General features: G+C 41.3%; 2 protein-coding genes across 2 annotated transcripts; both read right to left on the reverse strand.

The window, feature by feature from the left end:
• Nucleotides 1–16,123: 16,123 nt before the first annotated feature.
• Nucleotides 16,124–38,792, reverse strand: LOC139366651 (carboxypeptidase B1 (tissue)). The gene is made up of 11 exons (XM_071104326.1): nt 38,722–38,792; nt 35,200–35,275; nt 34,765–34,889; nt 28,948–29,050; nt 28,580–28,681; nt 25,159–25,263; nt 23,696–23,806; nt 23,151–23,241; nt 20,637–20,839; nt 16,676–16,760; nt 16,124–16,404 (listed from the first exon to the last, which is right to left on the reverse strand). Exons 1-11 carry the CDS (start codon nt 38,787–38,789, stop codon nt 16,217–16,219), a joined length of 1,257 nt encoding a protein of 418 aa, XP_070960427.1. The 5' UTR covers nt 38,790–38,792; the 3' UTR covers nt 16,124–16,216.
• An 11,158-nt stretch (nt 38,793–49,950) lies between these two features.
• LOC139366634 (type-1 angiotensin II receptor-like) lies at nt 49,951–53,982 on the reverse strand. Its single transcript, XM_071104311.1, has 4 exons — nt 53,396–53,982; nt 52,986–53,201; nt 50,575–50,687; nt 49,951–50,194 (listed from the first exon to the last, which is right to left on the reverse strand). The coding sequence occupies exons 1-4, from the start codon at nt 53,942–53,944 to the stop codon at nt 49,951–49,953; spliced, it is 1,122 nt and encodes a 373-aa protein (XP_070960412.1). The 5' UTR covers nt 53,945–53,982.
• Nucleotides 53,983–72,089: the final 18,107 nt, after the last annotated feature.

The following is a 72,089-nucleotide window of genomic DNA, read 5'->3' on the forward strand; positions in this document are numbered from 1 at the left end:
AGCTGCTCTGTCATAATACAATAGAGACAGTAGATCTAGCTGGTCTGTCATAATGTAACAGAGACATAGAGACAGTAGATCTAGCTGGTCAGTCATAATATAATAGAGACAGTAGATCTATATGGTCTGTCATAATACAATAGAGACTGTAGATCTAGCTGCTCTGTCATAATATTATAGGCTGAGTAGATCTAGCTGGTCTGTCATAATATTATAGAGACTGTAGATCTAGCTGCTCTGTCATAATGTAATAAAGACAGTAGATCTAGCTGGTCTGTCATAATATAGTAGAGACAGTAGATCTAGCTTGTCTGTCATATTTTAATAGAGACTGTAGATCCAGCTGTCCTGTCATAATATAATAGAGACAGCAGATCTAGCTGGTCTGTCATAATATAATAGAGACAGCAGATCTAGCTGGTCTGTCATAATTTAATAGAGACAGTAGATCTAGCTGGTCTGTCATAATATAATAGAGACACTATATCTAGCTGGTCTGTCATAATATAAAAGAGACAGTAGATCTAGCTGGTCTGTCATAATATAATAGAGACAGTAGATCTAGCTGGTCAGTCATATTATAATAGAGACAGTAGATCTAGCTGATCTGTCATAATATAATAGAGACACTATATCTAGCTGCTCTGTCATAATATAATAGAGACAGTAGATCTAGCCGGTCTGTCATATTATAATAGAGACAGTAGATATTGCTGGCCTGTCATAATATAATAGAGACAGTAGATCTAGCTGCTATGTCATAACATAATAGAGACAGTAGATCTAGCTGCTCTGTCATAATATAATAGAGACAGTAGATCTAGCTGATCTGTCATAATATAATAGAGACAGTAGATCTATCTGGTCTGTCATAATATAATAGAGACAGCAGATCTAGCTGGTCTGTCATAATATAATAGAGACAGTAGATCTAGCTTGTCTGTCATATTATAATAGAGACTGTAGATCCAGCTGTTCTGTCATAATATAATAGAGACAGCAGATCTAGCTGGTCTGTCAAAATATAATAGAGACAGCAGATCTAGCTGGTCTGTCATAATTTAATAGAGACAGTAGATCTAGCTGGTCTGTCATAATATAATAGAGACAGTAGATCTAGCTGGTCTGTCATAATATAATAGAGACACTATATCTAGCTGGTCTGTCATAAAATAATAGAGACAGTAGATCTAGCTGGTCTGTCATATTATAATAGAGACAGTAGATCTAGCTGGTCTGTCATAATATAACAGAGACACTATATCTAGCTGGTCTGTCATAATATAATAGAGACAGTAGATCTAGCTGATCTGTCATAATATAATAGAGACAGCAGATCTAGCTGGTCTGTCATAATTTAATAGAGACACTATATCTAGCTGGTCTGTCATAATATAATAGAGACACAATATCTAGCTGGTCTGTCATATTATAATAGAGACACTATATCTAGCTGGTCTGTCATAATATAATAGAGACAGTAGATCTAGCTGCTCTGTCATAATATAATAGAGACAGTAGATCTAGCTGCTCTGTCATAATATAACAGAGACACTATATCTAGCTGGTCTTTCATAATATAATAGAGAAGATCTAGCTTGTCTGTCATATTATAATAGAGACTGTAGATCCAGCTGTTCTGTCATAATATAATAGAGACAGCAGATCTAGCTGGTCTCTCATAATATAATAGAGACAGCAGATCTAGCTGGTCTGTCATAATTTAATAGAGACACTATATCTAGCTGGTCTGTCATAATATAATAGAGACACAATATCTAGCTGGTCTGTCATATTATAATAGAGACACTATATCTAGCTGGTCTGTCATAATATAATAGAGACAGTAGATCTAGCTGCTCTGTCATAATATAATAGAGACAGTAGATCTAGCTGCTCTGTCATAATATAACAGAGACACTATATCTAGCTGGTCTTTCATAATATAATAGAGAAGATCTAGCTTGTCTGTCATATTATAATAGAGACTGTAGATCCAGCTGTTCTGTCATAATATAATAGAGACAGCAGATCTAGCTGGTCTCTCATAATATAATAGAGACAGCAGATCTAGCTGGTCTGTCATAATTTAATAGAGACACTATATCTAGCTGGTCTGTCATAATATAATAGAGACACAATATCTAGCTGGTCTGTCATATTATAATAGAGACAGTGGATCTAGCTGGTCTGTCATAATATAATAGAGACACTATATCTAGCTGGTCTGTCATAATATAATAGAGACAGTAGATCTAGCTGCTCTGTCATAATATAATAGAGACAGTAGATCTAGCTGCTCTGTCATAATATAATAGAGACAGTAGATCTAGCTTGTTTGTCATAATATAATAGAGACAGTAGATCTAGCTGGTCTTTCATAATATAATAGGGAGAGTAGATCTAGCTGGTCTGTCATAATATACTAGAGACAATAGATCTAGCTGGTCTATCATAATATAATAGAGACAGTAGATCTAGCTGGTCTGTCATAATATAATAGAGACAGTAGATCTAGCTGGTCTGTCATAATATAATAGAGACAGTAGATCTAGCCGGTCTGTCATATTATATTAGAGACAGTAGATCTTGCTGGTCTGTCATAATAGAAAAGAGACAGCAGATCTAGCTGGTCTGTCAGAATATAATAGAGACAGTAGATCTAGCTGGTATGTCATAATATAATAGAGACAGTAGATCTAGCTGGCCAGTCATAATATAAAAGAGACAGTAGATCTAGCTGGTATGTCATAATGTAATAGTGACAGTATATCTAGCTGGTCTGTCATAATATAATTGAAACAGTAGATCTATCTGGTCTGTCATAATACAATATAGACTGTAGATCTAGCTGGTCTTTCATAATATTATAGGGTGAGTAGATCTAGCTGGTCAGTCATAATGTAATAGAGACAGTAGATCTAGCTTGTCTGTCATAATATAATAGAGACATAGAGACAGTAGATCTAGCTGGTCAGTCATAATATAATAGAGACAGTAGATCTATATGGTCTGTCATAATACAATAGAGACTGTAGATCTAGCTGGTCTGTCATAATATAATAGAGACAGCAGATCTAGCTGATCTGTCATAATTTAATAGAGACAGTAGATCTAGCTGGTCTCTCATAATATAATAGAGACACTATATCTAGCTGGTCTGTCATAATATAATAGAGACACTATATCTAGCTGGTCTGTCATAATATAATAGAGACAGTAGATCTAGCTGGTCTGTCATAATATAATAGAGACACTATATCTGGCTGGGCTGTCATAATATAATAGAGACAGTAGATCTAGCCGGTCTGTCATATTATATTAGAGACAGTAGATCTTGCTGGTCTGTCATAATAGAAAAGAGACAGCAGATCTAGCTGGTCTGTCAGAATATAATAGAGACAGTAGATCTAGCTGGTATGTCATAATATAATAGAGACAGTAGATCTAGCTGGCCAGTCATAATATAAAAGAGACAGTAGATCTAGCTGGTATGTCATAATGTAATAGTGACAGTATATCTAGCTGGTCTGTCATAATATAATTGAAACAGTAGATCTATCTGGTTTGTCATAATACAATATAGACTGTAGATCTAGCTGGTCTTTCATAATATTATAGGGTGAGTAGATCTAGCTGGTCAGTCATAATGTAATAGAGACAGTAGATCTAGCTGGTCTGTCATAATATAATAGAGACATAGAGACAGTAGATCTAGCTGGTCAGTCATAATATAATAGAGACAGTAGATCTATATGGTCTGTCATAATACAATAGAGACTGTAGATCTAGCTGGTCTGTCATAATATAATAGAGACAGCAGATCTAGCTGATCTGTCATAATTTAATAGAGACAGTAGATCTAGCTGGTCTCTCATAATATAATAGAGACACTATATCTAGCTGGTCTGTCATAATATAATAGAGACACTATATCTAGCTGGTCTGTCATAATATAATAGAGACAGTAGATCTAGCTGGTCTGTCATAATATAATAGAGACACTATATCTGGCTGGGCTGTCATAATATAATAGAGACAGTAGATCTAGCTGCTCTGTCATAATATAATAGAGACAGTAGATCTAGCTGCTCTGTCATAATATAATAGAGATAGTAGATCTAGCTGCTCTGTCATAATATAATAGAGACAGTAGATCTAGCTGATCTGTCATAATATAATAGAGACAGTGGATCTATCTGGTCTGTCATAATACAATAGATACAGTAGATCTAGCTGGTCTTTCATAATATAATAGAGACAGTAGATCTAGCTGGTTTGTCATAATATAATAGAGACAGTAGATCTAGCTTGTCTTTCATAATATAATAGGAAGAGTAGATCTAGCTGGTCTGTCATAATATACTAGAGACAATAGATCTAGCTGGTCTGTCATAATATAATAGAGACAGTAGATCTAGCTGGTCTTTCATAATGTAATAGAGACAGTAGATCTAGCTGGTTTGTCATAATATAATAGAGACAGTAGATCTAGCTGGGCTTTCATAATATAATAGGGAGAGTAGATCTAGCTGGTCTGTCATAATATACTAGAGAATATAGATCTAGCTTGTCTGTCATAATATAATAGAGACAGTAGATCTAGCTGGTCTTTCATAATATAATAGAGACAGTAGATCTAGCTGGTCTGTCATAATATAATAGAGCCAGTAGATCTAGCTGGTCTGTCATAACATAATAGAGACAGTAGATCTAGCCGGTCTGTCATATTATAATAGAGACAGTAGATCTTGCTGGTCTATCATAATATAATAGAGACAGCAGATCTAGCTGGTCTGTCAGAATATAATAGAGACATTAGATCTAGCTGGTCAGTCATAATATAATAGAGCCAGTAGATCTAGCTGGTATGTCATAATATAATAGACACAGTAGATCTAGCTGGTCAGTCATAATATAATAGAGACAGTAGATCTAGCTGGTATGTCATAATGTAATAGAGACAGTAGATCTAGCTGGTCTGTCATAATATAATAGATACATAGAGACAGTAGATCTAGCTGGTCAGTCATAATATAATAGAGACAGTAGATCTATCTGGTCTGTCATAATACATTAGAGACTGTAGATCTAGCTTGTCTTTCATAATATTATAGGGTGAGTACATCTAGCTGGTTAGTCATAATATAATAAAGACAGTAGATATACCTGGTCTGTCATATTACAATAGAGACAGTAGATCTAGCTGGTCTGTCTTAATATAATAGAGAGTGTAGATCTAGCTGGTATGTCATAATGTAATAGAGACAGTAGATCTAGCTGGTCTGTCATAATATAATAGAGACATAGAGACAGTAGATCTAGCTGGTCAGTCATAATATAATAGAGACAGTAGATCTATCTGGTCTGTCATAATACAATAGAGACTGTAGATCTACCTTGTCTTTCATAATATTATAGGGTGAGTAGATCTAGCTGGTCTGTCATAATATAATAGAGAAAGTAGATCTAGCTGCTCCTTCATAATATAATAGAGAATGTAGATCTAGCTGCTATGTCATATTATAATAGAGACAGTAGATCTTGGTCGTCTGTCATGAAAATAATAGAGACAGTCGGTATAGCTGGTCTGTCATGAAATAATAGAGACAGTAGATCTAGCTGGTTTGTCATAATATAATAGAGATAGTAGATCTAGCTGGTCTTTCATAATATAATAGGGAGAGTAGATCTAGCTGGTCTGTCATAATATAATAGAGACAATAGATCTAGCTGGTCTGTCATAATATAATAGAGACAGTAGATCTAGCTGGTCTGTCATAATATAATTGAGACAGTAGATCTAGCTGGTCTGTCATAATATAATAGAAACAGTAGATCTAGCTGGTCTGTCATAGTATAATAGAGACAGTAGATGTAGCTGGTCTGTCATAATATAATAGAGACAGCAGATTTAGCTGGTCTGTCAGAATATAATAGAGACAGTAGATCTAGCTGGTCTGTCATAATATAATAGAGACAGTAGATGTAGCTGGTCTGTCATAATATAATAGAGACAGCAGATTTAGCTGGTCTGTCAGAATATAATAGAGACAGTAGATCTAGCTGGTCAGTCATAATATAATATAGACAGTAGATCTAGCTGTTCAGTCATAGGCATGTATAGACAGTATAGACAGTAGTTATATAGGATAGTGTGTATAGACAGTAGTTATATAGGATGCTATGTATAGACAATAGTTATAAAGGATGGTCAGAAAAGACAGTAGATATACAGGATGGTGTGAATAGACAGTATGGACAGTAGTTTTATAGGAGGGCGTGTATAGACAGTAGTTATATAGGATAGTGTGTATGGCCAGTAGTTACAATAGGATGGTGTGTATAGACAGTATAGACAGTAGTTATATAAGATGGTGTGTATAGACAGTATAGGCAGTAGTTATATAAGATAGTGTCTATAGACCGTAGTTATATTGGATAGTGTGTATAGACAGTAGTTATATAGGATGGTGTGTATAGACAGTAGTTATATTGGATAGTGTGTATAGACAGTAGTTATATAGGATGGTGTGTATAGACAGTAGTTATATTGGATAGTGTGTATAGACAGTAGTTATATAGGATGCTATGTATAGGCAATAGTTATATAGGATGGTCAGAAAAGACAGTAGATATACAGGATGGTGTGAATAGACAGTATGGACAGTAGTTTTATAGGACGGCGTGTATAGACAGTAGTTATATCAGATGGTGTGTATAGACAGCAGTTATATCAGATGGTGTGTATAGACAGTACAAACAGTAGTTATGTAGGATGGTGTGTATAGACAATAGTTTTATAGGATGGTGTGTATAGACAGTACAGACAGTAGTTATATAGGATGGGGTGTATAGACAGTATGGACAGTAGTTATATAGGATACTGTCTGTAGACAGTAGTTACATATGATAGTGTGTATGGACAGTAGTCGTATAGGATGGTGTGTATAGACAGTATAGACAGTAGTTATATAGGATAGTGTCTATAGACATTATAGAGAGTAGTTACATAGGATGGTGTGTATAGACAGTAGTTATATAGGATAGTGTGTCTAGACAGTATAGACAGTAGTCATATAGGATAGTGTGTATAGACAGTATAGACAGGAGTTATATAGGATGGTGTGTATAGACAGTAGTTATATAGGATGGTGTGTATAGACAGTAGTTATATAGGATAGTGTGTATAGACAGTATAGACAGTAGTTATATAGGATAGTGTCTATAGGCATTATACACAGTAGTTACATAGGATGGTGTGTATAGACAGTAGTTATATAGGATGTTGTGTATAGACAGTTTCGACTGTAGTTATATTAGGATGGTGTGTATAGACAGTAGTTATGTAGGATGGTGTGTATAGACAGTAGTTATATAGGATGGTGTGTATGGACAGTATAGACAGTAGTTATATAGGATGGTGTGTATGGACAGTAGTTATATAGGATGGTGTGTATGGACAGTAGTTATATAGGATGGTGTGTATGGACAGTAGTTATATAGGATGGTGTGTATAGACAGTAGTTATATAGGATGGTGTGTATGGACAGTATAGACAGTAATTATATGTGATAGTGTTTATAGACTGTATAGACAGTAGTTATATAGGATAGTGTGTATGGACAGTATAGACAGTAGTTATATACGATGGTGTGTGTAGACATTATAGACCGTAGTAATATAGGATAGTGTGTATAGACAGTATAGACAGTAGTTATACAGCATGGTGTGTATAGACAGTATATACAGTAGTTATATAGGATGGTGTTTCGACAGTAGTTATTGTCACGTGTGTGACATGGGTGATATCGGTGTTTTTGACTTATTCTAGGGTGTTTGTACTGTCTATGGGTTTTTGTAGATTTACGGGGTTCATTTCATCTAGGTGTTTATGTTGGTCTATTATTGCCTAGATTGGTTCTCAATTAGAGGCAGGTGTTTATCGTTGTCTATGATTGGGAACCATATTTCGTGGGTTATTGTCTATGTTATGTTGCACTTTAGCACATTGTTTTTATAGCGGTCACGATCGTCTTATTCATTTTGTTGGGCGAAGGACCCTGGACACAGCCAGGGGAATATCATCGTCCCAAAGCAGAGCTGGAGGCAGCGAAAGCAGAGAGGCGTCGGTATGAGGAGGCAGCACGGCGGCGCGACTGGAAGCCCGACTGGCAGCCCCCATTCCATTCCAGCTCCTCCCAGCTCCTCCTATTGGCCGTGCTAGAGTGGGCATCGAGCCAGGTGCCATGAAGCCGGCTCTACGCATCTGGTCTCCATTGCGTCTCCTCGGGCCGGCATACATGGCACCAGCCTTACGCATCGTGTCCCCGGTTCGCCTGCACAGCCCAATGCGGGCTATTCTACCTCGCCGCACTGGCCTGGCTACGGGGAGCATTCAACCAGTTAAGGTTGGGCAGGCTCAGTGCTCCAGATCTCCAGTGCGCCTTCTCGTTCCGGTCTATCCGGTGCCATCTCCATGCACCAGCCCTCCGGTGGCAGCCCCCCGCACCGGGCTTCCTGTGCGTCGCCAGAGCCCAGTTCTCCCTGTTCCTCCTCCCTGCACTCGCCCTGAGGTGCGTGTCCTCGGCCCAGTACCACCAGTGCCGGCACCATGCACCAGGCCTACAGTGCGCCTCGTCTGTCCTGAGCTGCTAGAGCCGCCAGTCTGTCCTGAGCCGTCAGAGCCGCCAGTCCGTCCTGAGCCGTTAGAGCCGCCAGTCCGTCCTGAGCCGTCAGAGCCGCCAGCTTGTTCTGAGCCGTCAGTCAGCCAGGAGCTGCCAGAGCCATCAGTCAGCCAAGACCTGCCAGAGCCGTCAGTCAGCCAGGACCTGCCAGAGCTGTCAGTCAGCCAGGACCTGCCAGAGCCGTCAGCCAGCCAGGAGCTGCCAAAGTCATCTTTATTCTCGCTCAAAAAACTTCCAGTGCGTATTTTTCAAATTGTCATGTTTCGTTTCTAAATGTCTGCGCAAGAGTGAATGTTTCCCGTGAGAGAGTAACGGTTAATGTGATTGGATGTTAACTATTTGACTCGGAGACCTGTATTTGACATTGTGTTGTTATTTCGCTGAACACTAGATGGTTTTATTTTATTATTGTCAGAGGGACTCTACCAGTGGCCTGCAGTTTAGAGGCTTTTTGGCCTTGTACTGCTAAATTCTCTAAAAGGACGTTGGAGGCGGCTTATGGTAGAAAAAAATAAATTAAATTATCTTGCAACAGCTCTGGTGGACATTCCTGTAGTCAGCATGCCAATTGCAAGCTCCATTAAAACGTGAGACATCTGTGGATTTGTGTTGTGTGCCAAAACTGCACATTTTAGAGTGGCCTTTCATTGTTCCCAGCACAAGATGCACCTATGTAATGATGTGTCACTGACAAAAAAACAAAAAACAGGTAGGGTTCTAGGAGGGATTCAGACAGACATGGGGGTGTCCAGTGAGTTGACTAGCAACAGGCATGGGGGTGTCCAGTGAGTTGACTAGCAACAGGCATGGGGGTGTCCAGTGAGTTGACTAGCAACAGACATGGGGGTGTCCAGTGAGGTGACTAGCAACAGGCATGGGGGTGTCCAGTGAGTTGACGAGCAACAAATCAAATCAAATCAAATCAAATGTATTTATATAGCCCTTCGTACATCAGCTGATATCTCAAAGTGCTGTACAGAAACCCAGCCTAAAACGCCAAACATCAAGCAATGCAGGTGTAGCAGCACAGGGTGCAACAGGCATGGGGGTGTCCAGTGAGTTGACTAGCAACAACAATTTGAACCAAAAAGACACCCACCATGAGTGTCCACTATATGTGTCCAAGAACAGACAAACAAACAAAACCCCACACAAATGTAAAGACAGGAAGCAAACCAAAATGGAGGAGCAAAACGAGATGAGTTCAACTATCCAGACACCTAAAGGAGTTGACCCTCCACATCTAGAGACAACTAAAGGAGTTGACCCTCCACATCTATCAAGACAACTAAAAGAGTTGACCCTCCACATCTAGAGGCAACTAAAGGTGATGACCCTCCACATCTAGAGACAACTAAAGGAGTTGTCCTCCATATCTAGAGACAACTAAAATAGTTGTCCTCCACATCTATCAAGACAACTAAAGGAGTTGACCCCCCACATCTAGAGACAACTAAAGGTGATGACCCTTCACATCTATCAAGACAGCTAAAGGAGTTGACCCTCCACATCTATCAAGACAACTAAAGGAGTTGTCCTCCACATCTAGAGACAACTAAAGGTGATGACCCTTCACATCTATCAAGACAACTACAGGAGTTGTCCTCCACAACTATCAAGACAACTAAAGGAGTTGTCCTCCACATCTAGAGACAACTAAAGGTGATGACCCCCACATCTAGAGACAACTAAAGGTGATGACCCTTCACATCTATCAAGACAGCTAAAGGAGTTGACAATCCACATCTATCAAGACAACTAAAGGAGTTGACCCTCCACATCTAGAGACAACTAAAGGTGATGACCCTCCACATCTAGAGACAACTAAAGGAGTTGTCCTCCATATCTAGAGACAACTAAAATAGTTGTCCTCCACATCTATCAAGACAACTAAAGGAGTTGACCCTCCACATCTAGAGACAACTAAAGGAGTTGTCCTCCACATCTAGAGACAACTAAAGGTGATGCACCTTCACATGTATCAAGACAACTAAAGGAGTTGACCCTCCACATCTATCAATACAACTAAAGGAGTTTCCTCCACATCTAGAGACAACTAAAGGAGTTATCCTCCACATCTAGAGAAAACTAAAGGAGTTGTCCTCCACATCTAGAGACAACTAAAATAGTTGTCCTCCACATCTAGAGACAACTAAAGGAGATGTCCTCCACGTCTAGAGACAACTAAAATAGTTGTCCTCCACATCTAGAGACAACTAAAGGAGTTGTCCTCCACATCTAGAGACAACTAAAGGAGTTGTCCTCCACATCTAGAGACAACTAAAGGTGATGACCCTTCACATCTATCAAGACAACTACAGGAGTTGTCCTCCACATCTATCAAGACAACTAATTGAGTTGACCCTCCACATCTATCAAGACAACTATAGGAGTTGTCCTCCACATCTAGAGACAACTCAAGGTGATGACCCTTCACATGTATCAAGACAACTAAAGGAGTTGACCCTCCACATCTATCAAGACAGCTAAAGGAGTTGACCCTCCACATCTATAAAGACAACTAAAGGAGTTGTCCTCCACATCTAGAGACAACTAAAGGTGATGACCCTCCACATCTAGAGACAACTAAAGGAGTTGTCCTCCACATCTAGAGACAACTAAAATAGTTGTCCTCCACATCTAGAGTCAGCTAAAGGAGTTGTCCTCCACATCTAGAGACAACTAAAGATGATGAACTTCTACATCTAGAGACAACTAAAGGAATTGTCCTCCACATTTAGAGACAACTAAAATAGTTGTACTCCACATCTAGAGACAACTAAAGGAGTTGTCCTCCACATCTAGAGACAACTAACGGAGTTGTCCTCCACATCTAGGGACAACTAAAGGTGATGACCCTTCACATCTATCAAGACAACTAAAGGAGTTGTCCTCCACATCTAGAGACAACTAAAATAGTTGTCCTCCACATCTAGAGACAACTAAAGGAGTTGTCCTCCACATCTAGAGACAACTAAAGGAGTTGTCCTCCACATCTAGAGACAACTAAAGGTGATGACCCTTCACATCTATCAAGACAACTACAGGAGTTGTCCTCCACATCTATCAAGACAACTAATTGAGTTGACCCTCCACATCTCTCAAGACAACTATAGGAGTTGTTCTCCACATCTAGAGACAACTCAAGGTGATGACCCTTCACATGTATCAAGACAACTAAAGGAGTTGACCCTCCACATCTATCAAGACAGCTAAAGGAGTTGACCCTCCACATCTATCAAGACAACTAAAGGAGTTGTCCTCCACATCTACTAGACAACTAAAGGTGATGACCCTCCACATCTAGAGACAACTAAAGGAGTTGTCCTCCACATCTAGAGACAACTAAAATAGTTGTCCTCTACATCTAGAGTCAACTAAAGGAGTTGTCCTCCACATCTAGAGACAACTAAAGGAGTTGTCCTCCACATCTAGAGTCAGCTAAAGGAGTTGTCCTCAAAATCTAGAGACAACTAAAGGTGATGAACTTCTACATCTAGAGACAACTAAAGGAGTTGTCCTCCACATTTAGAGACAACTAAAATAGTTGTCCTCCACATCTAGAGACAACTAAAGTAGTTGTCCTCCACATCTAGAGACAACTAAAGGAGTTGACCCTCCACATCTAGAGACAACTAAAGGCATTGACCCTCCACATCTAGAGACAACTAAAGGCGTTGACCCTCCACATCTGTCACTGGGCCAGTCACTCTTAAATACACTACATGACCAAAAGTATCTGGACACCTGCTTGTCGAACATTTCATTCCCGAAATCATGGGCATTAAAATGGAGTTGGACCCCCCCTTTGCTGCTATAACAGCCTCCACTCTTCTGGGTAGGCTTTAATATGCAGATGGTCCCCCCTTTGCCGCTATATCAGCCTCCACTCTTCTGGGAAGACATTAATATGGAGTGGGTCCCCCCCCTTTGCTGCTATAACAGCCTCCACTCTTCTGGGAAGACTTTCCACTAGATGTTGGAACATTGCTGTCGGGACTTGATTTTATTCAGCCACAAGAGCATTAGTGAGGTCGGGCACTGATGTTGGGTGATTAGGCCGACGCTGGCCTTTCAGCGTTCCAATTCGTCACAAAGGTGCTCGATGGGGTTGAGGTCAGGGCTCTGTGCAAGCCAGTCAAGTTCTTCCACACCGATCTCAACAAACCATTTACCTATGGACTTCACTTTGTTCATGGGAGCATTGTCATGTCGAAACAGGAAAGGACCTTACCCAAACTGTTGCCACAAAGGATGCACAGAATTGTCTACAACGTAATTGTATGCTGTAGTGTTAAGATTTCCCTTCACTGCAAATACGGGGCCTAGCCCGAACCATGAAAAACAGCCACAGACCATTCTTTCTTATCCACCAAACATTACAGTTGGCACAATGCATTGGGGCAGGTAGCAGTCTCCTGGCATCGGCCAAACACAGATTTGTCCTTCGGAATGCCAGATGGTGAAGCGTGATTCATCACTCCAAAGAATGTGTTTCCACTGTTCCAGAGTCCAATGGCGGAGTCCAAAGTCCAAGAACTTTACACCACTCCAGCCGACGCTTGGCATTGCACATGGTGATCTCAGGCTTGTGTGCAGCTGCTCGGCCATGGAAACCCATTTCATGAAGCTCCCAATGAACCGTTACTTCCAGAGGCAGTTTGGAACTCGGTAGTGAGTGTTGCAACTAAGGTCAGGTGATTTTTACGCGCTACGCACTTCAGCCCTCGGCGGTCCCGTTCTGTGTACTTGTTTGGCTTACCACTTTGCAGCTGAGCCGTTGTTGCTCTCTACATGATGGGTGTGTCTTGTCCTATAATTTTAGTTTTTTATCCCAGCCCCCTGTCCCCGCAGCAGGCCGTCATTGTAAATAAGAATTTGTTCTTAACTGACTTGCCTAGTTAAATAAAACAATACAAACATGGATATGTGATTGGTTCTCATGCAATAGATGGACAGACAGTAGATCTGTGATCGGTTCTCATGCAATAGATAGACAGACAGTAGATCTGTGATTGGTTCTCATGCAATAGATAGACAGACAGTAGATCTGTGTTTGGTTCTCATGCAATAGATAGACAGACAGTAGATCTGTGTTTGGAACCCATGCAATAGACAGACAGTAGATCTGTGATTGGTTCCCATGCAATAGACAGACAGTATATCTGTGATTGGTTCCCATGCAATAGACAGACAGTAGATCTGTGATTGGTTCTCATGCAATAGATAGACAGACTGTAGATCTGTGATTGGTTCCCATGCAATAGACAGACAGTAGATCTGTGATTGGTTCTCATGCAATAGATAGACAGACAGTAGATCTGTGATTGGTTCCCTTGCAATAGACAGACAGTAGATCTGTGATTGGTTCCCATGCAATAGACAGACAGTAGATCTGTGATTGGTTCTCATGCAATAGATAGACAGACAGTATACCTGTGATTGGTTCCCATGCAATAGACAGACAGTAGATCTGTGATTGGTTCTCATGCAATAGATAGGCAGACAGTAGTTCTGTGATTGGTTCCTAATGCAATAGACAGACAGTAGATCTGTGATTGGTTCCCATTCAATAGACAGACAGTAGATCCGTGATTGGTTCCCATGCAATAGACAGACAGTAGATCTGTGATTGGTTCCCATGCAATAGACAGACAGTAGATCTGTGATCGTTTCCCATGCAATAGACAGACAGTAGATCTGTGATTGGTTCTCATGCAATAGATAGACAGACAGTAGATCTGTGATTGGTTCCCATGCAATAGACAGACAGTAGATCTGTGATTGGTTCTCATGCAATAGATAAGACAGACCGTAGATCTGTGATTGGTTCCCATGCAATAGACAGACAGTAGATCTGTGATTGGTTCCCATGCAATAGACAGAAAGTAGATCTGTGATTGGTTCTCATGCAATAGATAGACAGACAGTAGATCTGTGATTGGTTCCCATGCAATAGACAGACAGTATATCTGTGATTGGTTCCCATGCAATAGACAGACAGTAGATCTGTGATTGGTTCTCATGCAATAGATAGACAGACTGTAGATCTGTGATTGGTTCCCATGCAATAGACAGACAGTAGATCTGTGATTGGTTCCCATGTAATAGACAGACAGTAGATCTGTGATTGGTTCTCATGCAATAGATAGGCAGACAGTAGTTCTGTGATTGGTTCCTAATGCAATAGACAGACAGTAGATCTGTGATTGGTTCCCATGCATTAGACAGACAGTAGATCCGTGATTGGTTCCCATGCAATAGACAGACAGTAGATCTGTGATTGGTTCCCATGCAATAGACAGACAGTAGATCTGTGATTGGTTCCCATGCAATAGACAGACAGTAGATCTGTGATTGGTTCTCATGCAATAGATAGACAGACCGTAGATCTGTGATTGGTTCCCATGCAATAGACAGACAGTAGATCTGTGATTGGTTCCCATGCAATAGACAGACAGTAGATCTGTGATTGGTTCTCATGCAATAGATAGACAGACAGTAGATCTGTGATTGGTTCCCATGCAATAGACAGACAGTAGATCTGTGATTGGTTCCCATGCAATAGACAGACAGTAGATCTGTGATTGGTTCCCATGCAATAGACAGACAGTAGATCTGTGATTGGTTCTCATGCAATAGATAGACAGACAGTAGATCTGTGATTGGTTCCCATGCAATAGACAGACAGTAGATCTGTGATTGGTTCCCATGCAATAGACAGACAGCAGATCTGTGATTGGTTCCCATGCAATAGACAGACAGTAGATCTGTGATTGGTTCCCATGCAATAGACAGACAGTAGATCTGTGATTGGTTCCCATGCAATAGACAGACAGTAGATCTGTGATTGGTTCCCATGCAATAGACAGACAGTAGATCTGTGATTGGTTCCCATGCAATAGATAGACAGCAGATCTGTGGCCCAGTTATTTTCTACAGTCAGACATGAGGTGCTGCCATGGAGATAGTACTTTACTCTGTGGCTGTCACGTCCTGTGTTACTGCTGCCGGACCCAAATCCTTAGGGGTGGATAGATGCCCCCTCCTCATTGGCTGAAAGCCAGGACCCTATAGGGGGCCTCTGAGAATCTGGGAATAAACCCACAATGAATCCTCAGACCTCTCTTTCTCTCTCTATTTCTCATTCCCTCTCTCACTGACTCTCTTTCTCTCTCTCCCTCTGTTTCTCTCACCATTCTCATTTGAATCAAATAGACAGAAAATGCTACTTTGAGATGAGTGCTTATCCCAAAAGATATTCCTTTCAATATGATTATGGATAATTTGAGTGTCATTTTTAGAATAGATATAGATTAAGTAGAGCCGAAGATACTAGCTGCTTCTATACTCAGTCCAGTAGTTCACTCTGTCTGGACCATAACTCATCAAATAATTGACAAAAGAAAGCATTATAATCAGAGAGGAGTTGTGAGATTAAACATATTGCTGGTTTTATTGTTTGTTGTCAAGGAGAACACATAACTGGTGGCCCTGCTGGGCAGTGGAGGGGTTCTGCTTGGTTCCCTCTAGTACAGGTTCTTCTGCACGTGGCTGGTGATGTACTTGACGGCCAGCATGGTCTCCTCACAGGTGGGCTTGATCTGAGATTCGGGCAACAGGAAGCCGTAACGCCCGGTGTCACGTAGCTCAAAAGTGTAGGAGTACTTCACCCCCAGGTCGTAGGCCCAGTCGTCAGAGCCACCGGCAGCAGGGTCTGGAGAGGAGGAGATATCAGGTGAAACATATTATGGGTGATATCCTGGAGGATTGCGCTATAGCTAGGACAGCACACTACACACTACACACTACACAGCTAAATATACATCAAATCAGAGTATGACAGGAGGCCTAATCACTCAGTCACTGTGGGTTCATATCCTGGATAGTCAAATGTAGAGCTATACTGTAGCTACCACAGCTCTCAATAACAGGCTATATAAAGCATAAGGCCACAGGCCTGGTGTAGCCATGATCTGTATACTCACAAATGGTAGCAGCTCCTGGGCCGCTGGTGTACTGGGTTCCATGCAGACTACGGAGAGCCTTGGAAGCTCCCTCAGCAACAGTCATCTACAGCAGGAGAGAGAGACAGAGAGAGAGAGAGAGAGAGAGAGAGAGAGAGAGAGAGAGAGAGAGAGAGAGAGAGAGAGAGAGAGAGAGAGAGAGAGAGAGAAAGAGAGAGATTAGAGGTTGGATGGACAGACAAATGAGATGGACGGACAATAGGAATGAAGACATTGATGGACAGGGATCACTGCCTTAGATTTAAAACATTATAAATTGGCAAGGTATTTGATGTAACCCACAACGGTACAATACAGGGGTCAAACGTGTTCCATCTTTAGACAATGGAAGAACTGGAAGAACCTTAGTACTATGAGTGGCTGGGTTAGAGAGGAGAGGAGGGTGAGAGGAGAGGAGGCTGAGGGGAGAGGAGGGTGAGGGGAGAGGAGAGGAGGGTGAGAGGAGAGTGAGAGGAGAGGAGAGTAGAGTAGAGGAGAGGAGAGGAGAGGAGAGTTAGAGGAGAGGAAAGAACGGTGAGAGGAGGGTGAGAGGAGAGGAGGGTGAGAGGAGAGGAGAGGAGGGTGAGAGGAGAGGAGGGTGAGCGGAGAGGAGAGTGAGAGGAGAGGAGAGGAGGGTGAGAGGAGATGAGGGTGAGAGGAGATGAGGGTGAGAGGAGAGGAGTGTGAGAAGAGAGGAGGGTGAGAGGAGAGGAGGGTGAGAGGAGAGGAGGGTGAGAGGAGATGAGGGTGAGAGGAGAGGAGCGTGAGAGGAGAGGAGCGTGAGAGGAGAGGAGCGTGAGAGGAGAGGAGGGTGAGAGGAGAGGAGGGTGAGAGGAGAGGATGGTGAGAGGAGAGGAGGATAAGAGGAGAGGAGCGTGAGAGGAGAGGAGCGTGAGAGGAGAGGAGGGTGAGAGGAGAGTGAGAGGAGAGGAGGGTGAGAGGAGAGGATGGTGAGAGGAGGGTGAGAGGAGAGGAGAGGAGGGTGAGAGGAGAGGAGGGTGAGAGGAGGGTGAGAGGAGAGGAGGGTGAGAGGAGAGGAGGGTGAGAGGAGAGGAGGGTGAGAATTAAGGAGGGTGAGAGGAGAGTGAGAGGAGAGAAGGGTGAGAGGAGAGAAGGGTGAGAGGAGAGGAGGGTGAGAGGAGAGGAGGGTGAGAGAAGAGGTGGGTGAGAGGAGAGGAGGGTGAGAGGAGAGGAGGGTGAGAGGAGAGCAGGGTGAGAGGAGAGAAGGTTGAGAGGAGAGAAGGGTGAGAGGAGAGGAGGTGAGAGGAGAGGAGGGTGAGAGGAGGGTGAGAGGAGAGGAGGGTGTGACGCTGAGTCAGAGAAATACACCAGGTATTAACAGCAGGAGTGTGAGAGTTGGGGAAGGACTGTGACAAAGATCTCTATAAACCACTGTGAGAGCAACACAACAGAAGAGGGCCTGGAGGCAACCTTTGTTAAGATGAGCAGAGATGATAGATCTGAAGGACGGACTGAGAAAAGATACTAAAAATGTCCTGATATTATAGTGGTGAAGGGAGACGAGCATTAGATATCTGTCTGGATGGGGTGGTTATAGGGGGGTAATAGATATCTGTCTGGATGGGGTGGTTATAGGAGGGTATTAGATATCTGTCTGGATGGGGTGGTTATAGGACGGTATTAGATATCTGTCTGGATGGGGTGGTTATAGGAGGGGTATTAGATATCTGTCTGGATGGGGTGGTTATAGGAGGGGTATTAGATATCTGTCTGGATGGGGTGGTTATAGGAGGGTATTAGATGTCTGTCTGGATGGGGTGGTTATAGGAGGGTATTAGATATCTGTCTGGATGGGGTGGTTATAGGAGGGGTATTAGATATCTGGATGGGGTGGTTATAGGAGGGTATTAGATCTCTGGATGGGGTGGTTATTGGAGGGGTATTAGATATCTGTCTGGATGGGGTTTTTATAGGAGGGTATTAGATGTCTAGATGGGGTGGTTATAGGAGGGTATTTGATATCTGCCTGGATGGGGTGGTTATAGGAGGGGTATTAGATGTATGGATGGGGTGGTTATTGGAGGGGTATTAGATGTCTGGATGGGGTGGTTATAGGAGGGGTATTAGATATGTCTGGATGGGGTGGTTATAGGAGGGTATTAGATATCTGTCTGGATGGGGTGGTTATAGGAGGTTATTAAATATCTGTCTGGAGGGGGTGGTTATAGGAGGGGTAATAGATATCTGTCTGGATGGGGTGGTTATAGGAGGGTATTAGATATCTGTCTGGATGGGGTGGTTATAGGAGGGTATTTGATATCTGCCTGGATGGGGTGGTTATATGAGGGTATTAGATGTCTGGATGGGGTGGTTATTGGAGGGGTATTAGATGTCTGGATGGGGTGGTTATAGGAGGGGTATTAGATATGTCTGGATGGGGTGGTTATAGGAGGGTATTAGATATCTGTCTGGATGGGGTGGTTATAGGAGGTTATTAAATATCTGTCTGGATGGGGTGGTTATAGGAGGGGTAATAGATATCTGTCTGGATGGGGTGGTTATAGGAGGGTATTAGATATCTGTCTGGATGGGGTGGTTATAGGAGGGTATTAGATATCTGTCTAGATGGGGTGGTTATATGAGGGTATTAGATGTCTGGATGGGGTGGTTATATGAGGCTATTAGATATCTGGATGGGGTGGTTATAGGAGGGTATTAGATCTCTGGATGGGGTGGTTATAGGAGGGTATTAGATATCTGTCTGGATTGGGTGGTTATAGGAGGGTATTAGATATCAGTCTGGATGGGGTGGTTATAGGAGAGGTATTTGATATCTGTATGGGGTGGTTATAGGAGGGTATTAGATATCTGCATGGATGGGGTGGTTATAGGAGGGTTTTAGATATCTGTCTGGATGGGGTGGTTATATGAGGGTATTAGATGTCTGGATGGGGTGGTTATAGGAGGGTATTAGATATCTGTCTGGATGGGGTGGTTATAGGAGGGTATTAGATATCTGTCTGGATGGGGTGGTTATAGGAGGGTATTATATATCTGTCTGGATGGGGTGGTTATAGGAGGGGTATTTGATATCTGTATGGGGTGGTTATTGGAGGGTATTAGATATCTGTCTGGATGGGGTGGTTATAGGAGGGGTATTGTGGTCAGGGGTTATGGGTTGGGTCAGGTGTTATGGGTTGGGTCAGGGGTTATGGGTTGGGTCAGGGGTTATGGGTTGGGTCTGGGGTTATGTGTTGGGTCAGGGAATATGGGTTGGGTCAGGGATTATGCGTTAGGGTATGTACTCAAAGGTGCTCAACGGTGTAAGGGTTAGGGGTTAGGGGTTATGGGTTAGGGTCAGGGGTTATGGGTTAGGGTCAGGGGTTATGGGTTAGGGATTATGGTCAGTGTTAGCGGGTAGGGTCATTGTTAGTGGTTATGGGTTAGGGTCAGGGTCAGGGTCAGCGTTATGGGTTATGGGTTATGGGTTATGGGTTATGGGTTATGGGTTAGGGTCAGGGTTAGGGGTAGGGTCAGTGTTAGTGGTTATGGGTTATGGTCAGGTTTAGCGGGTAGGGTCAGTGTTAGTGGTTATGGGTTATGGGTTAGGGGTTATGGTCAGGGTTAGCGGGTAGGGTCAGTGTTAGTGGTTATGGGTTATGGTTAGGGTTAGTGGGTAGGGTCAGTGTTAGTGGTTATGGGTTATGGGTTAGGGGTTATGGTCAGGGTTAGCGGGTAGGGTCAGTGTTAGTGGTTATGGGTTATGGCCAGGGTTAGCGGGTAGGGTCAGTGTTTGTGGTTATGGGTTAGGGTCAGGGGTTATGGGTTAGGGTCAGGGTCAGGGTTAGGGGTTATGGGTTAGGGTCAGGGTTAGAGGGTATGGTCAGGGGTTACGGGTTAAGGGTTGTGGGTTATGGGTTATGGGTTAGGGTCAGGGTTAGGGGTTATGGGTTAGGGTCAGGGTTAGGGGGTAGGTACTGACCAGCTCGCTGTGATGCTCCGCCAGCTCAAAGGTGTAGGAGTAGGGGAAGAGCAGCAGCTGAGAGTAGGAGTGGATGGTGAGGTAGGCCTTGATGGACGACTTGTTCCTACGGATGAAGTCAGCAACGTTCTTCACCTCGATCTCAGATTCGGGTGAGGAGCCACAGAATGTGTCGCTGCATGGGTTGGAGGAGGCCCCAGTGGCTGAGAGGGTGAAAGGAGACAGGGATGGGTTAGGGTGAGAGAAGAGAGGAGAGGGGACAGAGGTTAGGGTAAAAGGAGAGAGGAGAGGGTGAGAGGAGGGAGGAGAGGGTGAAAGGAGAAAGGAGAGGGTGAAAGGAGAGAGGAGAGGGTGAAAGGAGAGAGGAGAGGGTGAGAGGAGGGAGGAGAGGGTGAAAGGAGAGAGGATAGGGTGAAAGGAGAGAGGAGAGGGTGAAAGGAGAGAGGAGAGGGTGAGAGGAGGGAGGAGAGGGGTTAAGAAGAGAGGAGAGGGGACAGAAGTTAAGGAGAAAGGAGAGAGGAGAGGGGTTAAGGAGAGAGGAGAGGGGTTAAGGAGAAAGGAGAGGGGACAGAGGTTAAAGCTTATATTGGATGAATGCTATGCCTCTAAAGATGTATCTCTCTCCTACAGAGTTGAACATAGATTTAAATACAATGTCCATTAGCGCTTCGGGAATCTATACTGTATCTATATAGAAATACGCTCTATACTGTATCTCTATACTGTAGAAATACACCTCTATACTGTAGAAATACACCTCTACACTGTAGAAATACACCTCTATACTGTATCTCTATAGAAATACACTCTATACTGTAGAAATACACCTCTATACTGTATCTCTATAGAAATACACTCTATACTGTAGAAATACACCTCTATACTGTAGAAATACACTCTATACTGTATAAATACACCTCTATACAGTAGAAATACACTCTATACTGTAGAAATACACCTCTATACTGTAGAAATACACTCTATACTGTAGAAATACACCTCTATACTGTAGAAATACACTCTATACTGTATAAATACACCTCTATACAGTAGAAATACACTCTATACTGTAGAAATACACCTCTATACTGTAGAAATACACCTCTATACTGTAGAAATACACCTCTATACTGTAGAAATACATCTCTATACTGTATAAATACACCTCTATACAGTAGAAATACACCTCTATACTGTATCTCTATAGAAATACACTCTATACTGTAGAAATACACCTCTATACTGTAGAAATACACTCTATACTGTAGAAATACACCTCTATACAGTATCTCTATAGAAATACAACTCTATAATGTAGAAATAAACCTCTATACTGTATCTCTATAGAAATACATATCTATACTGTAGAAATACACCTCTATACTTTAGAAATACACCTCTATACAGTAGAAATACACCTCTATACTGTATCTCTATAGAAATACACTCTATACTGTAGAAATACACCTCTATACTGTAGAAATACACTCTATACTGTATAAATACACCTCTATACAGTATCTCTATAGAAATACAACTCTATAATGTAGAAATAAACCTCTATACTGTATCTCTATAGAAATACATATCTATACTGTAGAAATACACCTCTATACTTTAGAAATGCACCTCTATACTGTAGAAATACACCTCTATACTGTAGAAATACACCTCTATACTGTAGAAATACACCTCTATACTGTATCTCTATAGAAATACAATCTATACTGTAGAAATACACCTCTATACTGTAGAAATACAACTCTATACTGTAGAAATAAACCTCTATACTGTAGAAATACAACTCTATACTGTAGAAATAAACCTCTATACTGTAGAAATACACCTCTATACTGTAGAAATACAACTCTATACTGTAGAAATACACTCTATACTGTAGAAATACACCTCTATACTGTAGAAATGCACCTCTATACTGTAGAAATACACCTCTATACTGTAGAAATACACCTCTATACTGTAGAAATACACCTCTATACTGTATCTCTATAGAAATACAATCTATACTGTAGAAATACACCTCTATACTGTAGAAATACAACTCTATACTGTAGAAATAAACCTCTATACTGTAGAAATACACCTCTATACTGTAGAAATACAACTCTATACTGTAGAAATACACCTCTATACTGTATCTCTATAGAAATACATCTCTATACTTTAGAAATACACCTCTATACTGTAGAAATACACCTCTATACTGTAGAAATACACATCTATACTGTATCTCTATAGAAATACACTCTATACTGTAGAAATACACCTCTATACTGTAGAAATACACTCTATACTGTATCTCTATAGAAATACACTCTATATAGTAGAAATACACTCTATACTATAGAAATACACTCTATACTGTATCTCTATAGTAATACATCTCCATACTGTATCTCTATAGAAATACACTTCTATATAGTAGAAATACACTCTATACTGTATCTCTATAGAAATGCACCTCCATGTTACAGTTTATATGACTGTACTCACTGCACCATCCAGCGTTCCAGTTTCTGTTGGGATCAGCACCGATGCAGCTGGAACTAGACATCCTGGAGCGAGTCTTTCTCCACATCCTGTTCTGCAGGTCCAAAACACACACCGAGCCACAACATACATCCATAAGTACACTAATTGCTGTGATACTGCATTACGTGATTTTTTAAAACTGAGCTGTCGGTTAGGGGCTCGTATTTGGAGCATGTGACTAATATTATTTCATTTTATTTGATCACATACTGTATAATGAGTAGTTAAACACCAAATTTTTGCCATCAGAAATCAGGCAGTGTCAATAATCAGGTAATGCAGTATAACAGTAATTAGTGTACTTTTGGCTAACAGCTAATGGCTAACTGCTAACTGGCTAACAGCTAACGGCTAACTAGCTAATGGCTAGCAGCTAACTGGCTAACAGCTAACTGGCTAACAGTGAACGGCTAACTGCTAACTGGTTAACAGCTAACGGCTAACTGGCTAATGTCTAGTGGCTAACAGGCTAGAAGTTAATGGCTAACAGCTAAAGGAAAACATACGCTATTGTGGGTGAAGTCGTATCCGTCGATGTTGAAGACGGGCAGAACATAGACATCCATCTGGTTTAGCAGGCCGGTCATCTCAGAGTCACTACCGTAGGTGGACAGAGCCTGGGAAGAAGGAGGAAGAGAAGGAGAGGGAGAGAGGAAGACGAGAGTGAGATTGTTATGAATTTGAGTTCTGAACTCTTTCGATGGAGGAAGAGGACAATATACCCAGCTAGCACATAACGTTCTGAGAATCATGTTTTCTTAGAGCATGGTGAGAGTGCGGTTGTCCTGTGGTTATTTTGCATACAACCTTCCCACAACGTTCTGGGAACGGTGCAGGATATTTGCTTAGCTTTGGAACATTCTCAGCACGTTTAAGGAACTTGGCAAAAAAATGTAATTTTCTTGGTATTTCCTTACCTTAACATAACTTTTCCTAAAAGTTCAAACATGGTTATACTTCATTTTGGTAATGTCGTAGGAACGTTCTCAAACTGGTTTGACATAGGGATTTATTCTCAAATAGTTCAGAGGACGTTAATGTTCTTCTGTGGGAATTTCAGTACTCCAGCATAGTTTCCCACAGGCTTCCTCATGGTTCGATTTAAAGTCATGTTCTCAAATTGTCCCGAGAACATTAAGAAAACCTTCCATTAAAAAAAAACACAAGTGAACTTTAGTAACGTTCAGAGAACATTCTAAGAATGTTATTTAAAAACCTATACATTCCGTTCTCAGCGTCAACAAACCTCTCTTTAGCCTTTATCTTGTTAAGTGTGTTCAGGTGTGTTGACCACGCCCACTAATTGGCCTCACCTGATGTTCATAGTGCTCGTTTCCTTTGACATAAAGTCTGTTTGACTAAAATGAACAGCTTTGTATGTATATAAAAAACATGCCATACTGGCTCCTTCCTGGTGGTGCACTGGACTCATTCCACGGATAGAGAACATAAGATTATAGGTTTAAATCTCACTGATACCGTGTCACAATAATAAAAGACATGTGTTTGCATGATTAATGCCGAAGGAAATTAATTTCCTATCTGAGCTTGGAGTTAAAGATAGCACAAACTAAGCTAACATTCAGTGAAAGTTAAGGAAGTTATTCAAAATCTTTCAAATAACCAATAATGTCTGTTCGCAGAGCATTAATAAAAACTCCCGGGAAAACGGTCAAGGAAGGAGTAAAACGTTCTCATAACCACCTCCCTGCAACCTAAAAATAAACAGTCTCAGAACAAGCAACATTTTTCCCTTCTGTTCACAGAACGTTTAAAAAAATGTTCAGGAAACATATGGCTTCTTTCCAACAACCTGTTGTGAAACCGAAAACATACATTCCCACAACTTCCAAGGAACCAATTGTGCTAGCTGGGCATATAGATGATATGATATAGAATTACAGAAGTGTCATTGTGCGTCCATTGATATCCTATTAAATGAGTTATACTATGTCACTCTGAGCCTCACCTCCTTGACGAACCACTGGCAGAAAGCGGTGGAAATCCACTCCCTGGCGTGAATACCACAGTCCATGAAGATAGAGGGCTTGGTGGAGCTGGACTTCTTACCGATCTGTAGAGATACGTTTGACTAATTTAACCTTTAGTTCAAACAGGTTTGTGTTGTTGAGATTGAAGTAGGCTACATGTTGTTCAATAGAGGTTACACTGGATAAGAGCTGCTACTGAATGATCCAAAATGTGAACCAGAGTAGGCTAGAACATTTCATAGACCACTTCCCAGACTATTTCATAGACCACTGACCAGACTATTTCATAGACCACTACCCAGACTATTTCATAGACCACTATCCAGACTATTTCATAGACCACTGACCAGACTATTTCATAGACCACTATCCAGACTATTTCATAGACCACTGACCAGACTATTTCATAGACCACTGACCAGACTATTTCATAGACCACTGACCAGACTATTTCATAGACCACTATCCAGACTATTTCATAGACCACTGACTAGACTATTTCATAGACCACTATCCAGACTATTTCATAGACCACTTCCCAGACTATTTCATAGACCACTATCCAGACTATTTCATAGACCACTTACCAGACTATTTCATAGACCACTGACTAGACTATTTCATAGACCACTGACTAGACTATTTCATAGACCACTTCCCAGACCATTTCATAGACCACTGACTAGACTATTTCATAGACCACTGACTAGACTATTTCATAGACCACTTCCCAGACTATTTCACAGACCACTGACCAGACTATTTCATAGACCACTATCCAGACTATTTCATAGACCACTGACCAGACTATTTCACAGACCACTGACCAGACTATTTCATAGACCACTATCCAGACTATTTCATAGACCACTGACCAGACTATTTCATAGACCACTGACTAGACTATTTCATAGACCACTGAAAATACTATTTCATAGACCACTTCCCAGACTATTTCATAGACCACTGACTAGACTATTTCATAGACCACTGACTAGACTATTTCATAGACCACTGACAAGACTATTTTATAGACCACTACCCAGACTATTTCATAGACCACTGACTAGACTATTTCATAGACCACTACCCAGACTATTTCATAGACCACTACCCAGACTATTTCATAGACCAATTCCCAGACTATTTAATAGACCACTGACCAGACTATTTCATAGACCACTATCCAGACTATTTCATAGACCACTATCCAGACTATTTCATAGACCACTGACCAGACTATTTCATAGACCACTGACCAGACTATTTCATAGACCACTGACCAGACTATTTCATAGACCACTGACCAGACTATTTCATAGACCACTGACCAGACTATTTCATAGACCACTATCCAGACTATTTCATAGACCACTGACCAGACTATTTCATAGACCACTGACTAGACTATTTCGTAGACCACTACCCAGACTATTTCATAGACCACTGCCCAGACTATTTCATAGACCACTATCCAGACTATTTCATAGACCACTGACCAAACTTTTTCATGGACCACTACCCAGAATATTTCATAGACCACTATCCAGACTATTTCATAGACCACTATCCAGACTATTTCATAGACCACTGACCAGACTATTTCATAGACCACTACCCAGACTTTTTCATAGACCACTATCCAGACTATTTCATAGACCACTATCCAGACTATTTCATAGACCACTGACTAGACCATTTCATAGACCACTGACTAGACTATTTCATAGACCACTTCCCAGACTATTTCATAGACCACTGACTAGACTATTTCATAGACCACTGACTAGACTATTTCATAGACCACTTCGCAGACTAATTCATAGACCACTGACCAGACTATTTCACAGACCACTGACCAGACTATTTCATAGACCACTATCCAGACTATTTCATAGACCACTGACTAGACTATTTCATAGACCACTGAAAATAATATTTCATAGACCACTTCCCAGACTATTTCATAGACCACTGACTAGACTATTTCATAGACCACTGACTAGACTATTTCATAGACCATTGACAAGACTATTTCATAGACCACTACCCAGACTATTTCATAGACCACTGACTAGACTATTTCATAGACCACTACCCAGACTATTTCATAGACCACTACCCAGACTATTTCATAGACCACTACCCAGACTATTTCATAGACCACTGACCAGACTATTTCATAGACCACTATCCAGACTATTTCATAGACCACTATCCAGACTATTTCATAGACCACTGACCAGACTATTTCATAGACCACTGACCAGACTATTTCATAGACCACTGACCAGACTATTTCATAGACCACTGACCAGACTATTTCATAGACCACTGACCAGACTATTTCATAGACCACTATCCAGACTATTTCATAGACCACTGACCAGACTATTTCATAGACCACTGACTAGACTATTTCGTAGACCACTACCCAGACTATTTCATAGACCACTGCCCAGACTATTTCATAGACCACTATCCAGACTATTTCATAGACCACTGACCAAACTTTTTCATAGACCACTACCCAGAATATTTCATAGACCACTATCCAGACTATTTCATAGACCACTATCCAGACTATTTCATAGACAACTGACCAGACTATTTCATAGACCACTACCCAGAATATTTCATAGACCACTATCCAGACTATTTCATAGACCACTGACCAGACTATTTCATAGACCACTACCCAGAATATTTCATAGACCACTATCCAGACTATTTCATAGACCACTATCCAGACTATTTCATAGACCACTACACAGACTATTTCATAGACCACTACCCAGACTATTTCATAGACCACTGACCAGACTATTTCATAGACCACTGACCAGACTATGTCATAGACCACTGACCAGACTATTTCATAGACCACTATCCAGACTATTTCATAGACCACTGACCACACTATTTCATAGACCACTACACAGACTATTTCATAGACCACTACACAGACTATTTCATAGACCACTATCCAGACTATTTCATAGACCACTACACAGACTATTTCATAGACCACTACACAGACTATTTCATAGACCACTGACCAGACTATTTCATAGACCACTATCCAGACTATTTCATAGACCACTGACCAGACTATTTCATAGACCACTACACAGACTATTTCATAGACCACTACACAGACTATTTCATAGACCACTACACAGACTATTTCACAGACCACTATCCAGACTATTTCATAGACCACTACACAGACTATTTCATAGACCACTATCCAGACTATTTCATAGACCACTACACAGACTATTTTATAGACCACTGACCAGACTATTTCATAGACCACTATCCAGACTATTTCATAGACCACTGACCAGACTATTCAACAACAGTATCAATAAATGTTGACAATAAAGTGAGTAATACCTTGAGAACGTTCATGGGACGTCCCTCGTAGGTGTTTCCGATCACCTGACGGCTGATCAGGTCGGGGTTAGAGGAGGAGATGGAGGAGATCCATGCCTGGATCTGGAGACACACATAGATCGAGGGATGAAAGAGAGAGACAGTGGAGAGACAGTGGTAGTGAGAGAGATAGTATCTTACTTTGTTCCAACTGCTGTACAAGGATATATTGACAGAGAGAGAGTGAGAGACAGGGGTAGAGAGAGAGATAGAAGGATAGAGAGAGAATCTTACTTTGTCCCAACTGTTGTACTAGGATATATTGACAGAGAGAGAGCAAGAGAGCGAGAGACAGGGTTAGAGATAGAAGGATAGAGAGAGAATCTTACTTTGTCCCAACTGTTGTATTTGGTGTAGCTGTGTACTCTGGGGTCTGGGGTTCTGTTGTCCAGCTGCTCTTCCATCTGAGCCTGTAGGTCCTCAATCAGGACCCTGAGACAGAGACAATTCCCCCATCAACGTACGCTGAGTATAACAAACAGGAACACCCTTCTAATATGGAGTTGCACCCCTTTTGCCCTCAGAACAGCCTCAATTTGTCAGGGCATGGACTCTACAAGGTGTCTAAAGACTTCCACAGGGATGCCGGCCCATGTTGACTCTACAAGCTGTCGAAAGACTTCCACAGGGATGCCGGCCCATGTTGACTCTACAAGCTGTTGAAAGACTTCCACAGGGATGCCGGCCCATGTTGACTCTACAAGCTGTCGAAAGACTTCCACAGGGATGCTGGCCCATGTTGACTCTACAAGCTGTCGAAAGACTTCTACAGGGATGCTGGCCCATGTTGACTCCAATGCTTCCCACAGTTGTGACAAGTTGGCTGGATGTCCTTTGGGTGGTGGACCGTTCTTGATACACACAGGAAACTGTTGAGAGTGAAAAACCCAGCCGTGTTGCAGTTCTTGACACAAACCGCTGCACCTGGCATCTACTACCAAACCCCCGTTCAAAGGCACTTAAAAAAAATTTGTCCTTCACCCTCTGAATGGAACAAATACACATCTCAATTGTCTCAAGGCTTAAAAAATCCTTCTTTAACCAGTCTCCTCTCCTTCATCTACACTGATTGAAGTGGATATAACAGGTCAATAAGGGATCATAGATTTCACCTGGATTCACCTGGTCAGTCTGTCATGGAAAGAGCAGGTGTTCTGAATTTTAATGTTTTGTACACTCAGTGTAAATACTAGATAGTAATATTATACTATCGAGTTTTATTACTTTTCTTTCTTTCTTGTTTTCAGTCTTTTACATTTTCTCTTTTTCTTTCTGCAGTTCAATGCTTTTTAAAATTCCACAGCCTGGACAATCCATGTCCTTACACCACGACTGATGGCTCTTTCTACCACAGCGGAAGCTCTGTCTTAATGTCACTGTCTCTGACGTTCAGTTGCAACTCCCGATGCCCCTTTCCTGATGAACTTAACGGCTGAGTCTCTTTAGCAGTCTAGTTCCATGGACACACTGCCTTCAATGGACCTTGCCAAGGTCAGATTACTTTCAGTCAATAGACTCTTTAGTTTTCGCTTCACTCCGTAACCCACATACTTCCCAACAGGTTGAGTCAGCGTTGTTTCCACGTCATTTCAACCAAAACATTCAATGTGACGTTGAATCAACAAGGAAAACTGATTGGAAAACTCATCCATTTTCTGATTTTTTTCACCCAACGTTTTACCGAAATCCAATGATACATCACTGAGCAGAAAGAGTATTTATATTAGTATGAAGTACTATAGTATCCAGTAATAACTATGTAACAGTAATAACAGTAGTATAGTATCCAGTAATATCTATGTAACAGTAATAACAGTAGTATAGTATCCAGTAATATCTATACAACAGTAATAACAGTACTATAGTATCCAGTAATATCTATATAACAGTAATAACAGTAGTATAGTATCCAGTAATATCTATGTAACAGTAATAACAGTAGTATAGTATCCAGTAATATCTATGTAACAGTAATAACAGTAGTATAGGATCCAGTAATATCTATACAACAGTAATAACAGTAGTATAGTATCCTGTAATATCTATGTAACAGTAATAACAGTAGTATAGTATCCAGTAATATCTATGTAACAGTAATAACAGTAGTATAGTATCCAGTAATATCTATGTAACAGTAATAACAGTAGTACAGTATCCAGTAATATCTATGTAACAGTAATAACAGTAGTATAGTATCCAGTAATATCTATGTAACAGTAATAACAGTAGTACAGTATCCAGTAATATCTATGTAACAGTAATAACAGTAGTATAGTATCCAGTAATATCTATGTAACAGTAATAACAGTAGTATAGTATCCAGTAATATCTATGTAACAGTAATAACAGTAGTATAGTATGCAGTAATATCTATGTAACAGTAATAACAGTAGTATAGTATCCAGTAATATCTATGTAACAGTAATAACAGTAGTATAGTATCCAGTAATATCTATGTAACAGTAATAACAGTAGTATAGTATCCAGTAATATCTATATAACAGTAATAACAGTAGTATAGTATCCAGTAATATCTATGTAACAGTAATAACAGTAGTATAGTATCCAGTAATATCTATGTAACAGTAATAACAGTAGTATAGTATCCAGTAATATCTATGTAACAGTAATAACAGTAGTATAGTATCCAGTAATATCTATATAACAGTAATAACAGTAGTATAGTATCCAGTAATATCTATGTAACAGTAATAACAGTAGTATAGTATCCAGTAATATCTATGTAACAGTAATAACAGTAGTATAGTATCCAGTAATATCTATGTAACAGTAATAACAGTAGTATAGTATCCAGTAATATCTATATAACAGTAATAACAGTAGTATAGTATCCAGTAATATCTATGTAACAGTAATAACAGTAGTAACAGTTCTTTATAACAGTAATATCTATATTACAGTCTCCATCCCACTTTACTCCAGCAAGGTAAAGACTATGTCAGTGTGTAGTATGTAGTGGTATGTGTTTGTTTTTGAAAGAAAAGCACATTTTTGTCCATTAAAATAACATAAAATGTATCAGAAATACAGTGTAGACATTGTTAATGTTGTAAATGACTATTGTAGCTGGAAAAAGCATATTTTTTTACTTCTTAGGGCCAATTTTTTCTCTATTTCCGCCAAAGTTAACTGCCTGTTGCTCAGGCCCTGAAGCCAGGATATAAATATAATTGGTACCATTGGAAAGAAAACACTTTGAAGTTTGTAGAACTATTCAAATAATTTAGGAAAATATAACACAATAGATATAGTAGGAGAAAATCTAAATAATTATCTTTTTTTTTGTTGAGAGACCATCCTCTTAGAGAAAGCTCATATTGCGAAATAGCTCCCTGGATGCAATTCCTATGGCTTCCACAGGGTGGCAGCAGTCTATGTTCCAGGTTTCAGGCTTGTAACTTCAAAAACTAATAAGAAATGTCAGTTTGTGTATGATGACACTCTTGGAAATCCGTATCTTTGCGCGCAATGATGAAGTTGCGCACCTGCTAAAATCGGTTTCATATTGAACATCCTTCTTTCCGAAATAAATATTATAGTTTGATTATATTTTAGGGTATCTGAGGAGTAAATAGAAACGTATTTTGACTTGTTGAAAGAACGATTACTCAAATCGCTAACTAATCAGACTTTCTGGGATATGAAGAAGGACTTTATCTATAAAAACGACACTAAATATTATAGCTGGGACCATTTGGATGACAAATCAGAGGAAGATCTTCAAAAAGTAAGTGAATATTTAATCGTTATTTGTGAATGTATGAAGCATGTGCCGGTGGAAAAATATGTTGATGTGGGGCGCCGTCCTCAAACAATCAAATGGCATGTTTTCACTGTAATGGCTATTGTAAATCATACAGTGCAGTTAGATTAACAAGGATTTAATATTTCAGCCGATATAAGACACTAATATGTACCTAAATGTTTAAAAATCTATAATAACTATTAGAATTTATTTGAATTACGCGCCCTCCAGTTTCACAGGAAGTTGTCCCGCTAGCTGGACACCGATCCTTATTTTATGTAATATCTACATAGACGTACAGAGGCCCATTATCAGCAACCATCACTCCTGTGTTCCAATGGCACGTTGTGTTAGCTAATCCAAGTTTATCATTTTTAAAGGCTAATTGATCATTAGAAAACCCTTTTGCAATTATATTAGCACAGCTGAAAACTGTTGTCCTGATTAAAGAAGCAATAAAACTGGCCTTCTTTAGACTAGTTGAGTATCTGGAATATCAACATTTGTGGGTTCGATTACTGGCTCAAAATGGCCAGAAACAAAGCGCTTTCTTCTGAATCTCGTCAGTCTATTCTTGTTCTGAGAAATTAAGGTTATTCCATGCGAGAAATTGCCAAGAAACCGAAGAACACTGTGTACTACTCACTTCACAAAACAACGCAAACTGTCTCTAACCAGAATAGAGAGAGGAGAGGGAGGCCCCGGTGCACAACTGAGCAAGAGGACAAGTACATTAGAGTGTCTAGTTTGAGAAAAAGACTAGAAACAGAAATAGTACCCGCAAAACACCAGTCTCAAAGTCAACAGTGAAGAGGCGACTCCAAACTTTTGAGTGGTAGTGTATATGTCAAATCAAATCAAACGTATTTTTATAGCCCTTCTTAGATCAGCTGATATGTCAAAGTGCTGTACAGAAACCCAGCCTAAAACCCCAAACAGCAAGCAATGCAGGTGTAGAGGTATGTAGTAGTATCTACAGTATATGTAGTAGTATCTATATGTAGTAGTATCTATATGTAGTAGTATCTATATGTAGTAGTATCTATATGTAGTAGTATCTATATGTAGTAGTATCTATATGTAGTAGTATCTATATGTAGTAGTATCTATATGTAATAGTATCTATATGTAGTAGTATCTATATGTAGTAGTATCTATATGTAGTAGTATCTATATGTAGTAGTATCTATATGTAGTAGTATCTATATGTAGTAGTATCTATATGTAGTAGTATCTATATGTAGTAGTATCTATATGTAGTAGTATCTATATGTAGTAGTATCTATATGTAGTAGTATCTATATGTAGAAGCAGTGGTTTAATGTACCGAAGTAAAAATACTTTAAAGTAAAACTAAGTCCTTTTTGTGGGTATTTCCTATTTATATTTTTGACAACTTTTGATTTTACTTCACTACATTCCTAAAGAAAACTAGGTACTTTTTACTCCAAACATTTTCCCAGACACCCAGAAGTACTTGATACATTTTGAATGATTAGCAGGACAGAAAAATGGTCTAATTCACACACTTATCAAGAGAACATTCCTGGTCATCTCTACTGCCTGTGTTCTGGAGGACTCATTTAACACACATGCTTCGTTTGTAAATGACGAGTGTTGGAGTGTACCCCAGGCTATCCGTAAATTTAAAAAACAAGAAAATTGTGCTGATTGCCTTAATATAAGAAATATGACATTATTTGTACTTTTATCTTTACATTTACTTTTTATATTTAAGTATATTTTAAACCAAACACTTTTAGACTTTTACTCAAGTAGTATTTTACTGGGTGAATTTTACTTTTATTTGAGTAATTTTCTATTAAGGTATATTTACTTTTACTCAAGTATGACAATTGGATACTTTTCCCACCACTGTGTAGTTGTGTGTAGTAGTGTATATATATATATGTAGTAGTATGTTGTAGTATCTATATGTAGTAGTATCTATATGTAGTAGTATGTAGTAGTATCTATATGTAGTAGTATCTATATGTAGTAGTATGTAGTAGTATCTATATGTAGTAGTATGTTGTAGTATCTATATGTAGTAGTATGTAGTAGTATCTATATGTAGTAGTATCTATATGTAGTAGTATGTAGTAGTATCTATATGTAGTAGTATCTATATGTAGTAGTATGTAGTAGGATCTATATGTAGTAGTATCTATATGTAGTAGTATGTAGTAGTATCTATATGTAGTAGTATCTATATGTAGTAGTATGTAGTAGTATCTATATGTAGTAGTATCTTTATGTAGTAGTATCTATATGTAGTGGTATGTAGTAGTATCTATACATATGCATACTACAGTATACTACTACATAAAGATACTACTACATATTCCCGGACATCCAGTATTGATACATATCGTATTACCCAGTCTCCATGCCACTCTGCTGCAGAATGGTGTAGACCATGTCAGTGTGGGCAGCAGGAACATGGAGATCCACGTCAATATCGATGGTCACCAGGTCAGCACTCTCAGGACTCCAGAAGTCCACCTGCAGAGGGAGACACAGACAGACAGACAGACAGACAGACAGACAGACAGACGGACGGACGGACGGAGGGAGGGAGGGAGACATACATTTTAACACATACTGTACATCCTCAAACAAGTCCTTTACAGCATAGAGAGGCAAAGTGTTCTGGTTCTCGTGTGGGAACCTAGGGGGCCTGAAATAAGTCTCTGGGAACCAAAATGATTTGAAATGAAATGTTTTCTTTTCTTTTACAGCATCGTAACCAGTAACCAGGCCAGTCCAGTACAGCTTGGCTTGGCTAAGAATAGTGAAAGTGTTTCTTATGTACCTCCATGCTGTTGGCCAGCTCCTTGATAAGGAGAACATGATCATCAAGGACAGGCTTCAGACGGAACACTTTCTCCCTGGACAACCAAGACAAGAGATTTACGCTGTTATTATAGAACACCTTGACAACCAAGACAAGAGATATACACTGTTATTATAGAACTCCTATTATAGAAGACTTTCCCCTGGGACAGCAAAGACAAGAGAAACCCAGCTAGCACATTTGTTTCTTGGAAGTTGTGGGAATTTGAGTTTTTGTTTCACATTGGTTGAGGTAATGAAGCCATGTTCTCTGACCAGTAAAAGTGAACATTTTGTTCTGGGAACATTTATTATTAGTTTCCAAGAAGGTTCTGAGAACATTGTCTCTGGTTCCAGGAAGGTTCTGAGAACATTGTCTCTGGTTCCAAGAAGGTTATGAGAACATTGTCTCTGGTTCCAAGAAGGTTATGAGAACATTGTCTCTGGTTCCAAGAAAGTTCTGAGAACATTGTCTCTGGTTGCAGGAAAGTTCTGAGAACATTTTGCTCTAGTTCCTTCAAAGTTTTCCATGGGGGGTTTTATTAATGCTCTGAAAATATAATTATAGGATATTTGGAGGTTTTTGAATAAAACCTACCATGAATAACACTGCTTTTTTATTTTGGGTAAACTCTTTTTTAAACTACAAGCACAGATAAGAAACATGTAAATTAATTAATCTTGTAAACAGATCATTTTTTTATTGTGACATGGCATCAGAGATTTGAAACTATACTTTTTCTGTTCTCTATCCATGGAATGAGTCCAGTGCACCACCAGGAAGGAGCCAGTATGGCATGTTTTTTTATACACACAAAGCTGTTCATTTTTGTCTAGTCAAACAGACCCCATTTCGAAATAAATAAGAGCTCGGGTGGTGTGACCAGTTAGTGGGCGTGGCCAACACACCTGAACACACTTAACAAAATAGAGAATAGAGAGAGTTTTCTTGATGCTGAGAACAGAAAGTATATATTTTTAAATAGTATTTTAAGAGTGTTTTCTGAACGTTACTGAAGTTTGTTTGTGTTTCTTTTCTTAATGTTCTCTGAACTATTTGAGAACATAATATTGAATAGAACTACCTGTAGGAAACATTATGCTGAAGTACTGAAATTCTTACCAGAAAAACATTCCCTGAACTATTTGAGAACATTCCCAATGTCAAACCAGTTGGAGAACGTTGCCAAAATTCTAATTAAAGGTCACACTTACATTTGGATAGTCTGTTTTTTTCACGTGTACATGCTCTAGAGATGGTCATACTAATAACAAACTATCTGTTGATAAGCTACTGCTTAGGTTACAATTAGGGTTAGGATAAGGGTTAAGGTAAGGGTTAAGGTAAGGGTTAGGATAAGGGTTAAGGTTAGGTTTAAGTTTAGGGTTAGGATAAGGGTTAAGGTTAGGTTACAATTAGGGTTAGGATAAGGGTTAAGGTTAGGTTTAAGTTTAGGGTTAGGATAAGGGTTAAGGTTAGGTTACAATTAGGGTTATGATAAGGGTTAAGGTTAGGTTACAATTAGGGTTAGGATAAGGGTTAAGGTTAGGTTTAAGTTTAGGGTTATGATAAGGGTTAAGGTAAGGGTTAAGGTAAGGGTTAGGATAAGGGTTAAGGTAAGGGTTAAGGTAAGGGTTAGGATAAGGGTTAAGGTAAGGGTTAAGGTAAGGGTTAGGATAAGGGTTAAGGTTAGGTTTAAGTTTAGGGTTAAGGTTAGGTTTAAGTTTAGGGTTATGATAAGGGTTCAGGTTAGGTTTAAGTTTAGGGTTATGATAAGGGTTAAGGTAAGGGTTAAGGTAAGGGTTAGGATAAGGGTTAAGGTTAGGTTTAAGTTTAGGGTTATGATAAGGGTTAAGGTTAGGTTTAAGTTTAGGGTTATGATAAGGGTTAAGGTTAGGTTTAAGTTTAGGGTTATGATAAGGGTTAAGGTTAGGTTTAAGTTTAGGGTTATGATAAGGGTTAAGGTTAGGTTTAAGTTTAGGGTTATGATAAGGGTTAAGGTAAGGGTTAAGGTAAGGGTTAGGATAAGGGTTAAGGTTAGGTTTAAGTTTAGGGTTATGATAAGGGTTAAGGTTAGGTTTAAGTTTAGGGTTATGATAAGGGTTAAGGTTAGGTTTAAGTTTAGGGTTATGATAAGGGTTAAGGTTAGGTTTAAGTTTAGGGTTATGATAAGGGTTAAGGTTAGGTTTAAGTTTAGGGTTATGATAAGGGTTAAGGTTAGGTTTAAGTTTAGGGTTATGATAAGGGTTAAGGTTAGGTTTAAGTTTAGGGTTATGATAAGGGTTAAGGTTAGGTTTAAGTTTAGGGTTAGGATAAGGGTTAAGGTTAGGTTTAAGTTTAGGGTTATGATAAGGGTTAAGGTTAGGTTTAAGTTTAGGGTTATGATAAGGGTTAAGGTTAGGTTTAAGTTTAGGGTTATGATAAGGGTTAAGGTTAGGTTTAAGTTTAGGGTTATGATAAGGGTTAAGGTTAGGTTTAAGTTTAGGGTTATGATAAGGGTTAAGGTTAGGTTTAAGTTTAGGGTTAGGATAAGGGTTAAGGTTAGGTTTAAGTTTAGGGTTATGATAAGGGTTAAGGTTAGGTTTAAGTTTAGGGTTATGATAAGGGTTAAGGTTAGGTTTAAGTTCAGGGTTATGATAAGGGTTAAGGTTAGGTTTAAGTTTAGGGTTATGATAAGGGTTAAGGTTAGGTTTAAGTTTAGGGTTATGATAAGGGTTAAGGTAAGGGTCAAGGTAAGGGTTAGGGTAAGGGTTAAGGTAAGGATTAAGGTAAGGGTTAAGGTAAGGGTTAGGGTAAGGGTTAAGGTAAGGGTCAAGGTAAGGGTTAGGGTAAGGGTTAAGGTAAGGGTTAAGGTAAGGGTTAGGGTAAGGGTTAAGGTAAGGGTTAAGGTAAGGGTTAGGATAAGGGTTAAGGTAAGGGTTAGGATACGAGTTAAGGTAAGGGTTAAATTTAGGGTTAGGATAAGGGTTAATGTTTAGGTTTAAAGCTAGGGTTAGTAGATAGTTAGTTGAAATGTTACTGAAAGTGTGTAGATAGTCTGATGGACTATCAATTTAAAGTTCATTTTAGCAATGTTTTAACTGTTAGGAAATATTTTGTTAAAGAAATAAAATAAAATATAATAAAATAAAATGTGCTGAGAATGTTCCAAAACTATCCTGCACCATTCTCAGAACGTTGTGGTAAGGTTGTATGCAAGTTAACCATAGGACAACCACGCTCTCACCAAGCTCTAAGAAACACATGGTTCTCAGAACGTTATGCGCTAACTGGGTGATAGAACACATTTTATAGATTTCTAGGAACATTAATAAACATATCAGAATACAGTTGTCCACATGGTCATTCACGAGGTCTCCATTCATCACCAATATGCCACATGGTAGCATAGATTGCAATGTACAGAGTCTATCTTCATAATTTTCTAAGTATCATTTTCTATGTCGTATTCTGAGAACTTGTGATTTGAAAAAATTTCAAAATAAAAGTTTGATATTTTACCCGTCGAAACGCGTCACCTCAGCCAGGGCCACTGCCACTAATCCTAGAAGCAGAAGAATCTTCATCATGTTGCCAGTGAAGCTGTCTTCACCAATCCCCATCCTTTATAACTCCTGACCCTCTCCATCTCCACCAATCACAAGCCTCTGTGCCTCGACCCTCCCCCCACTTTCTCCACCAATCCCCATCCTCATCCGAGTGTTATCTCTCTGTCTAGAAGCCTATCTGACCACCTGTTAGCAGCAGGTGTTCGTCCAGGGATACAGTAGCTTCTCAATGAGAACCTCTTCAATGATTAACAAGCTGTGATGGAATCCTTGTAACGAGTGTTCTAGAATGGTGCGGAGCATGGACAGCCAAGGTCATTGGTCTGTTCTGACACATGACTTGGAACGCAGTCATATTACAACTTATGAAAAACATCTAGCAAACGTTTTAGCAATCAGTATCGGTTGATTCTGATGATACGGAACGACCAGGTCTGTATATTACTAAGACTTTTGCTTTGACGCAAGCGTGTGGAGGCGTAGGGAGGATGTGGAAATTATGCAACCTATTGTGTAGGTTACTACCCAGTACCTCTCTTTTTCCCTATTGATGAAGAAGTGCACAACAATCAGAAATCACAAGGAGGATTTAAACTTGTTCCATTTTATTCATATACTGTCCACTTACAGAATAGATACATATCTATGGAAAGATGTCAACATGTTTTAATAACACCAAAACAACTGATCTAACACAGATACAGAATATAAACAGAATGTATATTCTCATCATCATCGTTTCTCCCTAGAGTTGCACAGTAACTTTCCCGAAATTCCTGAGTTTTCCAGAAATTCTGATAGTAAAATTATAGGAATTAGGAGGGAATAAGCAGGAATATTCTTCCAACCAGGATTTCTGGAAAAACCTGTGAATTTCGGGAAAGTTACCAATCTCATGTGCCATACTTTACAGCTAGGCCTATGACATTGACTGGACCTTAAAGTTCTGTTGTGAAGGCCTAGGACGTTGACTGGACCTTAAAGTTCTGTTATGAAGACGTAGGACATTGACTGGACCTTAAAGTTCTGTTATGAAGACCTAGGACGTTGACTGGACCTTAAAGTTCTGTTATGAAGACCTAGGACGTTGACTGGACCTTAAAGTTCTGTTATGAAGACCTAGGATGTTGACTGGACCTTAAAGTTCTGTTATGAAGACCTAGGACGTTGACTGGACCTTAAAGTTCTGTTGTGAAGACCTAGGACGTTGACTGGACCTTAAAGTTCTGTTATGAAGACCTAGGATGTTGACTGGACCTTAAAGTTCTGTTGTGAAGACCTAGGACGTTGACTGGACCTTAAAGTTCTGTTGTGAAGACGTAGGTGGTAGACTGGACATTAAAGTTAAAGTATTTCTCCCTTATCTTCCTCACTAGCTTTAAGCACCAACTGTCAGAGCAGCTCACAGATTACTGCACCTGTACATAGCCCACCTATAATTTAGCCCAAACAACTTCCTCTCCCTGTATTGTATTTATTTATTTTGCTCCTTTGCACCCCATTATTTATATCTCTACTTTGCACATTCTTCCACTGCAAATCTACCATTCCAGTGTTTTACTTGCTATATTGTATTTACTTCGCCACCATGGCCTTTTTTTTGCCTTTACCTCCCTTATCTCACCTCACCTCATTTGTTCATAGTATGTAGACTTATTTTTCTACTGTATTATTGACTGTATGCTTGTTTATTCCATGTGTAACTCTGTGTTGTTGTCTGTGTCACACTGCTTTGCTTTATCTTGGCGTGGTCGCAGTTGTAAATGAGAACTTGTTCTCAACTAGCCTACCTGGTTAAATAAAGGTGTTCTCAACTGGCCTACCTGGTTAAATAAAGGTGTTCTCAACTAGCCTACCTGGTTAAATAAAGGTGTTCTCAACTAGCCTACCTGGTTAAATAAAGGTGTTCTCAACTAGCCTACCTGGTTAAATAAAGGTGTTCTCAACTAGCCTACCTGGTTAAATAAAGGTGTTCTCAACTAGCCTACCTGGTTAAATAAAGGTGTTCTAAACTAGCCTACCTGGTTAAATAAAGGTGTTCTCAACTGGCCTACCTGGTTAAATAAAGGTGTTCTCAACTAGCCTACCTGGTTAAATAAAGGTGTTCTCAGCTAGCCTACCTGGTTAAATAAAGATGTTCTCAACTAGCCTACCTGGTTAAATAAAGGTGTTCTCAACTAGCCTACCTGGTTAAATAAAGGTGTTCTCAGCTAGCCTACCTGGTTAAATAAAGGTGTTCTCAACTAGCCTACCTGGTTAAATAAAGGTGTTCTCAACTAGCCTACCTGGTTAAATAAAGGTGTTCTCAACTAGCCTACCTGGTTAAATAAAGGTGTTCTCAACTAGCCTACCTGGTTAAATAAAGGTGTTCTCAACTAGCCTACCTGGTTAAATAAAGGTGTTCTCAACTGGCCTACCTGGTTAAATAAAGGTGTTCTCAACTAGCCTACCTGGTTAAATAAAGGTGAAATAAAATAAAAATATATTTAAAGAATAGCTGGTGGGACAACCACATATCACAGGCATAGTAAGTAAATGTTTTCCTCATTAAAGTAGCTATCAGGTCAGAGCTGGTATTTACATTTTTTATTTAACCTTTATTTAACTAGGCAAGTCCTCCAGTACTCCTGTTTAGGACATGGCAGATTTACGCCCCCTTTGGAGAAATTGGGTACCCCTAGAAAACTGAAAAAAAAATTATAAAAAATTGCTAATATATGCATATAATAATTATTATTGGATAGAAAACACTCTAAAGCTTCTAAAACCGTTGGAATTATGTCTGTAAGTATAGCAGAACTCACAGGGCATGCATTCTTCCAAACTAGTTTTTGTGGCCATGAAAGTTGGAGCAACTTTGACGTCATGGCCCCCACCCTTCCCGACCACTTATGGATCTGGGGACACTTTCCATCTCTTCCACTAGATGTCCTCTTTCTTTGGAGCGTTCAATCGTTCAAATCGCGCGAGAATTGGCCCTATAGGAGTGATTGGAGTAAGTGTCGCGATAAAAAAACCTGTGCGTTAGGGCGCGAATTGGTCACAGCCATTCCTTTGTTCCAGTACTCCTGGGAAGAGCAAACGATGCTCGGTTGAATTGAAGTTTGTTTTGCACGTCTAAAACATCATAAAGCTTGCTTCTGCACTTAGTTTGACCTGTTTAGTCGACATATAATGTGTAATTTTGAAGTTTTGATGCGCAACTTATCCGGACCGGAGGACGTTTTGGGTGCATTTCAGCTGATGTTATTAGCAGTAGCTAATACAAAGACGCAAGACTTGAAACCAAACGATGTATTGGGTAAGTATGAACCCTTCCAGAACATTCTGAACGAAGACCATCGAAGGTAAGGGAATATTTATGCTTAAATCTGTGTTTCTGTTGACTCCAACATTACGTAGAAATGTAGCTTGGAACTGAGCGCCGTCTCAGATATATTGAATAGTGTGCGATTTCTGTAACGTTAAAAAGAAATGTAACAGAGCGGTTGCATAAAGAAGCAGTGTATCTTTCTAACTATATGTGGAACATGTATATTTAGCCAAAGTTTATGATGTTTATTTACGTTATCTTGCCGTGCTACCTAGATTTCCTGCAGACATTTTTGAGTAATTTCTGAACATGAGTGCATTGTAAATGGACATTTATGGATATATATGGCATATTATTGAAAAAAAAAAAATGTACTGTGTAACGTGCCCTATTACTGTCGTCTGATGAAGATTTTCAAAAGGTTAGTGAGCGATTTATTTTTTAATCCTGCTTTTATAATTTTTTATTTTCTGGGACAAAATGGCTGCCGCTTGTCTTGATTTCGGTGGTGGTCTAATATAAATATGTGGTGTGTTTTCGCCGTAAAACATTTAAAAATTCTGACATGCTGGGTAGATGAACAAGGTGTTTATCTTTCATTTGAGCTATTGGACTTGTTAATGTGTGGAGGTTAAATATTTCTAAGAATATTTTTGCGTTCCATGCGCCACGGGTTGAGCTGGACGGGGGGGGTGGTGTTCCTCGTGAGGAACTCCTGGCTTCAACAGGTTATAATAACAAATTGTTATATACAATGACAGCCTAGGAACAGTGGGTTTTGTTCAGGGGTAGAACGACAGATTTTTACCTTGTCAGCTCAGGGATTCGATCTAGCAACCTTTCGGTTACTGGCCCAAAGCTCTAAACACTTGGCTACCTGATGCCCCTCAAGTGGAAAAAAAGTCGTTTTTTTTTGTGAACTTTGTTCACAAAGTTATCTATTTGAACGTAACTTGCTTACCACTTTTTCCATGTGGTTTCTTCCTTCACAGACTCTGTGAAATTACGACCTCTTCCTAAATATTTTATCAAATTAATAATTTTGCATAAGGTTCCACTCTTGCCCCTACAGAAAGTTTGGAAAATTAACACAAATTCTACTGAATCTCCTAACTACTCAGCCTGTTTTACTGTCATTCTATTCAGTTAAACGTTTTTCAAATGATCTACATCAGCTTTATTACCACATTTCTGTAGAATCAACAACAGTGCTGGTCCAATGAGTTAATTTGTGTTCATTTTCGAAAGCTTCTGCATGGAATTTATACGTTGTCATAAGATTCCTTATCTTCAACCTAGTTTCTGACCAGGAAATAGAATTATAACACATACTGTATTATCTCTGTATAGTTCTAGAATTATAACACATATAATATCTGCATTGTACTAGAATTAAAACACATACTATATCTGTATAGTTCTAGAATTAAAACACATACTATATCTGAATGGTTCTAGAATTAAAACACCTATTATATCTGTACAGTTCTAGAATTAAAACACATACTATATCTGAATGGTTCTAGAATTAAAACACCTATTATATCTGTATAGTTCTAGAATTAAAACACATACTATATCTGAATGGTTCTAGAATTAAAACACCTATTATATCTGTACAGTTCTAGAATTAAAACGCATATTACATCTGTATGGTTCTAGAATTAAAACACAAATTATATCTGTATAGTTCTAGAATTAAAATACATATTATATCTGTATAGTTCTAGAATTAGAACACATTTATATTTGTCATTCTAGAAATAGAACACATATTATATCTGTACGGTTCCAGAATTAAAACAAATATATTCATATATTTGTGGTTCTAGAATTAGAACACATATTATATCTGTGTAGTTCTAGGATTAAAACACAAATTATATCTGAATTAGAATTAAAACACATATTATATCTGCATGGTTCAAGAATTAGATCACATATTATATCTATATAGATCTAGAATTGTCACGACTTCGACGTCACCGGCTTTCTAGCCTCCACCGATCTACATTTATTTTTCAATTTGTTTTGTCTTGATTGTTCACACCTGGTTTCCATTACGTTATAATTTATTCCCTATTTAACCATCTGGCTCCATCATGGTTTTGTGCGTGTTTATTGTTGTCAAGTTGTCTCATTTATGTGTTCTGGATATTCGTTCTCCTTGATGGAAGATTGTTTGTTGAGTAAAGTTACGATTATTACTCATCTCTGTGTCCTGCGCCTGACTCCGCCTTACCCTCAGCACCTAGACCATTGACAGAAACATGCATCTGTAAATGGAGTCAGCAGGTGCACACAGCCCTCCTCTACCTGTGGAGGAGCACGTCCAGCAGCACGCGACTATGTTGCAATGTCTCGGCACAGCCATGGATCGCGTGCTGCAAACCATGGAGCGATGGGAGAGAGGGTGGTTTCCCAGCAACCCCATCATCATCACCCCAGCTCCTACAACAACCCACACCGCTGTCCACCCCTCTTTCACCTGTATCCAGTGGGATTCGGCTCGCACTCTCAAGGGTATATGATGGCACGGCTGCCGGGTGCCAGGTGTTCCTACTCCAGCTGGAGCTCTACCTGGCGACCGTTCACCCGGCTCCTTCGGGACGCGATAGTGTTAACGCCCTCATCTCCTGTCTGACTGGTAAAGCACTTGAATGGGCCGCCTGGGGAAGGGAAGGACCGACGTTGAACAATTATGAGGATTTCACCTGCCGCTTCTGGGCGGTTTTCGATCAGCCACCTGAAGGGAGAGCGGCGGGGGAAAGCTTGTTTCATCTTAGCTCAAGAGTTCGCACTGGACTTCAGATCTCTGGCCGCCGGCTCGGGATGTAATGAGCGGGCCCTGACTGACCACTACAGGTGATGTCTACGTGAGGACATTTGAAGGGAGCTAGCCTGCAGGGACACCACCCTTACCTTTGACCAGTTGGTGGACCTATCCATCAGGCTGGATAACCTGTTGGCCTCCCGCGGACGTCCGGATCAGGGTCCGTCAGTTCCATCCCCCAGCACCTCCGGTCCGATGCCGATGGAGCTCGGAGGTGCTTCTCTGAGGGTGACCGGAGGGGGGGGCCATTCCCTGCACCACCTGTGGCCGCAGAGGGCACACTGCTGGTCGGTGCTGAGGAGGTTCTCCAGGGAGTCAAGGCAGCAGGCAGGGCACTGGTGGATCATCCCAGGTGAGTAGGCATCCGACTCACCCAGAGCTTCCTGTTTCTCACATGTGTGTATGTATAGAATTTCCTGAGTTTTCCCCGCATTCCCAGCATAAGGTGCTAGTAGATTAAGGCGCAGCTGGGAACTTTATTGACTGTTCATCTGCACTTAGATTAGGGATCCCTATTGTTCCTGTTGATGTGCCTTTCCCTGTACATGCCTTAGATAGTCGTCCTTTAGGGTCGGGGCTGATCAGGGAGGTCACTGCTCCACTATGTATGATAGCGCAGGAGGGTCATGAGGAGAGAATTCTCCTGCATTTCCTGTGGTGTTGGGGCGTCCCTGGTTGGCCTATCATGACCCCACTATTTCGTGGAAACAGGGGGCTCTCAAGGGATGGTCACATCAGTGCTCAGGGAGGTGTGTAGCTGTTTCCATAGGTGCAACTACGGTGGAATGTCCAAACCAGGTCTCCACCATGCACATCCCCCCTGAATATGACGATTTGGCTCTCACTGAAGGCAAATCAATTACCACTCCATCGACGGGGGGAATTGTGCAATAAATCTCCTGGTAGACGCAGCACCTCCCAGGAGACACGTGTATCCTCTGTCACAGGATGATATGGCGGCTATGGAAAAATATGTCTCCGAATCTCTGGGACAGGGATACATTCGGCCTTCCACTTCACCTGCCTCCTCAAGTTAATTTTTTGTGAAGAAGAAGGATGGAGGTTTACGTGTATTGACTATAGAGGTATAAATCATAGGTGAAGTAATGTTATCCGTAGCCGCTCATAGCCAGTGTGACAGAGTCATTGCACAATTGGATCTCAGGAGCGCTTACAACCTGGTGCGTATCCGGGAGGGGGATGAGTGGAAGACGGCATTTAGTACCACCTCTGGGCACTATGAGTACCTCGTCATGCCTTACGGGTTGAGGAATGCTCCATCAGTCTTCCAATCCTTTGTAGACAAGATTTTCAGGGACATGCACGGGCAGGGTGTAGTGGTGTATATAGATGACATTGTAATACACTCCACTACACGTGCCGAGCATGTGTCCCTGGTGTGCAGGGTGCTTGGTCAACTGTTGGTGCATGACCTGTACGTCAAGGCTGAGAAATGTCTGCTCTTTCAACAGTCCGCCTCCTTCCTAGGGTACCGTCTGTCCGCGACAGGGGTGGAGTTGTAAAATGACCGCATTTCAGCTGTACGTAATGGGCTGACTCCAACCACGGTAAAGGAGATGCAGCGGTTCTTAGGGTTTGCCAACTACTACCGGAGGTTTATCCGGGGCTTTGGTCAGGTAGCGGCTCCTATTAGCTCCTTGCTAAAGGGGGGACTGGTGTGACTGGTGTGAGTGGTCAGCTGGGGCGGACAGGGCCTTTGGTCACCTGAGGGCTCTGTTTACCTCGGCTCCCGTGCTGGCTCATCCGGATCCCTCTTTGGGATTCATAGTGGAGGTGAACGCGTCTGAGGCTGGGATAGGAGCCGTGCTGTCTCAGCGCTCAGGGACACCACCAAAGCTACGCCCCTGTGCTTTCTTTTCGAAGAAGATCATCCCGGCTGAGCGAAACTATGATGTGGGGGATTGGGAGCTGTTGGCTTTTGTCAAGGCTCTGAAGGTGTGGCTTGAGGGGGATAAAAACCCTTTCCTCATTTGGACTGACCACCGCAATCTGGAGTACATCCGGGCGGCGAGGAGAATGAACCCTCGCCAGGCAAGGTGGGCCATGTTTTTCCCTCGTTTTGTATTCACCCTTTCTTACAGACCAGGTTCCCAGAACGCTAAGGCAGACGCACTGTCCCGGATGTATGGCACAGAGGAGCGGTCCACGGATCCCACTCCCATACTTCCGGCTTCTTGCCTGGTGGCACCGGTGGTGTGGGAGGTGGACGCTGACATCGAGCGGGCGTTATGCACAGAGCCCACTCCTCTCCAGTGTCCAGTTGGGCTTCTGTACGTTCAGTCTGATGTCCGCGATCGTTTTATCTGTTGGGCTCACACGTCACCCTCCTCTGGTCATCCCGGCATCGGTCGGACAGTGCGCTGTCTTAGTGGGAAGTACTGGTGGCCCACTTTAGCTAAGGACGTGAGGGTTTATGTTTCCTCCTGCTCGGTGTGCTCCCAGTGCAAGGCACCTAGACACCTGCCAGAGGGAAATTACAACCCCTACCCGTTCCACAATGGCCGTGGTCACACCTATCGGTGGATTTCGTGATGGATCTTCCTACGTCACAGGGAAACACCATGATCCTGGTTGTTGTGGATCAGTTTTCTAAGTCCTGCCGTCTTCTTCCTTTGCCCGGTCTCCCTACGGCTCTACAGACTGCGGAGGCCCTGTTCACCCATGTCCTCCGGTGCCCGAGGATATAGTTTCTGATTGGGGTCCCCAGTTCATGTCTAGGGTCTGGAGGGCGTTTATGGAATGCCTGGGGGTCTCGGTCAGCCTCACCTCAGGTTTTCACCCTGAAAGTAATGGGCAGGTGGAGAGAGTGAACCAGGATGTGGGTAGGTTTCTGCGGTCATATTGCCAGGACCGGCCAGGAGAGGGGGCGGCGTTCATCCCCTGGGCAGAGATGGCCTAAAACTCCCTCCGCCACTCCTCCACTAACCTGTCTCTGTTTCGGTGTGTACTAGGTTATCAACCGGTCCTGGCACAGTGGCATCAGAGCCAGATTGAAGCACCTGCTGCGAAACCTACCCCTTCGCCTGCCTTGCCGGAAGCTGGGTCCTCGGTTTGTGGAGCCATTTAAAGTCCTGATGAGACTGAACAAGGTTTGTTGTAGGTTACAGCTCCTCATGATTACCGTATTAACCCCTCGTTCTATGTGTCTATCCTCAGGCCGGTGGTGGCTGGTCCGCTCCAGCAGTTGCGGGAGGTTCCTCCGCCCACTATGGACATCAAGGGTGCCCCGGAGTGTACTGTGCGAGCCATCATGGACTCAAGGCGTCGGGAGAGGGACTTCAGTACCTCGTGGAGTGGGAGGGGTACGGTCCGGAGGAGAGATGCTGGGTGTTGGTGGAGGCCATCCTGGACCTTTCCTTACTGCAGGAATTTCACCGTCTCCAACCGGATCTTCCTGCGCCTCGTCTTCCGGGTCGTCCCCGAGGCCAGTGCTGGCGTGCGGCTGGAGCCGAAGTTGGTGCCTCTCCTTGTTCGGGTGGCGTTCGGCGGTCGACGTCACCGGCTTTCTAGCATCCACCGATCTACATTTCTTTTTCCATTTGCTTTGTCTTGATTGTTCACACCTGGTTTCAATTACGTTATAATTGATTCCCTATTTAAACCTCTGGTTCCATCATGGTTTTGTGCGTGTTTATTGTTGTCAAGTTGTCTTGTTTATCTGTTCTGGATATTCGTCATTCGTACCCACAGCACCCAGACCATTGACAAGAATTAAAAAACACATTATATATTTGTCAATCTAGATTTAGAATACATATTATATTTGTATAGTCCTAGAATTAAATACTTATTATATCTTTATGGCTCTAGAATTAGAACACATATTATATATTTGTCATTCTAGAATTAGAACACATATTATATATATCGTTCTACAATTAAAACACATGATATCGGTATAGTTCTAGAATTAAAATACATATTATATCTGTATAGTTCTACGATTATAACACATTTATATTTGTCATTCTACAATTAGAACAGATTATATTTGTACACTTCTTGAATTAATACACATTCTATCTTTATGGTTCCAGAAATAAAACACATAGTACATCTGTATAGTTCTAGAATTAAAACACATATTATATATGTATAGATCTATAATTTTTGTCATTCTAGAATTAGAACACATATTATATATATAGTTCTGCAATTACTTCACATATTATATCTGTATAGTTCTACAATTAAAACACATTTTATATCTGTATAGTTCTACAATTAAAATACTTATCATATCTGTATTGTTCCAGGTCTGAAACACATACAGTGGGGAGAACAAGTATTTGAAACACTGCATATTTTGCAGGTTTTCCTACTTACAAAGCATGTAGAGGTCTGTAATTTTTTATCATAGGTACACTTCAACTGTGAGAGACGGAGTCTAAAACAAAAATCCAGAAAATCACATTGTATGATTTTTAAGTAATTAATTAGCATTTTTTTGCATGACATAAGTATTTGAAACATCAGAAAAGCAGAACATAATATTTGGTACAGTTTGGTACAGAAACCTTTGTTTTGCAATTACAGAGATCATACGTTTCATGTAGTTCTTCATTAGGTTTGCACACACTGCAGCAGGGATTTTGGCCCACTCCTCCATAATAATATATCTGTATGGTTCTAGAATGGTTCTAGAATTAAAACATATATTATATTTGTATGTTTCTAGAATTAGAACACATAATATATAGTATACTTCTAGAATTAGAACACATATTATATCTGTATAGTTCTAGAATTAAAACACATGTTATATATTTGTCATTCTAGAATTAGAACACATTATATCTGTATAGTTCTAGAATTAGAACAAATATTATATCTGTATAGTTCTAGAATTAAAACACATATTATATCTATATAGTTCTAGAATTAAAACACACTTTATATCTGTATAGTTCTAGAATTAAAACACACTTTATATCTGTATAGTTCTAGAATTAGAACGCATATTATATGTTTATGGTTCTAGAATTAAAACACATAATCTATTTGTGGTTCTAGAATTAGTACACAGCTACACACTTCACCTTTTTCTCTCCTCTCTTCACATTAGACATGGCCTCCATGGCCTGCTTGTTTTTGTTGGTGAGGTGCAGTACCTCGGAGACGCGGTAGGAATAGGTAGACATCTTAGTGCTGATGTATGGGTGTGTCCCTTCGGGGCCAGAGGGGGAACAGTGGAGCAGTCGGAACAGGTTTTTCCTGAAGTTCTGCCCCACAAAGCTGTAGAGGATGGGGTTGACACAGCTGGTGATATAACATAAGACAAGATTAAATTAGTTCAGATAAGACTTTATTGTCAATTGTCACAGAAACTGAAATGTGCTTCCTACCAGACTTGTCCTAGCCTGAAATCCATACCTGTTTTGTGCTAACATTCCACTCCCAGTACTTCGTGTCAAATGCCAAACATGTTGAGTCGACAAAAGTAGTGTAATAATAGCACAAACAGACTGGTTCCAGGCTAGATTTTTCCCAGTTGGCAACGGCATTCAAACCAGCGACCTTCCGGTTGCTGGCACACCTATCTAACCTCTAGGTAGTCTCTTGTGGACAGACGCATGTAACATCTGACGCAATTATGCAAAACTTTAGTTCCGTGTTTCTGAGATGAACCTCAAAACTACCTGTTGAGGAAGGCGATGCAGATGGTAAAGGGCATGGCCGTGTCAATGAAGTCCACCATCACACAGTTAGTTACAACCTTCAGCTGGGCCAGCAGATCCATGAAGTGTAAAACCTGAGGACAGGAACAGAAAGAGAAAAGTCACGGAGGAACAGGATATTATCAGGATAATAACATGATAATAACAGGATATAACAGGATAATAACAGGATATAACAGGATAATAACAGGATAATAACAGGATATAACAGGATATTATCAGGATAATAACATGATAATAACAGGATATAACAGGATATAACAGAATAATAACAGGATAATAACAGGATAATAACAGGATAATAACAGGATATTACTGGATATCACAGGATAATAACAGGATATAACAGGATATTATCAGGATAATAACAGGATAATAACAGGATATAACAGGATATTATCAGGATAATAACATGATAATAACAGGATATAACAGGATATAACAGAATAATAACAGGATAATAACAGGATAATAACAGGATAATAACAGGATAATAACGGGATAATAACAGGATAATAACAAGATAAAAACAGGATAATAACAGGATAATAACAGGATAATAACAGGATAATGACAGGATAATCTGTTTAAAAGAATCAGTGGAAGAATTCCAAATACATTCAGAGATTAAACTTTGAGGTTCTGCTGTATAAACCAAACAAGTCCTGACTATCTTCTCAAATATCCTATTGTCGGAGCTAGCAGGTGTGGAAATAATTGTTATTCAATTAACGGTGAAAAGAGACTCACTGTATTGCACGCTCCCATGTGATCAATATGTGTGACAATAGGATATATTTTCAATACGTCAGTCAGATGATGTGATAAAGACCTGAGTGGTCGAAACATCATCAAATACATCTATCATATGGAAGCATACATAGAATGCAGTGTCTATTTGGTCAATAAGTATTTGGTCAATAACAAACGTTTATCTCAATACTTTGTTATATACCCTTTGTTGGCAATGACAGAGGTCAACCGTTTTCTGTAAGTCTTCACAAGGTTTTCACACACTGTTGCTGGTATTTTGGCCCATTCATCCATGCAGATCTCCTCTAGAGCAGTGATGTTTTGGGGCTGTTGCTGGGCAACACATACTTTCAACTCTCTCCAAAGATTTTCTATGGGGTTGAGATCTGGAGACCACTCCAGGATCTTGAAATGCTTCTTTCGAAGCCACTCCTTCGTTGCCCGGGCGGTGTGTTTGGGATCATTGTCATGCTGAAAGACCCAGCCACGTTTCATCTTCATTGCCCTTGCTGATGGAAGGAGGTTTTCACTCAAAATCTCACAATACATGGCCCCATTCATTCTTTCCTTTACATGGATCAGTCGTCCAGCTACAAAGCATGATGTTTCCACCCCCATGCTTCACAGTAGGTATGGTGTTCTTTGGATGCAACTCAGCATTCTTTGCCCTCCAAACACGACGAGTTGAGTTTTTACCAAAAAGTTGTATTTTGGTTTCATCTGACCATATGTCATTCTCCCAATCTTCTTCTGGATCATCCAAATGCTCTCTAGCAAACTTCAGACGGGCCTGGACATGTACTTGCTTAAGCAGGGGGACACGTCTGGCACTGTGGGATTTGAATCCCTGGTGGCGTAGTGTGTTACTGATGGTAGGCTTTGTTTCTTTGGTCCCAGCTCTCTGCAGGTCCTTCACTAGGTCCCCCCGTGTGGTTCTGGGATTTTTGCTCACCGCTCTTGTGATCATTTTGACCCCACGGGGTGAGATCTTGCGTGGAGCCCCAGATCGAGGGAGATTATCAGTGGTCTTGTAGTGGTCTTCCATTTCCTAATAATTACTCCCACAGTTGATTTCTTCAAACCAAGCTGCTTACCTATTGCAGATTCAGTCTTCCCAGCCTGGTGCAGGTCTACAATTTTGTTTCTGGTGTCCTTTGACAGCTCTTTGGTCTTAGCCATAGTGGAGTTTAGCGTGTGACTCTTTGAGGTTGTGGACAGGAGTCTTTTATACTGATAACAAGTTCAAACAGGTGCCATTAATACAGGTAACGAGTGGAGGACAGAGGAGCCTCTTAAAGAAGAAATTACAGGTCTGTGAGAGCCAGAAATCTTGCTCGTTTGTAGGTGACCAAATACTTATTTTCCACCATAATTTGCAAATAAATTCATAAAAAATCCTACAATGTGATTTTCTGGATTTTTTTTCTCATTTTGTCTGTCATAGTTGAAGTGTACCTATGATGAAAATTACAGGTCTCTCTCATCTTTTTAAGTGGGAGAACTTGCACAATTGGTGGCTGACTAAATACTTTTTTACCCCACTGTATCTATAGAATGCACTGTGTGTAGAGTGAGTATCTTTAGAATGCAGTGTGTGTGTGGAGAGAGTCTCCTACCACCTGGTGGGGCACCCAACACAGGAAGAAAACTAGGACAGCCGACGCCAGTATCCTCAACACCTCATCGTCTCTCGACCGGGTGGTCTTCTGGATGCTCCGCGCCCTGACCAAGGCTCCACCAATCAGGCAGTAGCAGGTGATGATGATGAAGAAGGGAAACAGGAACCCAAGGATGCTCTTCATCAGGCTGATGGTGAGGAGGAGGTGCCTGGAGCCCTGAACAATTTATTTAATTTATTTGTGAATAGTGGTGAGCTGCTCCAGATGGAGACCGTCTTAGATGGTCGGGATACAAACACAATGAGACTTCACAATCAACAGAAAAACTGTATTAGCACCAATTACCACAATATCAACATTTTCCTGTTTAAGAGTCACTCAATGAAAAAATAGCCCTAATCATGTCAAACCTCAGGGTGCAGTACGCCACACGTGGTGATGTTGTAGTTGGTGATGTGCATCAGGTCTCTGGTCAGGGCCGTGGGGACGGACAGCAGGAGGGCGAAGAGCCAAACCAGGACGCAGGTGATACGGGCGTAGAGCACAGTACGGCGCTGCCGCGACCTCACTGGGTGGACGATGGCCAGGTAGCGGTCGATGCTGAGCGCGGAGAGGAAGAAGATGGAGCTGTAGAGGTTGAACATAACCAGGCCAGCGCTGGCCTTACACAGGAACCCACCGAAGGGCCACTGGTAGCCTGTGGCTGTGAAGGTGGCCCACATGGGCAGGGTGATCAGGAAGGTAAGGTCTGAGATGGCTAGGTTGAGGACGAACACGTTGGCCACTGTCTTCAGCTTCATGTAACGGTAGATGACCGCCACCACCATGCTGTTCCCCACCATGCCGATGACAAAGTTACAGCCGTACACTACCGGGATCAGGGTGAAGATGAAGTTGTGCCTCCCAGACATGCTGCAGTTCAGAAGGATACCTTCTCCTCCCGCCGTATAGTTCTCCATCGTTTAACAGCTGTATCCAGGTCCCAGGGCAACAAGTCAGTACTGTTATAGAAACACAACGACAGGATAGGAGCCGTCATTATCAACAAGCCGTGAACACTGATGAACACAAGCAGCCTACAGCTTACACACTAACGTTACACCCTACACCCTTCACCATACACCCTACACCCTACACACTACACCCTACAACCTACACCCTAATGTTACAGCATTCACCCTTCACCCTACACCCTACACACTACACCCTACACCCTACACCCTACACACTCCACACTACACCCTACACCCTACACCCTACACACTAAACCCTACACACTACACCCTACACCCTTCACCTTACACCTTACACCTTACATCCTTCACCCTACACACTACACCCTACACCCTACACCTTAATGTTACAGCATTCACCCTACACCCTACACCCTAATGTTACAGCATTCACCCTACACCCTACACCCTTCACCCTACACACTACACCCTACACCCTTCACCCTACACCCTAATGTTACAGCATTCACCCTACACCCTACGCCCTAATGTTACACCATTCACCCTACACCCTACACCCTAATGTTACAGCATTCCCCCTACACCCTACACCCTACACCCTACAACCTACACCCTAATGTTACAGCATTCACCCTTCACCCTACACCCTACACACTACACCCTACACCCTACACCCTACACACTCCACACTACACCCTACACCCTACACCCTACACACTAAACCCTACACACTACACCCTACACCCTTCACCTTACACCCTACACCCTACATCCTTCACCCTACACACTACACCCTACACCCTACACCTTAATGTTACAGCATTCACCCTACACCCTACACCCTAATGTTACAGCATTCACCCTACACCCTACACCCTTCACCCTACACCCTACACCTTAATGTTACAGCATACACCCTACACCCTTCACCCTACACCCTAATGTTACAGCATTCACCCTACACCCTACGCCCTAATGTTACACCATTCACCCTACACCCTACACCCTAATGTTACAGCATTCCCCCTATCCAGAATACCTGACCACTGTGACTGACCCTAAACAGAGAGTGGCAGAATACCTGACCACTGTGACTGACCCAAACGTAAGGAAAGCTTTGACTATGTACAGACTTAGTGAGCATAGCCTTGCTATTGAGAAAGGCCGCCGTAGGCAGACATGGCTCTCAAAAGAAGACAGGCTATGTGCACACTGCCCACAAAATGAGGTGGGAACTGAGCTGCACTTCCTAACCTCCTGACAAATATATGACCATATTAGAGACACACATTTCCCTCAGATTACACAGATCCACAAAGAATTAGAAAACATAGTCCCATATCTACTGGGTGAAATTCCACATTGTCCCTTCGCAGCAGCAAGATGTGTGACCTGTTGCCACAAGAAAAGGGCAACCAGTGAAGAACAAACACCATGTTAAATATACAACCCATATTTATGCTTATTTATTTTCCCTTTTGCATTTTTGTACATCGTTACAACACTGTAGATATACATAATATAACAATAGAAATGTCTTTATTCTTTTGGAACTTGTGTGAGTAATTTGAACTGTTAATTTTGTATTGTTTATTTCACTTTTGTTAATGATCTATTTCACTTCCTTTGGCAATGTTAACATGTTTCCCATGCCAACAGAGCCCTTGAATTGAATTGAAATTGATAGAGAGAGAGAGAGAGAGGTAGAGAGAGAAGAAAAGAGAGAAGGATAGAGAGAGGGGGAAGTAGAGAGAGGGATAGAGAGAGGGATAGAGAAAGGGAGAAGTAGGGAGAGTGATAGAGTGAGGGATAGAGAGAGGGAGAAGAAGAGAGAGAGAAGTAGAGAGAGGGAGAAGTAGAGAGAGGGATAGAGAGAGGGAGAAGTAGAGAGAGAGATAGAGAGAGAGAGAGGGATAGAGAGAGGGAGAAGTAGAGAGAGGGAGAAGTAGAGAGAGGGAGAAGTAGAGAGATGGATAGAGAGAGGGATAGAGAGAGGGAGAGGTAGAGAGAGGGAGAAGTAGAGAGAGGGATAGAGAGAGGGAGAAGTAGAGAGAGATATATAGAGAGGGATAGAGAGAGGGAGAGGTAGAGAGAGGGAGAAGTAGAGAGAGGGAGAGAGAGAGGGATAGAGAGAGGGACAGAGAGAGGGATATAGAGAGGGAGAGAGAGAGGGATAGAGAGAGGGATAGAGAGAGGGAGAGAGAGAGGGAGAGAGAGAGGGAGTAGTAGAGAGAGATAGAGAGAGGGAGAAGTAGAGAGAGGGATAGAGAGAGGGAGAAGTAGAGAGAAGGAGATGTAGAGAGAGGGAGAAGTAGAGAGAGGGATAGAGAGAGGGATAGAGAGAGGGATAGAGAGAGGGATAGAGAGAGGGAGAAGTAGAGAGAGGGAGAAGTAGAGAGAGGGAGAAGTAGAGAGAGAGATCGAGAGAGGGATAGAGAGAGGGATAGAGAGAGGGAGAAGTAGAGAGAGGGAGAAGAAGAGAGAGGGAGAAGTAGAGAGAGGGAGAAGAAGAGAGAGGGAGAAGTAGAGAGAGGGATAGAGAGAGGTATATAGAGAAGGAGAGAGAGAGGGAGAAGTAGAGAGATGATAAGGGTTGTGATCCCACCACTCCAGTCCCTGTAAAGACATGCCACGTTTCAGGCTGTTTGATCCAAGGACCCAGCATGAGAACTTCTAATCACAACACACCTCAACAAACAGGACCCACGCTGGAAACTTTCCCAGCATCAAATCTGTGTGGAAAATTAGCCTCAGGCTACATCGTTGTTTAGCTTCATTATAAATTAGCCTCAGGCTACATCGTTGTTTAGCTTCATTATAAATTAGCCTCAGGCTACATCGTTGTTTAGCTTCATTATAAATTAGCCTCAGGCTACATCGTTGTTTAGCTTCATTATACATTAGCCTCAGGCTACATCACTGTTTAGCTTCATTATAAATTAGCCTCAGGCTACATAGGGGTTTAGCTTAGGTATAAATTAGCCTGAGGCAACATAGGGGTTTAGCTTAGGTATAAATTAGCCTGAGGCAACTTAGGGATTTAGCTTAGGTATAAATTAGCCTCAGGCAACATAGGGGTTTAGTTTCATTAGCCTCAGGCTACATAGACATTTAGTTTCATTAGCCTCAGGCTACATAGACATTTAGTTTCATTAGCCTCAGGCTACATAGGGGTTTAGCTTCATAAAACATTGCCTTAGCGTTCATAGAGGTTTCAGCTTAATTATAAGTTAGCCTCAAGCTACATAGTGGTCTAGGTTCAGTATAAATTAGCTTCAGGCTACATATGGGTTTAGCTTCATTATAAATTATCCTCAGGCTACTTATGGATTTAGCTTCATTAGAAAATGTATGATGTGAAATAGTGTGGTTGAAAACAAATGATCTTCCTTCCACTTGTGTGTTTTGTTGTAATGGTTGAGATTTAAACCGTAGGTCTTTGTAGGTGGTGGTTGAGGTTTAATCCGTGGGTCTTTGTAAGTGGTGGTTGAGATTTAAACCGTAGGTCTTTGTAAGTGGTGGTTGAGATTTAAACCGTAGGTCTTTGTAAGTGGTGGTTGAGATTTAAACCGTAGGTCTTTGTAAGTGGTGGTTGAGGTTTAATCCGTGGGTCTTTGTAAGTGGTGGTTGAGGTTTAAACCGTGGGTCTTTGTAAGTGGTGGTTGAGGTTTAAACCCTAGGTCTTTCGTGGAGTTCTAGTGACCGAGAGCCTGAAGGAATACTGTTTCTCAACCACTAAACAACTACACATATATTTAGGTAAATTATATTTGACTAAAAACTTTTCGTTAAAGAGTTACAGTGGAACGTAAGGAAGATAAAAGGTGGAAAAGACAAGACTGCTGTTTTTACTTGCTTGGGATCAGTTTCAGAGTTTTTGGTTAATTCATTATTTTAAAACCATCCAAGAAAAGCATGGGCAATTTGATGTCACCGTGTTGCCAACATGTATTTAGTAGTTCTGAACTGGAGTTCCAGTCTGATGTCACCGTGTTGCCAACATGTATTTAGTAGTTCTGAACTGGAGTTCCAGTCTGATGTCACCGTGTTGCCAACATGTATTTAGTAGTTCTGAACTGGAGTTCCAGTCTGATGTCACCGTGTTGCCAACATGTATTTAGTAGTTCTGAACTGGAGTTCCAGTCTGATGTCACCGTGTTGCCAACATGTATTTAGTAGTTCTGAACTGGAGTTCCAGTCTGATGTCACCGTGTTGCCAACATGTATTTAGTAGTTCTGAACTGGAGTTCCAGTCTGATGTCACCGTGTTGCCAACATGTATTTAGTAGTTCTGAACTGGAGTTCCAGTCTGATGTCACCGTGTTGCCAACATGTATTTAGTAGTTCTGAACTGGAGTTCCAGTCTGATGTCACCGTGTTGCCAACATGTATTTAGTAGTTCTGAACTGGAGTTCCAGTCTGATGTCACCGTGTTGCCAACATGTATTTAGTAGTTCTGAACTGGAGTTCCAGTCTGATGTCACCGTGTTGCCAACATGTATTTAGTAGTTCTGAACTGGAGTTCCAGTCTGATGTCACCGTGTTGCCAACATGTATTTAGTAGTTCTGAACTGGAGTTCCAGTCTGATGTCACCGTGTTGCCAACATGTATTTAGTAGTTCTGAACTGGAGTTCCAGTCTGATGTCACCGTGTTGCCAACATGTATTTAGTAGTTCTGAACTGGAGTTCCAGTCTGATGTCACCGTGTTGCCAACATGTATTTAGTAGTTCTGAACTGGAGTTCCAGTCTGATGTCACCGTGTTGCCAACATGTATTTAGTAGTTCTGAACTGGAGTTCCAGTCTGATGTCACCGTGTTGCCAACATGTATTTAGTAGTTCTGAACTGGAGTTCCAGTCTGATGTCACCGTGTTGCCAACATGTATTTAGTAGTTCTGAACTGGAGTTCCAGTCTGATGTCACCGTGTTGCCAACATGTATTTAGTAGTTCTGAACTGGAGTTCCAGTCTGATGTCACCGTGTTGCCAACATGTATTTAGTAGTTCTGAACTGGAGTTCCAGTCTGATGTCACCGTGTTGCCAACATGTATTTAGTAGTTCTGAACTGGAGTTCCAGTCTGATGTCACCGTGTTGCCAACATGTATTTAGTAGTTCTGAACTGGAGTTCCAGTCTGATGTCACCGTGTTGCCAACATGTATTTAGTAGTTCTGAACTGGAGTTCCAGTCTGATGTCACCGTGTTGCCAACATGTATTTAGTAGTTCTGAACTGGAGTTCCAGTCTGATGTCACCGTGTTGCCAACATGTATTTAGTAGTTCTGAACTGGAGTTCCAGTCTGATGTCACCGTGTTGCCAACATGTATTTAGTAGTTCTGAACTGGAGTTCCAGTCTGATGTCACCGTGTTGCCAACATGTATTTAGTAGTTCTGAACTGGAGTTCCAGTCTGATGTCACCGTGTTGCCAACATGTATTTAGTAGTTCTGAACTGGAGTTCCAGTCTGATGTCACCGTGTTGCCAACATGTATTTAGTAGTTCTGAACTGGAGTTCCAGTCTGATGTCACCGTGTTGCCAACATGTATTTAGTAGTTCTGAACTGGAGTTCCAGTCTGATGTCACCGTGTTGCCAACATGTATTTAGTAGTTCTGAACTGGAGTTCCAGTCTGATGTCACCGTGTTGCCAACATGTATTTAGTAGTTCTGAACTGGAGTTCCAGTCTGATGTCACCATGTTGCCAACATGTATTTAGTAGTTCTGAACTGGAGTTCCAGTCTGATGTCATCGTTCTACCAGTTTGACTGCAGTGAGATGATGTTTTTAAACCACAAGATGGCATCACAACTTTACTGGGAAATTCTGAAACGGAATGTCCTTCACTTTGACCTTTCTAAATGCTGTGTACAGCAAATGCTACAGTACAGCATCCACCCATACAGACAGGCAGAATGGGAGAGGTACCTCTCCCATTCTGCCTGTCTGTATGGATGCTACAGTACCTCTCCCATTCTGCCTGTCTGTATGGGTGGATGCATAACCGCCCTGATGCATTAAGTGAAACCCCAAGCAGCAAGCAATGCAGGTGTAGAAGCACGGTGGCTAGGAAAAACTCCCTAGAAAGGCCAAAACCTAGGAAGAAACCTAGAGAGGAACCAGGCTATGTGGGGTGGCCAGTCCTCTTCTGGCTGTGCCGGGTGGAGATTGTAACAGAACATGGCCAAGATGTTCAAATGTTCATAAATTACCAGCATGGTCAAATAATAATAATCACAGGCAGAACAGTTGAAACTGGAGCAGCAGCACGGCCAGGTGGACTGGGGATAGTAATGACATTTCTCTGAGTGTTTTTCTTTTGTTAATGATTTTACCAGCGGAGGTGCTGTAAATTTGAATATAAATATAATAATAATAATATAAATTTGAATATAAATATATTAATTTGATGAAACGAGAAGAAGAAAAACATTTACTTGTTTTTTTTTGTTTTTTTGAAGGAGGCAAAAAAAAGGACAACGTTTGAAATAGTGTGTAAGAATAAACTCAGAACTCAAAATGACATCCTACTATTTCATTGAGATAATATTGAAAAATCCCACTCATTCACTGGAAATTTCCACACGTGAAAAAAAAATCCACATCGTTCTGAAACTACAGTAGCTGTCAGAGTCAGACATCCACATACAGTCTCCTTCATAATTATTGGTACTTTTGATAAAGATGAGCAAAAACATACACTTTACAAAACAAATACCGAGCTATACTGTACACTGAAAAAAAAGAGAAAATTATATTATTTTACACTAATAGAATTGTTCAGAGAAAGAGATTTAGTTAAAAAGGCTAAATAAATAATAATGAAAAGATGGACAGATTGATGGATGTCCAAATTATTAGCTAAATTAAATATTTGTACTGAAAGCATAAGCTACAGCTAGCTAGCACTGCAGTGGATAACATGTGGTGGGTAGTTGACTCAAAGAGAGAGAAAGACAATAGATGAACAGCTTTGAACTAATGCATGTCTTAAAAAATGAAGGATAAGCGCGGGAAAGAGTGATCAGGGGTGTGTGTATTCATTCGGGCCGATTCGTTGAACAACTTTTCTGAAATGGAAGCAAATGGAACCAAACGCGGATAAACATACCTGACTTTGCAGAATAGAAAATCTCGTTTGCAACTTTTGGACTAATGATTACAAAAGCTATGCTTTTGCCGTAAAGCCTTTTTTGAAATCTGGCAAAATCTGGCAACGCAGTTCGATTACCAAGATTCTAAGCTAAAGAATCATGTATGACACTTGTATTTTCATGAATGTTTAATATTGTATTTTGAATTTGGCGCACTCCGATTTCACTGTATGTTGTCGAATTTGACCCCGCTAGTGAGATCTTCTCGCTAAGAGGTTTTAACCTACTGGATCGGTGTTCCTTTACCGAGACAATTGTTGCTAATGTGCGCTAATGTGACTAGAATGACATTGTAAGCAACAGCAAACTTTCCAGGACATAGACATGTCTTATATTGGCAGAAAGCTTAAATTGTTGTTAATCTAATAACTGCACTGTCCAATTTACCGTAGCTATTACAGTGAAAAAATACCATGCTGTTGTTTGAGGAGAGTGATTTTCTGGATTTTTTTTTCTCATTTTCTCTGTCATAGTTGAAGTGTACCTATGATGAAAATTACAGGCCTCTCTCATCTTTTTAAGTGGGAGAACTTGCACAATTGGTGGCTGACAAAATACTTTTCTGCCCCACTGTATGTATGTATGTATGTATATAAACTATCTATATACTATCTATATATACTGTATATACTATATATATATCTCTATATATCTATAGATACTGTATATACTATATATATCTATATACTAGCTAATTATACTGTATATACTATATATATCTATATACTATCTATATATACTGTATATACTATATATATCTATATACTATCTATATATACTGTATATACTATATGTATTATATATATCTAAATACTATCTATATATACTGTAATTTACAGCTATTTAATCATGTCTATTAATTAATCAGTTAACAAGTCTCAATGATATTATGATGTTGAGGCTGAAGCTGATTCTGCTTTAAAGCTCAAATAAAGTAACAACTACACGTCTGAAAGAGAGCCGACAGTCTAAATAATCGAGTTAGAGAGAAAATAGATTAATTAAAGTAAAGTCCATATGTCAAGCTGCTGTTCAGAGAGGAAAAGCTCATACCTGTGGCTGTGAACCGGTGAGCTGCCGATGCTTCAGAGAAGGAGGGATACAGAGAGATCTGAAGGAGGGAGAGATGGAGAGAGGGAATGAGGAAGAGAGGATGTGCGAGAGAGAGAGGGGGGGAGAAGGGTGGAGAAAAAGAGAGGGAGAGAGAGAGAGAGAGAGAGAGAGAGAGAGAGAGAGAGAGAGAGAGAGAGAGAGAGAGAGAGGGGGGGAGAAGGGGGGAGAAAGAGAGAGGGAGAGAGAGAGAGAGGGGGAGAGAGGGAGAGAGAGGGGGGGGAGAAGGGGGAGAAAGAGAGAGGGAGAGAGAGAGAGACTTCAGTTCCAGTGGTGCTGTTCCTGATAGCGATACTGACACCGGTCACAACAGCCCCCTCCCCCTTCCATATTTACACACCACTCTCCACTCCTATTATTGTGTCTCTCTCTCCCCCCTCTCACTCGCTCTTCTTCTTCTCTCCTCTTCTCTAGTTCTATAGTTTTAACAGAATACTGGACAGCCTCTAGTTCTGTGGTTCTAACAGAGGACTGGACAGACTAGTTCTGTGGTTCTAACAGAGGACTGGACAGCCTCTAGTTCTGTGGTTCTAACAGAAGACTGGACAGCCTCTAGTTCTGTGGTTCTAACAGAAGACTGGACAGCCTCTAGTTCTGTGGTTCTAACAGAAGACTGGACAATCTCTAGTTCTGTGGTTCTAACAGAAGACTGGACAGCCTCTAGTTCTGTGGTTCTAACTTAGCCCCTTTCTATATCTAACAGTGTCCTCTGGCAACATGGGTCTCCTTAGAGATGTTGAGCCCGGACCTGACACAGACCAGAAACAGCTTTGCCACCCTGGACCCAGAGGTTCCAGCGCCTTCTTCCTTGTAGGCTTCCCAATCAAGATCGGATCCGGAGGTACCTGAGTCTTCATCCTCTGTTCTGTCACCCTCTCCGGTGGATTCTACCTCGTGTTCAGATCCTCGGAGCTTCTACCCTCATCAGACCGTGAGGCTGCCTGATAGACCGGCCCATTGAACACCACCAGCTATCATCATAGGCAGCTCTATGGTGAGAAACATCTCGGGCCCCAAGGCAAAGATCCTGTTCAACACAGGATCACGAGTACAGGACAGGACAGGCTTCTGACTGTTCTACCACAGATGCCGGGAGTTGACAGTGTCGTAGTCCATGTGGGATCAAAAAACAACATCAGGAGGGCTAGATCGGAACATCTGAAATTTGAATTTAAAGAACTGATTTTAGCATTAAAAGACTCCAAAAAACGGGCAGTCATTTCAGGTCCAGTACCATCGTTGGGCCGCGGGTGTGGAAGATTCAGCAGGCTACTAGCCTTACACATCTGGCTAAAAGATTATTGTAGCTCTGCTGTCACTTTTATTGACCAAATTATGAAAGACAAGAATTGTACTTTTGAATTCCGTAAAGGCAGTGTGGAAGATGTGAACACATTATTGTTATCTATCAACAATGACAATCCACCGGGTTCTGACAATCTGGATGGAAAATTACTGAAGATAATAGCAGACCATATTGCCACTCCTATTTGCCACATCTTCAAGTTAAGCCACTAGAGAGCATGTGACCTCAGGTTCTGGAGGGAAGCTGAAGTCGCTACACAAAAATAGTAAAGCCGCCTTTACTGTCTCAAATAGCCGACAAGTCCTCAACTGGCAACTTCATTAAATAGTACCTGCAAAACACCCGTCTCAATGTCAACAGTGAAGAGGCGACTCCGGGATTCTGGCCTTCTAGGCAGAGTTGCAAAGAAAAAGTATTATCTCAGACTGGCCAATCAGTAGAAAATATTAAGATGGGCAAAATAACACAGACGACTTGTGAGGCATTTGTTTCTCAAACTTGACACTCTAATGTACTTGTTCTCTTGCTCAGTTGTGCACCGGGGCCTCCCACTCCTCTTTCTATTCTGGTTAGAGACAGTTTCTTGGAAATTTCTTGCATGGAATAGTTATCATTTCTCAGAACAGGAATAGACTGACGAGTTTCAGACTAAAGGTATTTATTTCTGGCCATTTTGAGCCTGTAATCGAACACACAAATGCTGTTGCTCCAGATACTCAACTAGTTTAAAGAAGGCCAATTGTATTGCTTCTTTAAGCAGGACAACAGTTTTGAGCTGTGCTAACATCATTGCAAAAGGGTTTTCTAATGATCAATTAGCCTTTTAAAATGATAAACTTGGATTAGTTAACACAACGTGTCATTGGAACACAGGAGTGATGGTTGCTGATAATGGGCCTATGTAGATATTCCATAAGAAATCTGCCGTTTCCAGCTACAGTAGTCATTTACAACATTAACAATGTCTACACTGTATTTCTGATCAATTTGATGTTATTTTAATGGACAAAAAATGTACTTTTCTTTAAAAAACAAGGACATTTCCAAGTGACGCCAAACTTTTGAACGGCAGTGTAGGTATTCCTCTTGTCCAAATGGGATAGTTCAGTTTGATGGCGATAGCATCGTCTGTGGACCTATTGGGGCGGTATTCAAACTGAAGTGGGTCTAGGGTGACCGGTAAGGTGGAGGTGATATGATCCTTGACTAGTCTCTCAAAGCACTTCATGATGACAGAAGTGACTTTCTAATCATTTAGTTTAGTTACCTTTGCATTCTTTATACAGGAAATATGTTGGTCATCTTGAAGCATGTGGGGACAAGACCCATAGCGTTCAAGGGAGAAAGACAGCTGTATGTGAACTCTGACATTTGTACTGCTGTACCTCCACCACACGCCCCCCTCTCTCCCTGGTCTGTCTCCCCTGTCTGGTACAGGTACCTCCACCACACCCCCCTCTGTTCACCGTCTGCCCTGGTCTGTCTCCCCCTGTCTGGTGCAGGTGCCCCCACCACACTCCCCCTCTCTCCCTGGTCTGTCTCCCCCTGTCTGGTACAGGTACCCCCACCACACTCCCCCCTCTCTCCCTGGCCTGTCTCCCCCTGTCTGGTACAGGTATCCCCACCACACTCACCCCTCTCTCCATGGCCTGTCTCCCCCTGTCTGATACAGGTACCCCCACCACACTCACCCCTCTCTCCCTGGTCTGTCTCCCCATGTCTGGTACAGGTACCCCCACCACACTCCCCTCTCTCTCCCTGGCCTGTCTCTCCCTGCCTCGTACAGGTACCCCCACCACACTCCCCTCTCTCTCCCTGGCCTGTCTCCCCCTGTCTGGTACAGGTATCCCCACCACACTCACCCCTCTCTCCCTGGCCTGTCTCCCCCTGTCTGGTACAGGTACCCCCACCATGCTGTCCCTGTCCTCTGCCATGCCTTGATTGTATTACTGTTGATGATATCTGGAAATGTGCATGTACAGTGCCTTGCGAAAGTATTCGGCCACCTTGAACTTTGCGACCTTTTGCCACATTTCAGGCTTCAAACATAAAGATATAAAACTGTATTTTTTTTTTGTGAAGAATCAACAACAATGAAGTGGAACGACATTTATTGGATATTTCAAACTTTTTTAACAAATCAAAAACTGAAAAATTGGGCGTGCAAAATTATTCAGCCCCTTTACTTTCAGTGCAGCAAACTCTCTCGAGAAGTTCAGTGAGGATCTCTGAATGATCCAATGTTGACCTAAATGACTAATGATGATAAATACAATCCACCTGTGTGTAATCAAGTCTCCGTATAAATGCACCTGCACTGTGATAGTCTCAGAGGTCCGTTAAAAGCGCAGAGAGCATCATGAAGAACAAGGAACACACCAGGCAGGTCCGAGATACTGTTGTGAAGATGTTTAAAGCCGGATTTGGATACAAAAAGATTTCCCAAGCTTTAAACATCCCAAGGAGCACTGTGCAAGCGATAATATTGAAATGTAAGGAGTATCAGACCACTGCAAATCTACCAAGAAGTCCCTCTAAACTTTCAGCTCATACAAGGAGAAGACTGATCAGAGATGCAGCCAAGAGGCCCATGATCACTCTGGATGAACTGCAGAGATCTACAGCTGAGGTGGGAGACTCTGTCCATAGGACAACAATCAATCGTATATTGCACAAATCTGGCCTTTATGGAAGAGTGGCAAGAAGAAAGCCATTTCTTAAAGATATCCATAAAAAGTGTTGTTTAAAGTTTGCCACAAGCCACCTGGGAGACACACCAAACATGTGGAAGAAGGTGCTCTGGTCAGATGAAATCAAAATTTAACTTTTTGGCAACAATGCAAAACGTTATGTTTGGCGTAAAAGCAACACAGCTCATCACCCTGAACACACCATGCCCACTGTCAAACATGGTGGTGGCAGCATCATGGTTTGGGCCTGCTTTTCTTCAGCAGGGACAGGGAAGATGGTTAAAATTGATGGGAAGATGGATGGAGCCAAATACAGGACCATTCTGGAAGAAAACCTGATGGAGTCTGCAAAAGACCTGAGACTGGGACGGAAATTTGTCTTCCAACAAGACAATGATCCAAAACATAAAGCAAAATCTACAATGGAATGGTTCAAAAATAAACATATCCAGGTGTTAGAATGGCCAAGTCAAAGTCCAGACCTGAATCCAATCGAGAATCTGTGGAAAGAACTGAAAACTGCTGTTCACAAATGCTCTCCATCCAATCTCATTGAGCTCGAGCTGTTTTGCAAGGAGGAATGGGAAAAAAATTCAGTCTCTCGATGTGCAAAACTGATAGAGACATACCCCAAGCAACTTACAGCTGTAATCGCAGCAAAAGGTGGCGCTACAAAGTATTAACTTAAGGGGGCTGAATAATTTTGCACGCCCAATTTTTCAGTTTTTGATTTGTTAAAAAAGTTTGAAATATCCAATAAATGTCGTTCCACTTCATGATTGTGTCCCACTTGTTGTTGATTCTTCACATAAAAATACAGTTTTATATCTTTATCTTTGAAGCCTGAAATGTGGCAAAAGGTCGCAAAGTTCAAGGGGGCCGAATACTTTCGCAAGGCACTGTACACCCTGGCCCATCTACTGTTGCCAGCCCCTGAACCCTACCTGCCTGTAACCTAAGTTGTCTCCTGGCCTCTTACACTAAGTCTGAATTTGTCCTGCTAGGTGACTTAAACTGGGACCTGCTTAAACCACCTGACCAAGTCCTAAAGCCATGGGACTCCCTAAATCTTTTTTTCAATTATTACCAATCCCACAAGCTGTCCTCGACGTTATCCTCAAAAATGATCTTGATAGGTATCAGACTGGTGTTTTCTGTAATGACATTAGTAATCACTGTTTTACAGCCTGTGTTCGTAATGGCTGCTCAGTGAAACAACCTGTCCTAATTTGTCATAGACACTTGCTAAAAGAAACTTTAATGAGCAAGCCTTCCTTCATGACCTGGCCACTGTAAAATGGTATAGAATCAGCTTGATCCCTGTCAAAGACCTTTTAAAAAATATGTATATTTTCAGTGATATTGTTAACATTTATGCCCTTATAAAGAAAATGAGAATTAAAAACAGGTTCAACCCCTGGTTTGATCTGGCAGAGTTACTCCATCTCAAGAATTTGTATTTGGCAAAAGTCTAAGCACACGCATACTGAGTGTTGGCGATGCAGGTGTCCTTTGTGTATTTGTTTTCTCTCCTTCTGCCCTAGTCACAGGCGGCAGTCATCAGTCGCCAATCAGTCGCCAATCTGAAGACACACCTGCTCCGTTTCCCTTACCCAATCACATCCCCTTTCCCTTGTTTTAAAATAAACCCAACAGTTGTCTCTAGAGTTATCTCTCTTTTGTTTTTGCACCTACATCTCACATTGTCCATTATCATGTGAGTATGTATTGTTGTGGTGTATGGCTGTTTATGATTGTTTGTTTTGTTGGTGGGAAAATGGGGATACCAAGCCAAGTTGCCCATGGGCATACATTACCCATAGGAAAACTAGTTAGAACTGGGAAACTAGTTAGAACTGGGCGGACCACTCACTGTATTTTATTGGTTAGTTAGCTAGCTGTTCATGAAGCAGGCTAGACTAGCTTAGGTTAAAAAAATACATATATTAGTTCTTTATGTTACGGGTCTCGTTTCCTTCCCCCCCTAGAATGCAGGGCCAAAGGGGTTCGTAACACTGATGCTGACTGGCTCTCGTTCAGGCAAATTAGAAATAAGTGCACTCAGGCTATCCGGGAGTCCAAAGTTAGTTACTTTAAGGAACAGTTCTCTCTCTGTGGATCTAACCCCAATAAGTTATTGAAAATGGTTAAAGACCTGGAGAATAAACCCTACTCCTCATAGCTGCCCATGTCCCTTAAAGTTGATGATGTGGTTGTTACTGAAAAGAAGCACATCGCTGAGCTTTTTAAATCATAACTTCAGGATTCCTTTTTGACTAAGCCATGCCTCCTTGCCTGTTCCAACACTTTCTCATCTCCCACCCCTTCTAATGCGACTGTCCCTGATGCTCCTCCCTCTTTTTCCCCTGCCCCGCTACAAAGGTTCTCCTTGCAGGCAGTCACTGAGTCTGAGGTGCTAAAGGAGCGCCTTAAACTTGACCCCAAAATTATACATCTAGGTCAGATGGTTTAGACACTTTCTTCTTCCCCTATCATTGCCAAGCTTATCTCCAACCTTTTAAACCTGTCTCCTCTCTCTGGGGAGGTTCCCATTGCTTGGAAGGCAGCCACAGTTCGTCCTTTATTTAAAGGGGGCGATCAAGCTGATCCTAATTGTTATAGGCCTATTTCTATTTTGCCCTGTTTATCAAACGTGTTTGAAAAACTTGCCGAAAATCAATTGACTGTCTTTCTTGATGTTTATAGTATTCTCTCTGGTATGCAATCTAGTTTCATGTTATGGATTTGTCACTGAAACCTTAAAGGTCCTCAATGATGTCACCACTGCCCTTGATTCTAAGCAATGTTGTGCTGTTATTTTTATTGACTTGACCAAAGCCTTTGATACGGTAGACCATTCCATTCTTGTGGGCTGACTAAGGAGTATTGGTGTCGCTGAGGGGTCTTTGGCCTGGTTTGCTCACTATCTCTCTCAAAGAGTGCAGTATGTAAAGTCAGAACATCTGCTGTCTCAGCCACTGCCTGTCACCAGGGGTGTACCCCAAGGCTCGATTCTAGGCCCTACGCTCTTCTCAATTTACATCAACCACATAGCTCATTCATTAGGAAGCTCTCTTATCCATTTATATGCAGATGATACAGTCTTATACTCAGCTGGCCCCTCCCTGGATTTTGTGTTAAATGCTCTACAACAAAACTTTCTTAGTGTCCAACAAGCTTTCTCCAACATTAACCTTGTTCTGAACACCTCCAAAACAAAGGTCATGTGGTTTGGTAAGAAGAATGCCCCTCTCCCCACCGGTGTGATCACTACCTCTGAGGGTTTAGAGCTTGAGGTAGTTACCTCATACAAGTACTTGGGAGTATGGCTAGACGGTACACTGTCCTTCTCTCAGCACATATCAAAGCTGCAGACTAAAGTTAAATCTAGACTTGATTTCCTCTATCGTAATCGCTCCTCTTTCACCCCAGTTGCCAAACTAACCCTGATTCAGATGACCATCCTTCCCATGCTAGATTACGGAGACATAATTTACAGATCGTCAGGTAAGGGTGCTCTCGAGCGGCTAGACGTTCTTTACTATTCGGCCATCAGATTTGCCACCTCACTGCACTCTATACTCTTCTGTAAACTGGTCATCTCTGTATACCCGTCGCAAGACCCACTGGTTAGTTAATGCTTATTTCTAAAAAACCCTTAGGCCTCACTCCCCCCTATCTGAGATATCTATTGCAGCCCTCATTCTCCACATACAAGTCTTGTATTCTAGTTTATTTAGTTAATTAGTGGATCTTGTATTCTAGTTTATTTAGTTAATTAGTGGATCTTGTATTCTAGTTTATTTAGTTAATTAGTGGGTCTTGTATTCTAGTTTAGTTTGTTAATTAGTGGGTCTTGTATTCTAGTTTATTTAGTTAATTAGTGGGTCTTGAATTCTAGTTTATTTAGTTAATTAGTGGGTCTTGTATTCTAGTTTATTTAGTTAATTAGTGGGTCTTGTATTCTAGTTTAGTTTGTTAATTAGTGGGTCTTGTATTCTAGTTTAGTTTGTTAATTAGTGGGTCTTGTATTCTAGTCTATTTAGGTCATTAGTGGGTCTTGTATTCTAGTTTATTTAGTTAATTTGTGGGTCTTGTATTCTAGTTTAGTTTGTTAATTAGTGGATCTTGTAGTCTAGTGTAGTTTGTTAATTAGTGGATCTTGTCGTCCAGTTTATTTTATAAATTAGTGGGTCTTGCTGTCTATTTTAGTATATTAAATAGGGGAACAGCTAGGTAGCGGAACAGTTAGGTAGGGGAACAGTTGGGTAGTGAAACAGTTGGGTAAGGAAACAGTTGGGAAGGGAAACAGTTGGGTGGGGAAACAGTTGGGTAGGGAAACAGTTGGGTAGGGGAACAGTTGGGTAGGGAGACAGTTGGGTAAGGAAACAGTTGGGTAGTGAAACAGTTGGGTAGGGAAACAGTTGGGTAGGGAGACAGTTGGGTAGGGAAACAGTTGGGTAGTGAAACAGTTGGGTATAGGGAAACAGTTGGGTAGGGAAACAGTTGGGTAGGGAAATAGTTGGGTAGGGAGACAGTTGGGTAGGGAAACAGTTGGGTAGGGGAACAGTTGGGTAGGGAAACAGTTGGGTAGTGAAACAGTTGGGTAAGGGAACAGTTGGGTAGTGAAACAGTTGGGTAGGGGAACAGTTGGGTAAGGGAACAGTTGGGTAGTGAAACAGTTGGGTAAGGAAACAGTTGGGAAGGGAAACAGTTGGGAAGGGAAACAGTTGGGTAGGGAACAGTTGGGTAGGGAAACAGTTGGGTAGGGGAAACAGCTGGGTGAACAGATAGTATTTATGGTAAACGATGACACAGTGTACGGGAAGACAGAAGATTAGAGGCCTGTGTTCAACAGCTGTCTAAATATAATGAGGACTATGGTGTTTGTTGAGGTGACACTAGGAACCCTAATGTCCTCCAGAAATGGGTCTGATCAAGATGGGAATCCTAATGTCTTCCAGAAATGGGTCTGATCAAGATGGGAACCCTAATGTCCTCCAGAAATGGGTCTGATCAAGCTACCCAATACCCCCCCCCCCCCCAGACAGCTGTAATCCAAACACCCATCCACTCAAAGCTGACTCACCCTGGATACCAGAATGTTTTTGTTATCATTCCAATCCTTGCCACTCCTTGTCATACCAAACATGGTATAATAGCACAAACAGATCTGGGACCAGGCTAGAGCTGCCTCTCCATAACAGCCTGAGGCCCTGAGCCATCTCCAGGTTCATATATCAGCAGCCTGCTATAGGCCATGTAAAGAAAGTTTCCCTTTAACAAGCCTTGTATTTTCTCTGCGGAGGCGTCAGCAATGGTGTCAGGGACAAATCCCTCTGCTCCGCTCCACTGCAGTCAAGGGTCTGAAAATATTGACTGTTAGAGACCTCTGCTCTTATACTGGATGGGCTGGTGGTGTTAGTTTAGCTGGTGTTAGTTTAGCTGGTGGTGTTAATTTAGTAGTGGTGTTAATTTAGGTGGTGTTAGTCAAGCTGGTGGTGTTAGTTTAACTGGTGGTGTTAGTTTAGCTGGTGTTAGTTTAGCTGGTGGTGTTAGTTTAGCTGGTGGTGTTAGTAAAGCTGGTGGTGTTAGTTTAGCTGGTGGTGTTAGTTTAGATGGTGGTGTTAGTTTAGCTGGTGGTGTTAGTTTAGCTGGTGGTGTTAGTTTAGATGATGGTGTTAGTTCAGCTGGTGGTGTTAGTTTAGCTGGTTGTGTTAGTTTAGCTGGTTGTGTTAGTTTAGGTGGTGTTAGTTTAGGTGGTGGTGTTAGTTTAGCTGGTGGTGTTAGTTTAGCTGGTGGTGGTGTTAGTTTAGCTGGTGGTGGTGTTAGTTTAGCTGGTGGTGTTAGTTTAGCTGGTGGTGTTAGTTTAG

Source organism: Oncorhynchus clarkii, chromosome 15 (genome assembly GCF_045791955.1).
Source record: "Oncorhynchus clarkii lewisi isolate Uvic-CL-2024 chromosome 15, UVic_Ocla_1.0, whole genome shotgun sequence".
NCBI classification, from domain to species: domain Eukaryota; kingdom Metazoa; phylum Chordata; class Actinopteri; order Salmoniformes; family Salmonidae; genus Oncorhynchus; species Oncorhynchus clarkii.

Excerpts from the sequence above, each read along its gene's own strand:
- LOC139366651 (XM_071104326.1), bottom strand. The coding sequence starts at position 38,789 with ATGATGAAGATTCTTCTGCTTCTAGGATTAGTGGCAGTGGCCCTGGCT. Across the intron at positions 35,276-38,721 it reads GAGGTGACGCGTTTCGACGG|GGAGAAAGTGTTCCGTCTGA; the intron begins GTAAAATATCAA and ends TTGGTTGTCCAG. Across the intron at positions 34,890-35,199 it reads AGCTGGCCAACAGCATGGAG|GTGGACTTCTGGAGTCCTGA; the intron begins GTACATAAGAAA and ends CTCCCTCTGCAG.
- LOC139366634 (XM_071104311.1), bottom strand. The coding sequence starts at position 53,944 with ATGGAGAACTATACGGCGGGAGGAGAAGGTATCCTTCTGAACTGCAGC. Across the intron at positions 53,202-53,395 it reads GTGGCGTACTGCACCCTGAG|GGCTCCAGGCACCTCCTCCT; the intron begins GTTTGACATGAT and ends TAAATTGTTCAG. Across the intron at positions 50,195-50,574 it reads TGCATCGCCTTCCTCAACAG|CTGTGTCAACCCCATCCTCT; the intron begins GTAGTTTTGAGG and ends TTATATCACCAG.